At 48.4% G+C, this 67,642-nt stretch overlaps 6 protein-coding genes across 20 annotated transcripts in view; 3 read left to right on the top strand and 3 right to left on the bottom strand.

Annotated features, from left to right (window-relative positions):
• Bckdk (branched chain ketoacid dehydrogenase kinase) overlaps nucleotides 1–1,475 on the bottom strand; it is a 4,672-nt gene extending 3,197 nt beyond the window's left edge. The window contains exons 1-4 of one of the 2 annotated variants that reach the window (NM_019244.2): nucleotides 1,395–1,475; nucleotides 444–813; nucleotides 268–336; nucleotides 81–191 (exon numbers count right to left, since the gene is read on the bottom strand). In NM_019244.2, coding sequence (NP_062117.2) covers nucleotides 81–191; nucleotides 268–336; nucleotides 444–638 — 375 coding nt within the window. In that variant the 5' untranslated portion in view covers nucleotides 639–813; nucleotides 1,395–1,475. Of the gene's footprint in view, nucleotides 1–80; nucleotides 192–267; nucleotides 337–443; nucleotides 814–1,332 lie in introns of both variants that reach the window. The other variant, XM_063287660.1, reaches the window with a different exon arrangement.
• Nucleotides 1,476–11,793: 10,318 nt separating this feature from the next.
• On the top strand, nucleotides 11,794–14,315 carry Vkorc1 (vitamin K epoxide reductase complex, subunit 1). The gene is given in 3 exon segments (NM_203335.2): nucleotides 11,794–11,988; nucleotides 12,925–13,034; nucleotides 13,879–14,315. Coding segments are annotated over 3 exon segments (486 nt in total). The 5' UTR covers nucleotides 11,794–11,815; the 3' UTR covers nucleotides 14,082–14,315.
• Nucleotides 14,316–15,991: 1,676 nt separating this feature from the next.
• On the top strand, nucleotides 15,992–23,886 carry Prss53 (serine protease 53). 3 transcript variants are annotated; one of them, XM_063271402.1, is made up of 12 exons: nucleotides 15,992–16,548; nucleotides 16,697–16,866; nucleotides 17,961–17,981; nucleotides 18,078–18,240; nucleotides 18,552–18,817; nucleotides 18,935–19,089; nucleotides 19,237–19,456; nucleotides 20,205–20,355; nucleotides 20,437–20,678; nucleotides 20,764–20,909; nucleotides 21,097–21,313; nucleotides 21,561–23,886. In XM_063271402.1, exons 2-12 carry the CDS (start codon nucleotides 16,809–16,811, stop codon nucleotides 21,578–21,580), a joined length of 1,659 nt encoding a protein of 552 aa, XP_063127472.1. In that variant the 5' UTR covers nucleotides 15,992–16,548; nucleotides 16,697–16,808; the 3' UTR covers nucleotides 21,581–23,886. The 3 variants fall into 3 exon arrangements, with proteins under 3 accessions (XP_063127472.1, XP_006230384.1, NP_001102626.1); XM_006230322.5 differs by having other exon boundaries at nucleotides 18,552–19,089; NM_001109156.1 differs by lacking the exons at nucleotides 15,992–16,548; nucleotides 21,561–23,886 and having other exon boundaries at nucleotides 16,649–16,866; nucleotides 20,764–21,313.
• Nucleotides 21,844–31,798, bottom strand: Zfp646 (zinc finger protein 646). 2 transcript variants are annotated; one of them, XM_039101228.2, is made up of 3 exons: nucleotides 31,659–31,798; nucleotides 24,133–29,474; nucleotides 21,844–22,397 (listed from the first exon to the last, which is right to left on the bottom strand). In XM_039101228.2, exons 2-3 carry the CDS (start codon nucleotides 29,390–29,392, stop codon nucleotides 22,297–22,299), a joined length of 5,361 nt encoding a protein of 1,786 aa, XP_038957156.1. In that variant the 5' UTR covers nucleotides 29,393–29,474; nucleotides 31,659–31,798; the 3' UTR covers nucleotides 21,844–22,296. The 2 variants fall into 2 exon arrangements, with proteins under 2 accessions (XP_038957156.1, NP_001387702.1); NM_001400773.1 differs by lacking the exon at nucleotides 31,659–31,798 and adding an exon at nucleotides 30,814–31,183.
• Nucleotides 31,799–31,847: 49 nt separating this feature from the next.
• Nucleotides 31,848–42,172, top strand: Zfp668 (zinc finger protein 668). 6 transcript variants are annotated; one of them, XM_039078439.2, is made up of 4 exons: nucleotides 31,958–31,972; nucleotides 38,107–38,188; nucleotides 38,826–39,494; nucleotides 39,848–41,219. In XM_039078439.2, the coding sequence occupies exons 2-4, from the start codon at nucleotides 38,178–38,180 to the stop codon at nucleotides 41,058–41,060; spliced, it is 1,893 nt and encodes a 630-aa protein (XP_038934367.1). In that variant the 5' UTR covers nucleotides 31,958–31,972; nucleotides 38,107–38,177; the 3' UTR covers nucleotides 41,061–41,219.
• Nucleotides 42,173–56,950: 14,778 nt separating this feature from the next.
• On the bottom strand, nucleotides 56,951–66,735 carry Stx4 (syntaxin 4). Of its 6 annotated transcripts, NM_031125.2 has the most exons (11): nucleotides 65,156–65,217; nucleotides 64,861–64,962; nucleotides 64,682–64,781; nucleotides 64,469–64,543; nucleotides 63,376–63,446; nucleotides 60,231–60,339; nucleotides 60,084–60,160; nucleotides 59,742–59,879; nucleotides 58,414–58,524; nucleotides 58,245–58,343; nucleotides 58,132–58,161 (listed from the first exon to the last, which is right to left on the bottom strand). In NM_031125.2, exons 1-10 carry the CDS (start codon nucleotides 65,183–65,185, stop codon nucleotides 58,260–58,262), a joined length of 897 nt encoding a protein of 298 aa, NP_112387.2. In that variant the 5' UTR covers nucleotides 65,186–65,217; the 3' UTR covers nucleotides 58,132–58,161; nucleotides 58,245–58,259. The 6 variants fall into 6 exon arrangements, with proteins under 6 accessions (XP_038948240.1, XP_006230407.1, XP_006230408.1 ...); XM_039092312.2 differs by lacking the exon at nucleotides 58,245–58,343 and having other exon boundaries at nucleotides 56,951–58,161; nucleotides 65,156–66,735; XM_039092320.2 differs by having other exon boundaries at nucleotides 57,925–58,343; nucleotides 65,156–66,735.
• Nucleotides 66,736–67,642: the final 907 nt, after the last annotated feature.

Raw genomic sequence — 67,642 nt, 5'->3', positions numbered from 1 at the left:
GCAGACCTGGGCTCCCTCCCCCATTTGCCTCATGTACAGTGTACAGTGTACACACTGACTGAAGGTCCCCTCGGCCTTACCACATGCAGTATGGTAGGGTTGCAACCAATGATGAAAGGAAGACTACGGAAGCCCTTGATGCGGTGAGCGATCCTCACCGGTAACTCTTGCTGCAAGTAGCGACCACTTTTCTGTAAGAAAAAAGAGGGAAGGACCTAAGCAGCTGGCTAGAATCCATGGAGCAGAGAAGGAAAGAGAGAGCCTTACCAGAAGGTGGCTGCCATCCTGTGAGCGACCAGAATAGAGCATCATGGTGGGAGTGAGGCGGACTGAGGGCTAAAAGGGAAGATGCACTTTGTGGACCAGATATTCAAGACCCGGCCACACCACATTAGCTCAGCCCTTTCCCATAAGACTTCTTACAAGTCGCCCAAACAGCATACCTTCTCTGCTACCACGTCAATAGCTGACTGGTTGTAAAAGGAGGTAACAGTCTTGGAGCGTTCCCTGGCCAGCTCTACATGGTGTGTATCGGTGGCTGATGTTGAGCGAACCCGGAGTGACAGTGAGGACCCCAAGAGGGGCCAAAGTGAAGACCCGCTCCGAGGGCCGCTGCCCAGCACTGAAGTCAGTATCATTGTCCCGCTTCTTTGTTGAACTAGGGTGATACTATGGGACTAAGGGCTCGACAGGCAACGGTGACCCCAAAGCAGGAGTAGAGAGAGAGTGAGTGGACAGGGTTTTCTCCGGATTTCAGGGATGTGGCTCCCTCGAGGATGCTGACATGCTCGGCGCCGCCACAGCAGCTTCCATCTATTGGAGTAGTGGAAGGAGATTTTAAGGATCCAAATCCAAATGGCTTGCACTATTTCTCCAAGTGTACACCAATAGACCTTGTCCAGCCCTTACAAACACCATCTCCCGAGATACAATCAGGCCGAGGCTGGACAACACACTCCAGGTGTTCTACTCTTCTATGTAGAACAACCTAAAGGCTTGTGTGCACACTCGAGGAAACGGGTGGAGTAATCTCCAGTTCATTCTACCCATAAAACCTCTCCCCAGCCTCCTCAGGTTCTGAACACCCCTTTTCAGGGGCTGGATCTGACTCCTAATTGGCGTTAGGGGACCTGAGCCTTTGAAGACTGGCCTGCGTCCCCGCTACAAGAATAGCGAACGGGAGAACTGGGTTCGTGCAGCGAACTGCGGTCCCAGAGTTCCCCACCGGAGCTCCCCCTCTGCTGGGTCACTTAGTCTGGCCAGGGTCCCCCCCATATGGTAGGTGCCAGCCCCGGCCCATGCGCACTGCCATCAGAGGTGGAGGCTGAAGACCTGTGCTGTCGAGTGTCCACCGGAGGGGGTCTGTGTGAGTTACTACGAGTTAGTCCACTTACCGCGAGGCCAGACGCTGGGCCGGGGTCCGAGCGGAACCGCGGGAGCAGTCGACCCGCCCGGCTGGCCGAGCCCGCCTTCGCCCTCCCCCGCTGTAACATCGCGCGGGCTGTGTGTGCCCAGTGCCTCCTGGGAGTTGTAGTTTGACCACAACTCGAGTACGTTCCTGTCCTTTAGGGTATCCCCTACCCCTTCAGATGAGTAGTTTGACTCTGCCAGCACCCCTACCACCCCGCCCCGAAGTTATCAGTAGTCTATATCGACTCTGTCTTCCACTGTACAAAATAAGGTCCCTGTGAGAAAAATGCTAAAGTGCACCAAAAATCCTCAAATGTGTACAAAATAGACCCAGCCTTCTTCTTGCGCTTGCTAGGCCCCAGCCTTCTTCTTAAGGTCCAATCATTTCAAGCTTCTAGCCCATTCAAGGTCTGCCTGGTTTCAAACTCTAGCTCAGCTCCCTTAACACCCAAGGGAAGTCAGCCAATTTCTCAATGCTGTAATTAGCTATTGGCAAAATAAAAAAGTATTTATCTTCGAATTCTGTAGATTATGCAAATTTATCTATGTAAACTGTCTAGAACAGTGTTGCGTGTGGAATTGACAGGAGAGTTACTATTTCTACCTGCCTGCAACTTAATATGACTAGGTGACTTTCCTGTGCCCCGGGTGGAGGTGGGGAGTGTTTCAAATAAATCTGCATCTACTCTGAGGAAGAAGACGGTTTGGGTCTGCTTGCTGTGCTAGGGTCCTTACAGAAGGTTGTGGGAGATCCAGGGGCGGAGTGTGTACCGGTGCAGGAAGAGTGAATCGAGACCTGACAAGAATGCAGAACACCCCGGATGCTCTGCCAGCACGGCCAGAGCAGTATGGAATGCGGCAGGGAGGGCATTCAAGGAGTGGCCACCAGCTCCTGAATGTAGTCAGTTATTTGTGCTGCGGAGTTAGGAGCCACCATTTTGGTTTGGTTTGGTTTGGATTGGTGTTTTGAGACCAATTTCAAATAAAAGCGTTTCACTATTGTAAACAGACCAACCCTAGAACTCTCCTGCCTCATCCTAGCAATCTACTTCAGTCTCAGTTTATTGGCAAGTGCCACCACATGTGAGTTCACTATAGGTTTTTTTTGGTTTTTTTGTTTTTTTCTTTTCTTTTTTTCGGAGCCGGGGACCGAACCCAGGGCCTTGCACTTGCTAGGCAAGCGCTCTACCACTGAGCTAAATCCCCAACCCCTCACTATAGGTTTTAATTATCCTCTTCGCCTTAGACACCTCTGCTGTAGTGATTGGGAAGATAAACCAGATAGCAAAAAGAACGGAGAAGACGATTAAACAGAAAGATGATCGATCAGAGGAGATTTTTCAGTGTGTGTAGTGGTTTATTTTCTTTTTTTAATCTTTTTTTATTTTTTATTTTTTTATTTTTTTGGTTCTTTTTTTCGGAGCTGGGGACCGAACCCAGGGCCTTGCACTTCCTAGGTAAGCGCTCTACCACTGAGCTAAATCCCCAGCCCCTTAATCTTTTTTTAAAGATTTATTTATTTTATGTGAGTACACTGACACTCTCTTCAGACACACCAGGAGGGGGCATCAGATCCCATTACAGATGGTTGTGAACCACCAGGTGGTTGCTGGGAGTTGAACTCAGGACCTCTGGAGGAGCAGTCAGTGCTCTTAACCGCCGAATTATGTCTCCAACCCCCGCGTAGTGATTTCTTAATATTTAAAAATAAAGTGTTAAATATTTCCTTTGAAAATGTCCTGTCTTGGGGGTGGAATTCCTCACCTGGCTGAGGGAGTGGGGAAGACCTGCACAGACATCTTCCCAGACTTCCAGACTCTCCATCTCCTGCTTGATTCCTCCCCAACTCCAATCTTACTCCCTACCACACTCCCTCCCCTCCCTTTTTTTTTTTTTTTTAACAATTTCCTGGCCACAGCCTTGTGTAAAGCCAGGAGTCCTTTCAGGTTTGTCTAGCAGGCATAACTTTAGCACGTGGAAAATGGAACAGAGGAGGAGACAGCCTTCATTACTAGCAAAGGACTCCGAGTTCCTTCTGGGTTCCTGGACTTGCTGCTCACGTGGCTGCAGCATGGACAGGAGCCACCCCTGGCGGCGACTGCGGCAGCCAGTAGGCGGAGGTGTCTGGCAACCACTTCACCCCATTTAACCTGGCTCTGGACAAATGTCTAGTGTCTGAATTGGCTGCAGCTGCGGGTTACCTAGATTGGGCACACATGCGCACTTAGCTCCTGTGCGCAAAGCTGCTGGTGTGTAGGTAGCTTAGCAGTTGTTAGTCACTCTTCCAGGCGCTTTATATGTATTGTTTTTTTTTGGGGGGGTTGTTTTTTTTAAATCTCTGTAACTATTCTCTAAGGTGGGTATTGTTATCATCTTCCTATAGCAGATGTAAGAACTGGGACACACAAAGATTCAAGGATTTCTCTCTCTCCCTCTCTTTGTCCTCACATCTTTGCATTCGTTCTGTTCCACTCATTGGAAGCCTCTTGGTGGTTCACAGAAAACACAGGGCTCATTCCACCAAGGGCCTCTCACTGACTGTTCTCTCTTTTACCCTAGATAACCACATAATATTTTTCCTCAACTCCTGGATGAAGCCCACACTGTCCACCTAGTTAAAACTGCAGTCTCGGGGTTGGGGATTTAGCTCAGTGGTAGAGCGCTTGCCTAGCAAGCACAAGGCCCTGGGTTCGGTCCCCAGCTCCAGGGAAAAAAAAAAAAAACAAAAAACTGCAGTCTCGTCCACCCACCAAATTCTGCTTTTTTTCTTGCCTATACCATTATCATCCATTATTTGTCTGTACCGTTCTGTTCTACCAATAACATAAACTGTGGAGGGAGGTAGATAGATAGATAGGTAGGTAGATAAATAGGTAGGTAGGTAGATAGCACACGCGTGCACATCTGGGAAGTATAGGGAAGAAACCCAGGCCCTCATACTAGGCAAGAATTCTACCATTGATCTCCACCTCCAGCCCCTAACTTTATTATATTAATAGTCCATTCCCTACTTTCTTTTTTTAAAGATTTATTTATTTATTTATTTATTTATCACATGTAAGTACACTGTAGCTGTCTTCAGACACACCAGAAGAGGGCATCAGATCTCATTACAGATGGTTGTGAGCCACCATGTGGTTACTGGGATTTGAACTCAGGACCTCTGGAAGAGCAGTCAGTGCTCTTAACCGCTGAGCCATCTCTCCAGCCGCATTCCCTACTTTCAACAGTACAAGAATATAGCATTTGAATATTTGTTTGCTTGGTTGGAGAGATGGCTCTCTAGGATATATGACACCTGTTTTTGGCCTCTGAGGACATTGTATATATATGGTACACAGACGTGCATACAAACAAACACCCATGCACATAATGTAAGAGCAAAAGAACAAAAATATGTGTGTGCACCTTGTTTTATTGCATACCCCTAATCTAACAATCCAGTCCTTCTCTCTGGGTGTCTCTGTCTCTGTCTCTGTCCTTTTGTTTCTGCCTGTCTCTGTTTCTCTCTCTCTCTCAGCACACACACACACACACACACACACACACACACACACACACTTGAAATCTAGAGTTTTCTGCTTGCTATATAAGCACTCTAGAATAGCTATATCCCCCAAATCCTCCTTTTTAAAACAAGATTTACTTATTTAATATAAATGAGTAATGTGCTCTATCTATATGTATACCCAGGCCAGAAGAGGGCACCAGATCCCATTACACATAGTTGTGAGCTACCATGTGGTTGCTGGGATTTGAACTCAGGACCTCTGGAAGAGCAGCCAGTGCTCTTAACCGCTGAGCCATCTCTCCAGCCCTACCTCCCCCTTTTAAATGTTTTTATTGTCTTTGTTTCTTTGTGGTTCTCGGGATTGAACCCAGAGCCTTACCCTGACCTCTACCACTGAGATACACTCCCAGTCTTTTTCCAGTTTAACTGGAAGCAGAATCTTACTAAATCGCCCAGGCTGACTTCAAATTTGCTATGTAGCTGAGGCTGACCTTAAACTTCTTTTCTCACTTCTGCTTCCAGAGTAGCTGGCATTACAGCCCTGCACTGCTGCTCCTCCCCCTAACAGACATGTGTTAGGTAAAGGAGTGTTGATTTTTTTTCTAGGAGCCATTGAAACAGCATGCAATAGCAGAGAGGGACAAACCATGTTTGCTTTTACAGTCCTAGGGAGGAAGCGAGGGCATCTCGCATGCTGCCAAAGGGACTGCCAAAGCTCCAGTCTGCACACATTTCTTTTTTTTTTTTTTTTTTTTTTCTTTTTTTTTTTCCGGGACTGGGGACCGAACCCAGGACCTTGCACTTCCTAGGCAAGCGCTCTACCACTGAGCCAAATCCCCAACCCCTCTTTCTTTCTTTCTTTCTTTCTTTCTTTCTTTCTTTCTTTCTTTCTTTCTCCCCCCCGCCCCCAGCTGAGGACTGAACCCAGGGCCTTGAGCCTGCTAGGCAAGCACTCTACCACTGAGCTAAATCCCCAACCCCTTCACCTTTCTTTTTTAAATGATCACTCTCATTGCTGTGTGGAGTACAGATATTGAAGTGGGGACAACTATTTCTGAAGGACAAGTTAGAAAGCGACTGCTGTAATCTAGGTGGAAAATGATAACTTGGAACTGATTAAAAATGAAAATCAAGCCGGGCGGTAGTGCACCCCTTTTAATCCCAGTATGTGGGCGGCAGAGGTGGATTTCCAGGTTTGAGGCCAACCTCATCTGCAGAGAGTTCCAAAATGGCCAAGGCTATACAGAGAAACCCTGTCTCAAAAAACACAAAGCAGAGGAACAGAGAAGTGCTAACACCCAAACTATCTATATAGACAGAAGACATGGATAGATGAATACACACACACACACACACACACACACACACACACACACACACACAGAGAGAGAGAGAGAGAGAGAGAGAGAGAGAGAGAGAGAGAGAGAGATCAATCTTAGGCTCTCTCTGCTGCTTCAGCCTTCAAACCAGGTCATCTGTCGTCATTATCTGACTGTCACAGCCTGGGCCAGCACCAGTACAAATTCTCTTCCTAGATTCCTGACATAAAAACTTGAGAGGAGTCAGGCAGTAGTGGTGGCACACCTTTAATGCCCGCACTTAGCAAGCAGAGGCAGGCAGGTTTCTATGAGTTTAAGGCCAACCTGGTCTACAAAGCCAATTCCAGGACAGCCAGGACTATATAAAGAAAACCCTGTCTCCATAAACACACACACACACACACACACACACACACACACACACACACACCTGAGAGAGAGCAGAGAGGTGATTCAGTGGGGGCAAAGGTGTTTATCTGATCACCCAGAACCCACATGGCAGAGGGAAGGAACCGACTCCTGCAAATTGATCTGCAGCCTTCATGTGTGTCCAGATTAAAGGCTTATGCTACCACTGCCCTGACCAGTGTGACGTCTTAGTGTTTTAACTTACTATCGCTTAAATTGCCATTACCGTTTTGTGATGATTTGCTTGGTATCGGTAGGTCCTCAATCCTACCCACATTGAATAGGACAGGACTGACCCAATGGGATAAGACAGGAAAAGTGGTGTGACATATGAGGCTGAAGCATACAGAAGCTGGCCTCCATCTTTTTGTTGTTGTTGTTGTTCTGAGACAGGGTCTCAGTATACAGCTAGTCTGAAATGCCCTGGCCAAGGCTGGACTCAAGTTTTCAGGGATGGGTCTGCTGTGTTTCCCAGGTGCTGGAATTACAAGCACGCACCATCACGCCCACTCATGTCGCCCTTTTTAATCTAGGGGAGCCCGCCGTAGACAACCGGGGTTGAGCAACAGGCCTAAATCCTTTTTGTCTGCATCCATTCCCACTCGCTGGTGTACTAATCACCACAGGTTTGGCAGTTTACAACACACTTCACAAATTAATTTTCTTTTTCTTTTAAAAGGTGCGCATGTGCATACATGTGGAGAGGGTTCTTTTATTCCACCTGTTATATTTTGGGGTACAGAGTAAAGAGACAGAAGGTAGAAAAGGACCAGGGCTTGATCTTAACATGGGGAAGAAGGCCTGCAGAAGGAGAAGGCTAGCGGGGCCTCCTACGGAGGCAGGCAAGAAGCCTGAAAAGAGGAAGTTAATGCAGCTTGAGGGGGCATCCTGCAAAGTCAGAGTCTCCTTCCTGGAGTTGTTTGCCCACGCAAAGGCATTTTATCTTTAGAAACTTCCTTGCCCCAGCTATCAGGTAGCAGGTGACAATGGGGTGACTGAATTAGTCAATGGCAGTGAGGGGGAGGGGCTGGAGTTTCAACTCAAGGGGAGGGGAGTTCTTCAACAAGCCAGGGGAATGGACAGTTCATTGATCAGGGTCTGGCAGAGTTTGTTTAAGGTTTACTCTGGCCCCTCCTCCCTCCCCCCACACGGTTTCTGGGGATTAAACTCGGGCAGGGTTTGTGCAGCTGGTGCCTTTATCTGCTGAGTAGCCTCACCTGGCTAATTTTTTCTAATTGCTTTTTTTTTTTTTTTGATTAGTTCATAAGTCTGGTATAGGTGTCACTAGACTAAAATAAAACTATCAATACCTTGTTGACTATGGTGACTCAGGTCTTTGATCTCAGTACTCAGCGGTTAAGAGCACTGACTGTTCTTCCAAAGATCATGAGTTCAATTCCCAGCAACCACTTGGTGGCTCACAACCATCTGTAATGGGATCCAATACCTTCTTCTGGTGTGTCTGAAGACAGTGACTGCACTCATCCATAAAATAGATGAATAAGTCTTAAAAAAAAAGAAAAGAAAAGAAAGAAACTGGAGTCATGAAAACTGAGGGGTCAAAAGAACTGAGGCCAGTCTGCGCAATACCACATTACTGAATCCTGCATGCATTGGTCCCAGAAACCTGACTGAGGCAGTGAGGAAGGAAGAGAGAATAGACACACAGACACACCTACTGTGTTTGCTCTGATGGGGTGCACCTACTATGCAAATACACAGGAGAGCATTCATTATGTACTTCGAGGGGGAAGAGTTAGCTAGTGTCAGCAAGAGGTGTCTACAGGGGAGCAGCCTCAGGCTTTAAACATCTGGCAGGAGGAAGCTACAGTTGCTGGTTTTTACCACTTTGGTCAGTTGCTCCCAAACACTCATACTTGCACACACTGTCTACACTTCCACTTAGACCAGAGGAAGACTTTGCCATCCCTCAGAGCCTGAAGGAGCTTTGCCAAACTCCCTAACACATGTGCCAGATACAGAGAGAAGAGGGTGGAAACAAAACACCAATCCATGAGCAGGGAAACCCACCAATCCCTGAGTTTCCCACAAACAAAACAAAACAACCAAAAAAAAAAAAAAAAAAAAAAAAAAAAAAAAAAAAAACCAGTCCCTGAGTTTCCCAAGCTCAGGACTTGAAATCCCAACAATCCTTATTCTGGAAATCTCTGTTCTGAAAATCTCCACCTCCAAAGAACTCCTATATAAGCTCTGCCCTCTGTCCAATCCCCTGATGTCCTTTCCTGGGAGTAACCAACCCTGGGTTTGTCCCTCCACACCCTGGACCCTCCAATAAATCTCTTGTATAAGATTTACTGCCTGGTGTGACTCTGTAACTTTAATTTTTTTCAAAACCTACATTTAATGAAGGTTTTTAAAACACTTTAACCTTCCTTCTTGCCCACCTCTCACCAGAGGTAGTGGAAAAAAAAGAATATGGGGAAGTGGACCTGTCCTATCTGCATTGTTAGGAAATCAGCAGTTCAGCTCACAGGTCAGCAGGGCAGCTTGATCCACTTGCAAACGCTTCACAGATACACCAGCAGTGCAGTTTGATAGAGTCAGGATAGCAAACAGGAGTCAGCAGTGGTAGCATGACCTAGCAGAGACAGCCAGGCCTCAGCCTCTGCACCAGTCAGCAGGAAGGACCAGCAAGAATGCCAGGAGAAGGGCTGGAGAGATGGCTCAGCGGTTAAGAGCACTGACTGCTCTTCCAGAGGTCATGAGTTCAATTCCCAGCAACCACATGGTGGCTCACAACCATCTGTAATGAGATCTGCTGCCCTCTTCTGGTGTGTCTGAAGAAGACAGCTACAGTGCACTCAAATAAATAAATAAATCTTTAAAAAAAAAAAAAAAAAAAAAAAAGAATGCCAGGAGAAGGGGCTGGAGAGATGGCTCAGCGGTTAAGAGCACTGACTACTCTTCCAGAGGTCCTGAGTTCAAATCCCAGAAACAACATGGTGGCTCACAACCATCTGTAATGGGGATCCAATACCGCCTTCTGGTGTGTCTGAAGACAGTAACAGTGTACTCACATACATTAAATAAATAAATCTAAAAAAATAAATAAATAAAAGGATGCCAGGGGAAGTTCTCAGCTGTGCTTGTCTCAAAGAAATGAAGATTAGCAAAGACTTGAGGCCAGCAAGTGTTTAGCCATGCAAGCAAGCTAAGCTCCTGGCTCCCATCACTGTCGTCAAGTCCTTTTTATACTCCCTCCAAACATCACATGTCCTCCTCGGGGCATCCCTCAGCACGTGAATCTCCTCAGTTAACATCACTCTGCCAATCTGCCTGAGTCAGTGGAAGCGACAAGGAGTCACAGCACACCACCAGAGGTTTTTTGGTGCATTTCTCTCTATGGAGTCCCGACAAATAAAGCCCAACTAAGCAATGTAAGACAAACTAATACATGTGTGTCATTAGCAAAGAACCCTTCACCACCTGTCCTTTCACGTGCTTGCTTTAGCAGAACATCCTTTCTCCTTTGTCTTCTTCAGTGAAATGTTCCTTCACATGTCTGTGCCAGCGAAGCACCATCAAACACAACTGATTCTCCAAAGAAACCTTAAGTTTCCACTTCGTGATGCTCATCAAAAGAAGCAATAAAGGGAAGAAGGGAGGAAGCAAAGAGACAGTGGGGCTGAGGTTGCTCAGCTCAGCTGGGGATGTCCTCTCCTAGGAGCTGCAGTGCTGTGCTGAGGAGGATTCCTCTCAGAGCTGTGTGGTTCCTGGGCTTCTGAGTCTCATCTGAGCAGGAACACGGCATCCACCACACTCTCTGAAGTAGAAGTAGAAGACCTGAGAAAGAGCAGCCATGGAGGGAGGGCAGTCATCCATAAAGAAAGAGTTCCTTAAAGCAGCAACTGATATCACTTGGAGGTCAAACCACCGCATGACTCTAAAAATAAACATTGGACCTGATGTCCAGGTCACACTTGCAACTAGGTGTCAAGGAGATGTTCAAGGGCAGCTAGTTTATTATGTAAGTATCAAGACAGAAGTAAAGAAGACTGAAAAATGTAAAATCTTTCCAAAACTTGCCTGTGAAGGGTTAAGATTTAAGGTCAGTAGGGGAGGGGGTTGGTGAAGGAACTCCATGCAAATGGGAAGGATGGAGAGTCAGAGAACTCAGAACTGACAGGTCCTCAGTAGGTAGGATACTTGTAATGGGAGATAATATAAGAGGGATTGTTGGGTTGATCCAGGCTCAGGTTTTGCCAAGAGGGCACCACACGGTACCGAGGTCTGGGAAATCACAAAATGTGGCCTAGATAACAGAATTCATTCTGAGAGTGAGGGTGCCTCCGACCACAAGGGGCGCTAGTGAGACACAAGGGATAGCTGGCGGTGACCTGGAAACAGGTTATAGCCAAATAGCATCTGAAGTAATTTCAAGGGAAATGCTTCCTGAGTAGCATCCCAGCTTTCGCTGAATTCCACTAGTCCATTGGTCTGTAGATTCTAGACATGCCGAATGCATACAACAGGACTTGGCATAAAAAAATGTGCAAAGCTGGTCTGGGGAGGTAGTTTAGCAGCAAAGAGCACTGACTGCGCTTCCAGAAGGCCTGAGTTCAATTCCAGCAACTTCACACGATGGCTCAAAACCATTTGTAACGGGACCCAGTGCCCTCTTCTGGTATGTCTGAAGATAGCTACTGTTTGTATCTGTGTTTGTGTAGCGTGCGTGTGTGTGTGTGTGTGTAAAATAAAAAAATTTAATGCACTAAGCTGTGCACCGTCGTGTTAATACTATCTTTACAACACTACATACTCGGGGTTGGGGATTTAGCTCAGTGGTAGAGCGCTTGCCTAGGAAGCGCAAGGCCCTGGGTTCCGTCCCCAGCTCCGAAGGAAAAAAAAAAAAAAAAAAAAAAAGAACCAACAACACTACATACTCAAATTTCCCTTAATGTCTTGCAGCCTCTCCAACTACAATTCCCATCATGCCCGGCAGTTGTTGTATCAATGATTACCCCACATTCCTTAATCCTGTTTACCAGCCCAGCATTCCTAGCTGTCACGCCTAAGAATAACCAATTGAATTGGAGAATGCCAGCGGAGGCTTGTCAACCTTCCGGTCGGAGGGGCGTGGTCACATCAGACCACGCCCTGCCCCGTGGCGGGTTCTTCCCTCTTGTGTCTGCGCTGTACTGTCGACATGGGCACCACCTGGAGGAGCCCTGGACGTTTGCGGCTTGCACTATGCCTCGCTGGCCTAGCCCTCTCACTGTACGCACTGCACGTGAAGGCGGCGCGCGCCCGCAATGAGGATTACCGCGCGCTCTGCGACGTGGGCACGGCCATCAGCTGTTCCCGCGTCTTCTCCTCTCGGTGCGTGCAGAAATGAAAAGCATGGGTTTCTTGAAAACCAGTGTACCTGACGGCCAGGTTGCCAGATGATTTTGGAGTCTGGGGTCGCAGTGTCCGCAGAATAGACACTTTAAGAGCGGACTGCCCCCCACGAGTTTTTATGGGTAATCGGACGTGCACACGGGCTGGACCACTCAGAGATAATGGTATTTGAACGCTTTCTGAGGACGCCAGTGAATAACTGTGATTGGAAGATTGGCGGAGGCAGGGCAGTATAGCGAATAGAGACAGAGGGTGATTGGGATGGCACAAAGCGGGAGGAGGTGGTGGAGCTTTGACCGTGCTGAGAGACAAAGTGCTCACTCTGGGTTTTGTAGGAGGACCGAATGTCAGTGGGTGGCGAGAACTGTAGCTTTGTGGGCCCAAAGCAAATAGATTTCCCAGTTGTGGTCACCGTAAAGTGAAATCAAGCTGGAAAAAAATTTAACCTTATATTTATTTGTTTGTGAGGTGGCACATGCATGCCACTACATACATGTGGAAGTCAAAATAACTTTCGGGAGCTGATTCTCTTCTACTTTATGGGTCGCAGAGATTTAATCCAGTCGACAGGTTTGGCAGCAGGCACTTATTTGCTGAGCCCTCGCACCAACTCCTGAAAAGTTATTGATGGCCTGTGATGACAGGCCAGTAAGAGTAGGGGACAAGGGGGTTGGGGATTTAGCTCAGCGGTAGAGCACTTGCCTAGCAAGCGCAAGGCCCTGGGTGCAAGGCCCTGGGTTCGGTCCCCAGCTCCGAAAAAAAGAAAAGAAAAAAAAAAAAAAAGAGTAGGGGACAAGGTGGCCGACCTTTGGATTCTTGGTGGGTGGAGCTTCTTGCTAATCACTTTTTTTTAGAAAAAAAAGCTCCGGAGGCACCAGGCTGACTGCACTTACCTGGTTCTTTCACTTCCACCAGGTGGGGCCGGGGCTTTGGGCTGGTGGAGCACGTGTTAGGAGCTGACAGCATCCTCAACCAATCCAACAGCATATTTGGTTGCATGTTCTACACCATACAGCTGTTGTTAGGTGAGTGGCTTTGCCCCCTCATGACCTGTCCTCTGAAATCCAGACCAACCCCACCTCATGTCTTGGTGACCCAGACAGTTGACAGCCAGCTGCTAATTACTGAGCAATTTCCTCACAAGGAGAACACTTAGCAGGAGTATCCAAGTTGCTTTAGGTTTAGGTAGCCAGAGGCTTGAAGGGCCCTCAAAATTTCCCACAATCTCAGTTTTATGGCAAAGACTCAATTCTTTTTTCTTTTTGTTTAGTTTTTGGTTGTTATTGTTGTGTTTTGGTTTTTCTTCTCTCTCTTTCTCCTTTTTTTTTCTCCCCCAAGACAGGGTTTCTCTGTGTAACCGTGGCTGTCCTGGAAGTTACTGTGTAAGCCAGGCTGGCCTTGAACTCAGAAATTTGCCTGCCTCTGCCAACGAGTGCTAGAATTAAAGCTTTGGGCCACACCTAGTGAGTTTTGTTCTTTTTGAGACATGGTCTCTCTACATAACCCTGGTTGTCCTAGAACTCATTAAATAAAATCAGTCTGGCCTGGAACTTGCAGAGATCCTCCTGCCTTTGCTTCTTGAGTGCTGGGACTGTACACAACCGTACTCAGTTGGTGGGTTTTGTTTTGTTTTTGGAGACATTCCAGGTTGACCTTGAACTTCCTTTTGAGAGGACTCCAATAGGAACTCGTGTTTCATCTTACGTAGTTTAGCAAGAGAATTCACTCTGGGTCCCAAGAATTATTGAACAGATGAGGCCCATCAGATCCTGTGTTAGAGCACTTTCACCAGAAGCACCTGCTGCCTGTCATTGGGGAGGTGTTACAGAGTTCCAGGTATACCATTACTGACCCTCTCTTGTTTTACAGGTTGCTTGAGGGGACGTTGGGCCTCTATCCTACTGATCCTGAGTTCCCTGGTGTCTGTCGCTGGTTCTCTGTACCTGGCCTGGATCCTGTTCTTTGTCCTGTATGATTTCTGCATTGTTTGCATCACCACCTATGCCATCAATGCGGGCCTGATGTTGCTTAGCTTCCAGAAGGTGCCAGAACACAAGGTCAAAAAGCCCTGAGGTCCCACCTCATGCCAGGCTGACATGACTTGCTTTGCCTTAGCACATGAGCCTTGCCCAAGTGTATCGTGTGTGGGTCCCTAAAAGGCCCTATCACCCTCATTCAAACACCCCTCTATAACCACACACAGAAAAATGACCAAATGTGCCTCTAGGTTCTGTCCCCATTGGGCTGCTTTCTGCTATTGGTCAAAGAGAAGGATTTTGAACAATAAATTTTTCTATGTTGGTCAAGTCTGAAGCATATGTCTGCCAGGGACCCTTCGGGGTGTTGGTCTTTCCGTGTTACTGCCTTCTCTGGAACTGGGATGAGTCAGAATGGAGGGCCTGCCCGGAAGGGGAGCTGCATCATCTCTAGCATGTGTAGTCAGCAAAACCTGACACATCAGCCCCCACGTCCAGGAAACAAGCTTGCGCCTGCTGCCTACAGATCAGACCCTGTCGTAGGAGGGCCTGCTACACACCTGGAGGGCAAACTGGGTTGGAACTTCTTACTATGGTAGAGCTCAAACCCTTGCAACTGCCTCACCCACCATCCCAGCCAGTCTTAACCCTGTGCAGGGCCAGGATTCTGTTTCTTCCTTTCCTAATGTGTACTAAGGACTTGACATCCCAAGCACTAAGAACCTGTGTTCATTTATGAGGTAATTACTACCATTGTCCTATATTGGTGAGGGAGCTTAGGAACAGAGAAACTAACGTGTTCTGAGACTACCTTTAGTACTGGGAAACGGTTGCGGCAGGGAGATCTCAGATTAACACACATCCCATAATTCACATTGCAGGACTTTCCACAAGGTAGGAAAGTGTTCTACCATCGAAATATTACCCTAGCCCCTATGTCATAATCTGCGTCCATCTGGGCGATTGGATCATGTCTTCTCCAAACTCTGCTCACAGTTGCCTTTGTGTCAGGGTCAGGTAAAGGTGGAGCTAGCCTAAATTGGGAGTTAGGTGAAAAAGGATGTCCCCTTAGTGTTCTAACCTCCATCCACATGTTTTCTTTTCTTTTTTTGAATGTACTTTTTATTTCTTGATAATGGTAATTATTTTTTTCTTTTTTTTTTATTCATTTATTATATATAAGTACACTGTAGCTGTCTTCAGATACACCAGAAGAGGGCATCAGATCTCTTTACAGATGGTTGTGAGCCACCATGTGGTTGCTGGGAATTGAACTCATGACCTCTGGAAGAGCAGTCGGGTGCTCTTAACCGCTGAGCCATCTCTCCAGCCCCCCACATGTTTTCAAGAAAGGAGTGCAATGGCCTGCCGGAGAGATTTGGATGAGAGCCACCCCTTTAAGCAAACCGAGAGAAGTGTATGAAACCCTCTTGGCCTGTAGGAGGCAGGGAAGCTGAGAGAGTACAGGAGTCTGCCAATGCTTCACAGATGGTGTTTTCATGCAGGAGGTAGCTGACCTACAAGTCAGTTTGGTTGATTTGTTTTTTTGAGACAGGGTCTTGCTTTAGTCCAGGCTGGCCTAGAACTTGTTAGGTAACTCAATCTAAACTAAAAAGTCTGCTTCAGCCTCGAGGTGCTGGGATTACAGATGTATACCGCTGTATTTAGAAAATGATTTACAGTGTATATGCATTTGTCTGCATGTGTATCTGCACCACATATATGTCTAGTGCCTGCAGAGGATGGAAAAGTGTTGCATCCTCTGGAACTGGAGTTACTGATGTTTGTCAGCTTCTGTGTGGATTTGGAACTCGACCTGGGTCCTCTGGAAAGAACAGGTAGTAAAGAAACAGTAAGCAATCTCTCCAGGGCCCTAAGCATGTTTTTAAAAAGTTAGTGTCGGGGGTTGGGGATTTAGCTCAGTGGTAGAGTGCTTGCCTAGGAAGCGCAAGGCCCTGGGTTCGATCCCCAGCTCTGAAAAAAAGAACCAAAAAAAAAAAAAAAGTTAGTGTGGGTATGTGTGAGCATGTGCATGCGCATGTACTGGATATCATGGCGTGTGTAGAGTTCAGTTTGCAAGAATTCTTTCTCTACCATGTCAGTCTAAGGAATTAAATCCAGGTAGTTGGGCTTGGTGGCAAGTGTCTATGTATAGTCCTGGTGAGATGGCTCACTGTGTAAAGGCACCTGGCCCTGTGCTTCCTAACCCTGGAACCCACATAGCAGAGGGAGAAAATGCTCACAAATTGCCCTCTCTCTGGAATAAATAATTAGAAGAACAGTAATAAGAAACAGTATTCCTTCCAGTCCAGTTAAAGGGGCCAACTTCTATTTTTTGCTATTACTCCATGTGTATGAGTGTTTTGTCTATATGTGTGTCTATGTATTCTATGTGACTGGTGCTTTGGGAGGGCAGAAGACGGTGTCAGATCCTCTGGAACTGGAGTTACAGCCACGGTGTGAACTGCCCTATAGGTGTTGGGAATTAAACCAGGTCATGCAGTTAACTGTTGATCCATCTCTCCAGAACCTCCTGCTGCCCGTAAGAATTTAAGTTTTTCAGGTAAGGCACAAACAACTTCATGGTTCAAAGTCACTGGTACAGTGAATGGAGGAATTTAGGATTTGAACTGGCCGGTTACAGGAGCCAGAGAGGGGTAAGGGCCACACAACCACAGCCCCCAAGCTAAGAGATGTTGGCTCCCTTCCAGCCTAGGAAAAGTAACACCTGACTCTTAACCAACTGGGGGCGGAGCAGGGGTGGAGCCAGGGAGACCCAGGTGCCCTTCCTGAGAGCCTGAGCACTGAGTGGCCTGGAGCAGCATGAGGCAGAGCTGGGGACCAGAGCTGCTTATTGTGGGAGCTGTGATCGTGATAGAGGGTAAGTCACTCAAGTGTGAGGGAGGGGGAGTGGCACTGTGGGGGCTCCTAAGCCTTCATCTGCCCCAGTAGCCTGTATTTTGGTATGTAAGGGATCCTGAGGGGGCTACAGTCTCTCTGTGGATGCCCTTGGTGTGTGTCTTTTGGGGAGGAGGTTGTTCTTGGGGGTGAGGTGCTGAGGGGAGGTAACACAGCCTGTTGTCAAAATGGCTGTGATTTTCCTAGGCCAAATTACAGCATTTTGGAAGAACTTGTTAATACACTTAATTCTTTACGGTAGCTCTCTGAGTTTAAGTACTGCCGTTGTTCTATCTTGGTGAGGAAACTGAAGTACAGAAAAGCTAATGTTCTTGAGGCCACAGTCTAACGCCAAGGTTAGAAAGGGAAGGATCTGAGATCTCTGTCTGAACGTGTATGTTGCGTGTGCGTGCTCCCCCCCCCCCGTGTATGTGTGTGTGTGTGTGTGTGTGTGTTGCCCCCTCTCTTATCCTCTACTTCCAAAATGACCTTAGGCATGTTCTGGCCTCACTGCCTAGAGGCTGTCCACACCAACCCTGCCTCTGATGTACACAGTAGGCCTGTTTAAGTGAGGCTCTGATGGGCTGTAGGCATGACCAGGACCCATTGGAAAGGTAGACAGTTTGATTCATTAGGACGGGGTGGAGTGAGACTCACTTGGGGCCTCCCCCACTTAGGACATGACACAGACCTCTAATCTACCTTCTCAGGCTTCCACAGCTGAAGGGACAATTAAGCTAATGCTCTTCACATACACAGGCCACCTCTCTGACTCAGTGGAAAGGGCAGGAGTTAGGGGTTCAGAAGCCTGGAGGAGGGTTGGCCTACTCCCAAGGTAAACCTCAGGCCTTGCTCCTTGGGCCCAGGAGTGCTGAGCACAGCTGAGAGAATTAATGGCTGTGTACTCTGAATGAGCTCCAATAAAAGCTGCTTTTCCGCCTCATATAAATGTCTTCATTCTGGGAGGGGCTGGTGAGGTAGCCAGTCATAGATAAGGACCCAGGACCTGTCCTTCAGCTCATCCCCTCCACCCAATTTGGGCTAGGCACCCCTACATCTTGTGTTTTTTCTTCCTAGGTCTTCAAGCAGCTCAGCGTGGTAAGTGATGGGGACTTGGGACGGGTATGCGTGTGGGGAAAGGGTATTGTGTGGTCCTGAGGTCAGGACAGTGTCTGCAGTTGTGCTTCTCTACAGCATGTGGGCAGCGTGGCCCTGGCCCTCCAGAGCCTCAGGAAGGCAACACGTTACCTGGCGAATGGCCCTGGCAGGCCAGTGTGAGACGACAGGGTGTACACATCTGCAGTGGCTCCTTGGTGGCAGATACCTGGGTCCTTACAGCTGCTCACTGCTTTGAAAAGTGAGTCACACTTTGGTTCGGTCTCTCAATTTGAGGGTAGATTTGTCCCTGTACCTCACAAGACTTTTTTGCCTCTAAGATAATAAGTATCATTTATGGAAAACGTGCCCTGTAGCAGACACATTACCAGCTTAACCTTAAACCTTAACCTTAGCATGGTAGATGCTTTACAGAGGAGTAAGTAGAGACTGAGGGGAGGGAACTGTGCGGAAAGCCATGTGCTCTGTCTGCTCATCTTCCCCAGCCTGTGCTCTTCTCCAGGTTGTCTCCCTTGGCACTCAGCTATTTGGGCCTTGCCCTTCTCCTTTCAGGATGGCCACAGCAGAACTGAGCTCCTGGTCCGTGGTCCTGGGTTCTCTCAAGCAGGAGGGGCTGAGCCCGGGGGCTGAGGAGGTGGGAGTTGCTGCCCTACAGCTGCCCAAGGCCTATAACCACTATAGCCAGGGATCAGACCTGGCTCTGCTCCAGCTTACCCACCCCATAGTTCACACAACCCTCTGCTTGCCCCAACCCACCCACCACTTCCCCTTTGGAGCTTCTTGCTGGGCCACTGGCTGGGACCAGAACACCAGTGATGGTAAGTACTGTCCTAGACATAAGTCTAGAGAGTCACAAACAGGATCAGTTCTAACTGTGCTAGCCCTCTGCTCCCACTGTGTGTCAGAGCTAGACTCAACATTATCTCCTTTGCCAGTTTCCAGGACCCTACGGAATCTGCGCCTTCGCCTCATCAGCCGCCCCACCTGTAACTGTCTCTACAATCGGTTGCACCAGAGGCTGCTGGCCAATCCAGCAAGATCTGGGATGTTGTGTGGGGGTGCACAGCCTGGGGTACAGGGACCCTGCCAGGTTTGATAAGGAATACAGGGGAAGGGAGGGTCTGGTCTAGGGCTGAGGGCCCAATCCTCAGAGAAGTTTAATAGAGGTACAGCCAGCGGGCATCTGGCCAGTATTGGGCTCAGGTGTCTCTACTTTTGGCTCTTTTCCTGGCTCCAGGGAGATTCTGGGGGACCTGTGATGTGCCGTGAACCTGATGGACACTGGGTCCAAGTTGGGATCATTAGTTTCACATCAAATTGTGCCCAAGAGGACACCCCTGTGCTGCTGACTGACATGGCGGCACACAGTTCGTGGCTGCAGGCCCATGTTGACAGAGCAGCTTTCTTGGTGCAGGACCCAGGAGTCGTGAAGATGAGTGACGAGAACAGCTGTGTAGGTAGGTATGAGCATGGGTATCAGGACTGGGATGTGTGGGGATACCCAAGTCCAGGAAGACTTCCTGGGCAGTAGGTGGAAGCAACAAGGAAACAAACTTCAGCTCAGACTTGGAGCCTAGATGTGGCCAACAGACAACTCTTTTAGCTCCTGGGAAAGAAACAGCCCCATTGGGGCCAGGGAGTTTAACAGGTTTGGGTATACAGATGTTCCTGAAATCTGGCTGGTTTCAGGGGGGAAACTCCAAGTTTCCAGGGCAGAGATCCAGGGAGGTGAGACAGGGCAATGACTGCAATGCAAATTGGATGCAAAGTCATTCCTGGGAAGGAAGCCGGATTCTGATATTCAGAACAGCATTACTAAGCTAGGGTTTTAGGGCTGGTACAGGCTTGAAAAAGTGCAGGTGAGGGGTGTGTGTGGACGGGGGGTGGGGGTGGGCAGAGCCCTTCAGGTAAGACTAGCATGGATACTGTCAGACATCAGGATTAAAAGCATGTACATTGGCTTTGAATTCCAAGTGGCCTACCTGATCTGGGTTACAGAGCTCTATGCTAAACTACGTTAGTTTGGTTACCTTTGGTAATGAGGCTGAAAGTCAACTTAGAAAGGATATAGGGGTCCCCAGCTCCAAAAAAAAGAAAAAGAAAAAAAAAAAAAGGATATAGGAAGATTTGCTAACTTACAGAAGCACTCAGCACAGCAATAAGTGACCACTGAGTAAACTGGAGGATGTAATTCACCTGTTTCAGCATGTGGCTCCTTGAGTAGTGGAGGACCCCAGGCAGGAGCCCTCTCCCAGTGGCCCTGGGATGCCAGACTGAAGCACCATGGGAAGCTGGCTTGTGGTGGAGCCCTGGTATCGGAGGTGGTGGTGCTGACTGCTGCTCACTGCTTTATCGGGTAAGCCTTAGGTCTCTTTTCCTTTGTGCCCTTTGTCTTAGCTCTGTCACTCAGTGCTGTCAACCCTGCCTCTCAACACAGGCGACAAACCCTAGAGGAATGGAGTGTAGGACTGGGGGCTGGACCAGAGGAATGGGGCCTGAAGCAACTCATTCTGCATGGGGCTTACACCCACCCAGAAGGCGGCCATGATGTGGCTTTCCTGCTGCTGGCTCAGCCTGTGACGTTGGGCCCTGGCCTCAGGCCCCTCTGCTTGCCCTATGCTGACCACCGCCTGCCTGACGGGGAACATGGCTGGGTTCTTGGGCTGACCCGAGAAGCAGGTACATAGGGACGGGGATCCTGGCAGCTGTCCATTGAACGTGGAGGCCACGGAGGAGGCATCCAGGCTCCTCTTTTTCTCTACAGGCATCAACCACCCCCATACAGTGCCTGTGACAGTCCTGGGGCCAATGGCCTGTAGCAGACAACATGCAGCTTCTGGTAGCACGGGTGTTCCCATTCTGCCAGGGATGATATGCACCACTGTTGTGGGTGAGCCACCTCACTGTGAGGTGAGTTCCAGTTCCCAATCTTTACTCAGCAGACCCCTGGCATCCTCCCACCCTGAACAGACTCTACCAGGCTTAGCTGCTAGCCCTGCTTCTCACCTGAAACTAAACCCTTCTGTGTCAGCTGGCCCCCAAACCCCTTCTATCTGTGGCAGGAAGTTACCAAGTATAACCTGCTCCTCTCTAACAGGGACTCTCTGGGGCACCACTTGTACATGAGATCAGAGGGACATGGTTCCTGGCTGGACTGCACAGCTTTGGAGACACCTGCCAAGGCTCTGCAAAGCCTGCAGTTTTTGCAGCACTTTCTGCCTATGAGGATTGGGTCAGCAATCTAGACTGGCAGGTCTACTTCGCTGAGGAGCCTGAGCCTGAGCCTGAGACCGGAAGCTGTCTGGTCAACTCAAGTACGTTCCCTCTTCTTTAGCCTTGGTTCCCATCTAGGGGAGACCCTATGCACCCATCTAGGCTGCCTGGGTAGAGGACAGCAACAGTCAGACCCACATGGACTTATGAAGCAGGAGTCTCAGCTTCTTGGTTTTTAGGTCTCCCTTGCACAATAGGGGCCAAGATGGTTCCTGCTTCTTCAAAGGAAGTAATAAAGGTATAGGGACGGGGCCAAACTAATTTTCTTCCTCTCCTTCACATTCACAGGCCAACCAGCCAGTTGTTGACTGGTGACTCTAGTTTACTCACAGGACGCCAGAAAAGCCAGGCAACTCCCACGTCAACACCCAATTCTACACTCCTGCCCTTCCCCTCCCTGTCTTATGGTTCCCAGCCCTGAGGCAGGTCCAACAGCTGGCTGGCTGGGAATGAGCCTGCCCAGAGATGCTGTCCACGTGTGACACGACGACCCCGCCCCCAAGCTCTGCTTTCCAACAGAGATGTCTCCAGTATTCCCCATACAATCCTCAGATACAATCACACCAGTAGCTCTTGTGAAAAAAAAAAAGTTGTTTTTTTTTTCCTTTGGGGGGGGGGTGTTGGAGAGCAATTTTCCTTTTTTAAAACTTAAATTGTTACAAAATAGATTTTAGAAAATAAGTTACAAACTATAGTAAAAGGCTCCCCTTCCACAGGCAACTTTCCCACCTGTGGTACTCTGAATCCACCTCCCTGGGTGAGAATCTGGCTATCCTAGCATTTCGGCAGAGCCTGGCCCCGGAAGAACATGGTGACAAAGGGTTGGGAAGGAGATCCTTCATCTTTCATGGGCACAGACATGAAGACTACCTCATGCCCTTCTCAAGATAAAAACCAGATCAGGGTCCTCTTCGTGGGAAAAGGAGATGGGGATGCCCAAGCAACTCCTGAGCAAATGAGGAGAGCAAGCCTCTCCCTGCCTGCACCCCTAACTTCAGTGAGCTCTCCTCTGGAGACCTGAAGTTCAGAGGGACAGATTGAGGTCTGCAGGCCACTGGGGTGAGGGGTCCTGAAGTGAGGCTGTAGAGCAGTCCCCTCTGCTTGCTGCTGGTGCCACTGAAGCTCCTACAGAGAGAAGGAGAGGACACTGAGGGAGGCCTTACACCACCTCTCCAGCCCTGCAGGTTATTTCACGACATAACACAAGCACAAAGACACTCAAGAGACGGGAATAAATAGCTAGGTAGTCAAGTGTTTGCCTACTGTTTGTGAGGCCCCAGGTACCATGCCCAGCAATCCCCAGTCCCCCTCACAAAACAAACCAAGCCCACAAATCCTACAACTCCCAATTTCCCAATTAGTATGTGCTTTGGCTAACAGGCCCCTTGCTCATTGTACTTGAAGTTACAAGAAAGCTATTTCTTCAGTTCTCGGGACCCATCACCACTATTCTATCCTCCCAGTCAAGCTCTGGGCGAGGGCATACCACTTCAGGGACACCACCCTTGGTGGCTGTAGACGGAATGGATTTTCTTCTCTAGATGTGGAATATGAGCTAATAGCTTGCTGAATACATAGACTGCCCCTTCCTCCACAGCCATACCCTTTAGTGGGCTGGGTGGAGACAATTTACACCAGAGATTCACTGTGATAGAGGATGAGAGATAGGGACTAATGACTGCTGCCGCTCAACTGGGCCTGACTTCAAAGAAACAATTATCTATGAGTCAGTTCTTCAGTTAAAGGGGCGTGTTGGGGGAAGGTGCTGCAGAAAGGGTAGTCTGGTTGGCTTCTTGTAAGATCTACAGCAGAAGAAGGTTAAGATTAAAAGAACAGGGCTGGAGATGATGGCTCAGTGGTTAAGAGGACTGACTGTTCTTATAGAGGTCCTGAGTTCAATTCCCAGCAACCACATGGTGGCTAGCAACCATCTGTAATGGGATCTGATGCCCTCTTCCTGTGTGCATGCATGAAGACAGCTACAGTGTACTCACATACAATAAATAAATAAGGCTTAAAAAAAAAAAAGATTAAAAGAACAAACACAAAGATGTAGTGCAACACTCACAGGAAGGACCAGAAGCCTCACTTTCAGCAGTAAAGCCATAAAGTAGCAAGTTAGAAGTCACCAACTGAGCAGGAAAGCCCACCTCACCTTAGACCTGCAGACCATGAACTATCTGCATGGCAACCCAGGAGTCTGTAATCTTCCACCCTTCTCTTTCTTATCCCCTGGCTTCTTGCCAAGAACTCTAGGAAAGACCAGAGCCTAAACAAAGCCCATGGTTTCATCCTTTTGCCTGGGACATCATTACTGACTAAATCAGGATTCTCAGAAGCAGTAGGACCCAGATAACTCTGCTTACTGAAAGAAAAAAGTCATTCCTCTTTGGCTATATAAGAGTCCACACGGGGCTGGAGAGATGGCTCAGTGGTTAAGAGCACTGACTGCTCTTCCAGAGGTCCTGAGTTCAAATCCCAGCAACCACATGGTGGCTCACAACCATCTGTAATGAGATCTGATGCCCTCTTCTGGTGTGTCTGAAGACAGCTACAGTGTACTCATATACATAAAATAAATAAATCTTTAAAAAAAAAAAAAAAAAAAAAAAAAGAGTCCACACCACTCCCCAACCAACCACAGCGTCCATCTTCCTGACTCAGGCAGGATTCATAACTCAGTGGCTCAAGGGCAGCCAGCCTTTTCAAATTAGATTAGTCCCTGTCCATGCCTCCTACCACTTAGACTCCACTTGATCCTCTTCTCTGCTTGCTCCCCTCACCTCTGGGTCATGCTTTCTCTCCTCTGTGCCCACCTCTTTCTGGATCCTTAATCTTTTGCCCAGCTCACCCCACATACCTGAGCTAGACACTGTCCACTCTTCCTGGTGCTGCTGCTGGTGTCGCAGGAAGCTGATTCGGTGGCGGAAGTGGCGAGGACAATGAGAACAAGTGAATGGTCCCTCCTGGGGTGCGTGGACCCGTCCATGGCCCTGAAGCCGGGCAGCGGTTCGGAAAGCCTTCCCACAGATGTTACAGCTGTAGCGCTTGGGGTCCGTGTGGGTCCTGCTGTGGTTCTTCAGAGACAGCAAGTTGGGCAGAAGTTTGGGACACAGGGAACAGGGGTAGAGTCCAATGGTATGGGCCTTCTGGTGATTCAGGAGGCTACCAGCATGGCGGTAAGAACGCCCACACTGAGCACAGCAAAAGGGACGTTCCTTGTCTTCAGCTGCTGTGAAATTTATTCCTTGTCCTCTATTAGCTGGCTCCCCATTCTCCCCTGGGTCTCTAGGAAGTCCTGATGGGGCCTCCTGAGTTTTCCCTGGACCAGGAAGATCCACCTCTAGCATCCCCGCTTGTGGGTCTCTGGTTTCCTCCATCTGACATGCCCCCTGACTGTGCTCAACAGCATGAGTCTTCATGTGTGTGGCTAGTTCACTGTGGGCCTCAAACACTCTGCTACAGGTACTACAGGCAAAGCTTTGGGCAGCAACGTGGTTGTGGTTCTTAGTGGTCACAGGATTTAAGAACTCTTTGGAACAGAGTAAACAACTGTGACAGTCTTTTCTGTTAATGCTGGGGTTCAAGAGGCCATCAGGTTGGCAGTAGGTCTTGCCACACTGGCTGCAGCAGTGGCTCTCTGGCTGGAGTTGTGAGCTGCTGTCTGCACCATTCCAGCTATCTGTATCTCTTAGAGTAGGACCATTGGACTGGCTCTCAGACAGGTGACAAGGATTCCTGGAAACAGTGTCTTCCAACTTGCCTTCTGGCTTGGTTAACTGATCCTGAAGAACCCAGGCACCATTGTGATTCATTTGTCCCCTGTCTCCTTGACAGCCATCTACCTTTCCTATTTCCTGTGTAGATTCTGTGACTTCTGAACATTCTGGTCTACCGGGACTGTGCTCCCCAGGCCTCTTGACTTCATGCTCTAGTACTGACTCAATATCATCTGACCTGCCCTCCAGCCCCCAGTCATCAAGGTCCTCCTTACTGTCTTCTGTACCATGTTGGCCTCCCTGGCCACTGGCCAGCTCTAGTTTGCTCTCCTCATGTTCCCGTAGATGTTGCTCTAGAGATCCCTGGCCAGAAAAGCCACAGCCACAAAGGGCACAATGTATAGCTGCTGTCTTCTGGGGCCATCCTGACTGTCGCCGCCGTTGACTATCAGAATGCAGCCTCTGATGGTCTTTCAGGGCTTTGCGGTTGGAATAGGTCTTAAAACAGAAAGGGCAGCTGTAACGGCCTGTCTCATGGTTGCATTGGTGGTTCAGGAGGCTGCCAGCATGGCGGTAAGTCCGGCCACACTCCCCACACCTGAAAGGCCGATCCTCACGAATCAGTTTCTGGGTGCCCCTACTTTTACGTCGCTCAGCATGGACCCGCTGGTGGTTGGCCAGCTGCTTCCGCAGGCGAAAGGCTTTCCCACATTCGCTGCAGCAGAAATGTCGAGGGTCTGCATGGATGCGCCGGTGGTTCTTGAGTGACATGAGGTTTGAGAAGCCCTTGGAGCAGGCCTGGCAGCCAAAGTGGCCAGTCTGGTGGCTCTGCCGGTGATTGATAAGGCTGCCAGCATGCTTGTAGGTGCGGCCACATACTTCACAGCTAAAGGGCCGCTCAGAGGTAACCTCAGTCTGACAGCCTGTCTCTAACCCCTGCTCCAGTTCCTCCTCCTTTACAGTGGTCTCCTCCCACACTTCTTCTTTGACACCTGCCAACTCCTCCAAGGGCTCCACTTTAAGTTCTTCCTGGAGCTGCCCTACGACAGCCTGCTCCTGCCCTGCCTCTGCAGCATTCTGGGGTTCACTGCGGCCTCCTGCCTCTGAGATGGGCCCCATTTGGGGCTCTGAGCCTTTGCAGCGAGGGTGGTTCCGCAGATGATTCCGGTAGGCAGCCAGGTTGGGGTAGCAGCGGGAACAGACAGGACAGATGAAATCACCTGTCTGGTGGATTTTTCGGTGGTTCACCAGGCTGCCTCCATGGCGATAGGTCTTGCCACACTGGTTACATTGGAAAGGGCGGGGGTGGGACTCTAGAAAGCTTTCACCGGCCTTCATGCAAAGGCTGTCTGCAACTGTGCCACCCACTCCCTCTTCGGACTTTATGTCCCCACCTTCTTCCAAGACAGAGGTCACTGTGCCCTCAAAGCCATGATCTGCAACCATTTCTGTTGCATCACCTGATCCTTCCAAATGGCTAGGCACAGTCTCTGCCCTATTGCTGGAACTTTGACTTCGGTGGTGACGTTCCAGGCTCCCCAGGTCATCATAGGTCTGACCACAGCAGCCACAAATATGTCCATAACCTGCTCCATCTAGAGCTTCCACCTCACGCTGCAGCTGATTCAGCAGCTCTGCTTCTGAGAGTTGTAGGGGAGGACTGTGGGTAGAGGCTGTTTCTGCTGTGCCTTCCTCCTCTTCTTCCGAACCCTCACTTACACCAGAGGTGCCATGAGCCTGGTGCAGGTGACGCCTGTAGCCAGTCCTCCCAGGAAAGATCATACCGCACAGGCAGCAGAGGAAGGGCTGTGCTGAGGCTACCTCCCCTGGCCTATGGTTCTGGAAGTGACTGCGAAGGGCAGGCAGAGAATCAAATTCCTTTGGACAGAGAGAGCACTGATAGATGCCTGGAGGGTGGCAGGACCTATGGCTCGACAGGTCAGTAGCATGGGGGAAAGAATCCCCACAGTCAGAACATGTGTGAGTGGCTTCGGACTTCCAGACAGTGTCAGTGTCAGCAGAGTAGGAGTCAGACTGGCAAATGCTCTTCTTTTGGTCACTTTCAACCCCAGAAAGGCTACCACAGAAGCCAGTTTCACTGCTCTCATCACCTGGGATGTCTAAGTCGTCAAGGAAACAGGCCTCTTTCTTTTCTAGTCCTTCCTCGGTGCCTATGCCCTCTTTATCACCCAGAAAATGGGCTTCCTCCTTTTTAAGCACACATTCATTGCCTTTAGATCCAACCTGCAAACAGTCCCCATCCCCTTCCAGGTTGTCTTCAGTCTTACAAGGACTTTCTCCCAAAGGATCTTGGGAAGAATCTGGGTCCTCATCCTTTTCCACCTTCAGGGTCCAAGTACCCACAGGTGGGAGTTTGGCTTCTTCTTCACCTGTACTATTATCTTGTTTCTGATGCCTTCTATTCCACTGTCGATTATGACGTCGTAAATGGCTTTTCATAGCAGCCATGGTATGGAAATGCTTGGTACAGGTCCCACAACTGAAGTCTCCTGTCTGGTGGGTCTGCCTGTGGTTGATAAGGCTGCCTGAGTGGCGATAGCTCTTGCCACAATCTTGGCAAGCAAATGTTCTAGTTGGTGACAATGTGCTGTCTGTCCTGCTTTTTTCTCCTTCCCTGTGGGTCATGCCATGATGTTCAAGACTCTTGAGATCTTCAAACAACATCCCACAAATACTACACACCAGGGGCACTGTCCTATCTGCTGTTGGGAGGTTACTGACAGGCTCTTCTTCACGTTTGCATACATGTTCCTCATCTGTGTGGAATGCTGCTTCTATTCCCACTGGATCAGGTTGTTCTTTCTTGACAGGGCTGGGTGAACCATCAGTCCCTGGATCTGTACTTCGGCGTGTTGCCTTGCAATGAACCCGCACATGGTTACGCAGAGCCATAAGGTTGGGGTATTTTCGAGGACAGAGTGAGCACTGGTACTCCCCTGTCCGGTGACTGTGGCGGTGGTTCACCAGGCTCCCCCTGTGGCGGTAAGCCCGACCACACTCGTCACACTTATAGGGACGATGGTCCAGGCTGACAGAGGGGACCTCTTCCGCTTTTGGAGCATTCTCACCTGATACAAGAGCAGTTGAGGACACTGATGACTGACCATCTTCCCCAGCTCCTTGCCGGGGTCTATGATGAGCACGAATATGGTTTTTCAGAGCAGCTGCATTGAATAGCTGCTTGGAACAAATGGAACAGGGGTAGATACCTGTTTGGTGGCTCTTTCGATGGTTGATGAGACTACCTGCATGACGGTAGGTACGGCCACAGTCCCCACAACAGAAAGGTCGATACTCCTCTGAGCTACCATCTTCTAGCTGTCCAGAAGAGCTGAGCTCCCCAGAACCATTCATCATCTCTGTTTTAGATGGCTGACCCCAGTTCCTCTCATCTGCATGTCCATTTGTGGTAGGCATCTCTTTGTCTTCCCATGGTTGTTCCTCCTTTACCCCCTCATGGGACTGTTGATGTTCCAGCAGATCCCGAGGGAGCCGAAAGGCACGCGGGCAGTGAGGACAGTGGTAAGGCCGGTACTGGGCATGCAGTCTCGAGTGATTCTTCAGGGCCATGAGGTTAGAGAACTCCTTGAAACAGATGGCACAAGGGTAGATACCCAAAGTGTGGCTCTGGCGGTGGTTGGTGAGGCTCCCAGCATGTTTATAGGTCTTTCCACACTGGTCACATTTGTACCTTCGCTCCCCCTCAGCAGGCAGAGGCTCACTGGACTCCTGGGCCTCTGTGAAGTCCACTACTGATTCAGCCAGATACTGTTCCAAATTGCTAAGGAGGCTGCTCGCTGCGGTGGGGAGCGGTGGTGCTCCATCAGAAGTGGCGGTGGCTACCCAGTGCCCTGTACTTCCTTTACAATCTGGCTGAATTTCTAAGCCTTCTCTTTGTTTGGTAGGTGGATCTTCCCAAGTCCCTGACGCTGCCCTGGGATCAGCTCCAGATTCCCACTCACATGTCTCTTGTGCGTGCTTTGTCTGATTTTCCCAGCCTTCCCCAGAACCAAGCCTTTGACCCCAGGAGTCAGTAGACATGGTCTCACTCTGAAGGCGTGCAGTGGTTTTCTTGGCATGTGGGGGCCCATGCCTTTGGTGGCTCTCAGGAGCATGTGTCCTCATATGGCTCTGGAGGGCCAAGGGATTAGAAAAATCCTTGCCACAGGTGGTACAGGGGAAAAGACCAGTCTCATGGTTCCGCTGGTGGTTGGCCAAGCTCCTTGAGTGACTACGATAGGGGTGAGGAATGCCATCAGTTTCCTCCCTGTCCTGGTTAGCAGATGAATGGAGCAGTTCCCGATGCCGTGACAGTTCTGGGAGGTTAGGAAAATGGCGCTGACAGTCAGAGCAACTGAATGAGAGAGGCATGTCTTCCATGGGGCAAAGTGGTAGAAAACCCTGGAGGTTCAGGAGGGACAGACAGGTGGCAGCAGCATTCTCTCTGCAGAAGGGCCAAGGCCTAGAAAGAGGGGCAGTGGTCAAAAGGAAGGACTGAGTCAGTTTTGTTTCTTGGCTATATGAGCATGTCACAAAGAGGGTCCCCAACCATCCACGCCAAGGAACCTGCTCTCTATTACGCTTGGAGGTACATTCAGAAAGCTTCACTATGCACAAACTTCTAGAAACATTCCCCTAGGCTTCAGTCATCTCTTGAGCCAGAGAGAAATAAGAAAACTAAAATCTAGAGTCTAGATTCTAGACAGACCTGATTTTGCCTTTTATATGATACACAGTTGATCTTACTGTTCTTCAACTTCTGCACTCTATCATTCTGGAACAACCTAACAAAAATCTGTGAGGGTTTTTCTTTTCTTTTCTTTCTTTCTTTCTTTTTTTTAAACAATGAACTATTTCTGGTTTTGTTGTTTTGTTTTTTAGATACAGCCTGAGCTCACTGTGAAGCTCAAGCTGCTCTGAAATTCCCTGAGTAGCCCGAGTTGGCTTCAAACTCATGGATTTTCCTACCTCAGACTCTTGAGAGTTGAGACTGAAGGCAGAGCCACAGTTGGCCAGGCCTTACAATAACAGAAGTGCAACCCTTCTTTCCTCAGTCTTCACTCTGAAAACACTGGCAGACCTGCTGCTTTCTTCAGTGGTCACCTACCCTTTTAGGGACGGACCTTGCTTCACTCTTTTCAGCATTGCACTGTTTTCCTAATCGTTAGGCGTTTGGTTTACTTCCTTTAAATAAATTTAATCCCATCCCATTTCAGGTTGAAATTTCATTCTATCCTCTGCCTTTTCTATCCCCTGCCTACCATAATTTGCTATCTCCAACACTTTCCATTTTCTCCTCTACTTCCTCTCTAAACTATGATAACGACTCATGCTGAACAGTAATACCATGTGCCAAGCACTGCTGCTACACAAGTGTATTTGGGGGTGCAGGGGGTGGCATTTGAGACAGGGTCTCACTATGTAGCCCTAGCTTCCCCGGTGCTGGGATTAGTCATGCGACACCACGGATAAATTTGTTAGTATATTTATGCCACTAAATTCAAGGCCGTGTTACCTCGCGTTTTACATAAACTCACTTCAACAGGCAACTTTCATTCCAAAACCCTTGCTTCCCCAGTAGCAGCTACTCATTTCTGCCACATCATCTTGCCTTTCTCCGAGGCTGACTACAGTCTCCTGGGACCCTAACACAACTATTTCTAATCTCACCAGCTGAGCCTATTTCCGAAATTCTCACTTCTCAAAACTTCTTCACTCGAGTCCCCTTTTGTTACTCAACCACCATCATATTTCTCTGGAGTCATTAGTCTTTTCTGCCAATTTCTTCTCTAGATCCCTACCTCGCACCAGGAGTGCCTTCTGGTTCCCGCCGCCGGCGCGTCCGTTGGAGGTCGTGAACGGGAGCGCGCCTGCGCACTGGGACCCTTACCCTAACTGCAGCCGCGAGCCCTAAGTGGAGCTGGTGCGAGGGTTCTCGAGCTCATACACACGCACACTCAGCCAGGGTTCCCGGGAGTGGTAGATGAGGGAAAGAGCGGGAGAAAGGAGGAGGTAGGGGGAATAGGGCACAGCTGGTATGAACCAAGAGTCTAGCCCAGTTCCGCGGACACTTCCTATTGTTACCAGGAACCAGGAAGTGTCCTAGATGCTAATGCTTCCCCCGAAACTTCCGCCTAGGAACACTTCCTGTCCCTCCTCCGAGCCGTATTTCCACACGGACACGCTTCCGGCGCTAGGTTCCGGGTGGGCCCAATTCTGCTTGTTTTTTGTTTTGAGATTGGGTCTAACTATGCAGCCCAGGCTAGCCTCGAGCTCGGAGCAATCGTCCTGCCTCAACCTCCAGAATGTTGGAGCTCACAGGCGGCGTGAGCTAGCACGCTCGGCTGTGGGAGCAACTCTGGCTCCGCCCACGCAGGTCAGAGCGGCGTTCGGATGAATTTAAGCCACACTTCCGTCCAAAGCTGCTAAAACCATTCAAGTGCTTATTCAGTCAACACAGTAATAATAAATATTCTGCAGCCCTGGCTACAGTACTTTGGTGACCGTTTTCACGAGGTTCCATAAAAGACTCTTCCCAAGACAGGCATGGAGGGATCCTAAGTTCACTGTTCGCTGTTAGAGGAAATGTAAAATATAAACGGATTCAGGGACTACAAAGCCTGAGTGCCCTCTCGTATCTTCCCACCTCCTAGCTCTTGGAGACACTTCCGGCGACTTGGCGGGTGTACACCGTCAATCGGCCTGGCGTCCCATCCCCTTAGCACCCAGAAACCCTTCGCAAGATACTTCTCTGCTTCTGTAGATTCGGGGCTGCTTCCGTAAGTTTTTCCTTCCTCCTGAGCAAGGAAAGCGGCCTTCCACTTCCGCTGTCTGGCCGCCGGCCCCGCCTCTACCCTCCCCCCTGCTGGGTCCTAGCGCCTGCCTCTCTCCGAGTGTCCAGAGCTCTGTCAGCGCTAGGCACCACCGCCGAAGCTGCGGAGCCTGCGAAAATCGAACCAGGTAGGACACGTCTGCGGGAGGTCGCAAGGGGCTCAGGCAGCGGGCACCGATGAGGTTTGAGGTGCCCTCAGTTTCCCGTCTGCTGCCGAGCGGACGGAGTTGACCAGCCACGAGCATCACGGGCGGGGCGAGCCGTGAGCGGCCTCGGGTAGGCTTCGAGCCCAGCAGGTCCTAGAACCCGCCCGGTGCCCGCTGGTCAGCGCTGTGGATGCCTAGGCTCAGCGGACGCGACTGCCGGTCTTGCTCCGCGCCGACCCGGGGATCCTAGAGTCCGCCATGTTACGTGCTTTTGTCTGTGTGGCGAGGGCCTCCCAGCCAAGTCCTTCGCGGCTGCGCGCCCCCCTCCCAGTCCGAGGTTCTGTCCGCCCCTCCCGCGGTCCTAAAGAACGCCATTTTGCAGGCCTTTGTCCTGTTCTGGATCCTCTGTCCATTCATTTCTTCAGTCCTTCCTTCTTCATTCATTCTGTCCTGTTCCGCTCGCCGAAGCCACGTTATCCTAGGGTTTAGTCCCAAATGAGTCAGCATACAGCCCCGCTCTGCGGGAGCTGCCTGTCTGGCGAGGACACCCGCACAAACACGGTTGCAGAGAGCGAGGAACGCTGGGTTTCTGCAGGTCTTGTCCCTCCTCAGAGAGTCTGGTAGGCCCTACACCCTGCAAAATCCCATATGCTTCAGGGACTCCATTCCACTGAAGAAATTGAGGCCCCTAGCTCTACGCATCCCTCATTTTTACTGCTCGTTAAATATTCTTGTGGGGAATGGAGTATTGGAAGCATGCAAGTATCCTCCCGTGGGAGAAGGAAAACGAGGGCTGGCTCCTGGGCAAAGGAAATTGCATATGGAGGTGGCAAAGTTTGTGAATTGTTGATGGAGCTTAGACTCCTGACCAGAGAGGACACTGCTGTAGAAACTGAGGGTGGAAAAATGGGATCATGTTGTGAGCTGACTGGTTGTTAGGCCTAGGACATCATTAAACGTTCACCACAACACAATTTCATCAATTCACCGAAAGGCTCAAGGTTTGTGGGGCTTGTATGTTGGCTTATTTGAAGCTTGTATGTAGGTGCCTTTCTTATTGTTTCAACCACACCTGTGCTGCTCCCCAAACCACCCCGATTTAGGGGGCACCGAGTCTCATTAACTTAAAGTAAGATATCATTCTCCTCATTGGGTTTTATCACACAGTAAACAAATTGGAGTACTAGTGTGATACTTGAACCCTGTGACCGTGTAAGAACGGGGCATTTCAGTTAAATAGTTGGTGACTGACTCTCACAGACTCCTATGGTGGAAGAGGCAGAGGCTATAGACCTCGGCGTGAATTCCACCAGTTTGCTTTTGGTCACCAGTTTTGGAATAACAAGGGTATAGAACAAAGTTCTCAGGACCCTAGTGCTGGAGGTGAAAAATTAAGGCCCAAATATTAAAATGTGCTAGTGCTAATAAAGCAGTCGTCAAGGGGACAGATGGCAGAAACTTTGGTATCTGACTACTTGGCTTCAAATACCAGCTGAGGTAATTGCCTGACTTGTGTTATCTCTTATTTTAAGACCATGTTTAGTATTTTATCTTGTGTGTACTTGTAGCACATGTGTGGAGATGAGAGAACAACTTATTGGGATTGGTTCTGTCTTTCCACCATGTGGTTCCTGAGGATCCAGTTCAGGTTGTCAGGCTTGACAGAAAACACCTTTACCCACTGGGGTATCATGCTAGCTCAAGAACACTAATCTAACCTTACAGCCCAAAGCTCTACTCTTATGGCTTTATTTAACCTTAATTACTTCTGAAAAGACCTGGTTTCCAAACATAGTCACAGGGGAGGTTAGAGCTTCAACATAAGAATTTTAGAAGAAGACAAATATTCAGACTTTTAAGCATCCGGAGATGAACTTGAAAAGTCAGATCAGTGTGCATAAACTACAAATGTTATCTGTTCCCAGCAGTCCACAGCAGTAAGCCTGCATGTAGGATTTGCTCCAGATGGCACCGTAAAAAAAAGTTCTCTGAAGTTAAAGGTAGTTAGGATAAACATATCATTATCTAAAAGGAGTCTATGAGGTGTGGTGGTGCACAGGTAAAATCCTAGCACTCAGGAGACAGGCAGACTTCTGCAGTTCCAGGCCAGCTAAGGTTATAGTGAAACTTTCTCTCAAAGCTAGAAATTCTAAGCAGGGCCACAAAGGAAGGAATGTAGATCAGAGCCAAAGTACAGGATTCACACCTGTAAGCCCAACACTGAGGAGGCTAAGGCAGGAAGAATCAGGGCCAGCCTGAGCTGCATAGTCAGATCCCGCACACCCCACTCCCCAAAAAGGTAAACAAGAAAACTATTATTTTTTGTGTATGAGTGTTATGCTTACATATATGTGTGTGCACCAAGTGTATGCCTGATGTCTGTAACTGGAGTTGTAGGTGTCTGTGAGCCACCATGTGGGTAATAGGAACCAAATCTGTGTCCTCTGGAACAAGAGCAATTGCTCTCAACTGCTGTGCCATCTCTCCAGTACCCAGAAAGGCCTTAAGAGAGAGGGAGAGGGCCAAGCTCAATGATCTGAGTTTAGCCTTCTAGAGCCATATAGTAATAAGAGAATTGACTCCTGCATGCTATCCTCAGCCCTCCACACAACCCCTAGTGAGTATTATACACAAACACAAAGAGAGGAAATAAAATTTTTAAAGAAAAAAAGAAAGACAGCTCTAATAGAGGAGTGTGTGGGAGCAAGACCCAAAGTAACCAAGGAATCAATACAGACAGACAAAGATCCTCAGGAGACTGAAGGTAGCAGTTCTGAGGCTAGAAATGCTAGTGTAAGTGACCTGAAGTTGGAAAGAACGGAGGTCTAGAATGAAGACAGGAGGCCTGGGCAGGCGGAGCCTAGAGATGGAAGTGAGGAATTAGACAGAGCGGCAGGAGTGATATGGGTTAGAGGTTTGTCATTCATAGAAAAGCACTAGTGTTTGTCCTGGGAAGTGTCCTGATTTTGCTGAAGAATTTTAAGTGAACAAAGAGTGAACTTAAGAGTCCAGCTCCAGGGTTTAAGATTTGAGTTTGACTCTGGGCATCTTAATTAGCTGTGTACGCGTTTGTGAGGATTTTTAACTAGAGTTGTAGTAAAAACATATTTTAAAATAGAGTTGTAGTAAAAATGTTTCCCTCCTAGAAGCACTTGAAGACCAAGGAGAGAGAGAGAGGGTGTGTGTGTGTGTGTGTGTGTGTGTGTGTGTGTGTGTGTGTGTGTGTCTTCCTGCCCTCCTCTTTGTTTGTTTCTTTGTTTCTTTTGTTTGTGGTACTGAGAGTAGAACAGTGTATCACTCTTGTCAGGCAGGTGCTTTCTCTCTATCCTGGCTCACATAGCTGGTTCTGGTATTGGTTAGAATGGTCAGAGTTTGTTTAAAGTACAGATTTCAGGGTTGCAGAGATGGTTTGTGGAGTTAAAACACTCGCCATGTAAACCTGACAAGCTGAGTTTAAGCCCCAGAACCCAGGAAAAAGCTAGATTTGGTGGCCCAGGTCTGTAATCCAGCACTGCTATAGGGAGATGGAGTGCAGAGACAGGAGAATGACCTGGGAGCTTGTCAACAGGCTAGGCTGGGGTACATAGTGTAGCAACAGGAAAAAGTGAGAGAGACCTTACCTCAAGTTGAAAAACAAGAACTGACTCCTAGTTGTCCCCTGCATACCTACACACACACAAATATGCTTGGTGCTACACACCTAAGTCCTAGCACTGGGGAGGCTAAGGCAGGTGGACCTCTGAGTTCAAGGACAGCCAGGGCTACAGAAAAACCCAGTCTTAGAAAACCAAAAAAAAAGGGGGGGGGAGGAAGGAATGGGGTTGGGGACTGACTGATCCACTGGAGCGTGGCCATTGTGAGCTGTCTAACATGGGTGGGAGGAACTGAATTCATAGCCTCTACACCAGTGGTTCCCAGCTTCCTAATGTTGCGGTCACTTAATACAGCTCTTCATGTTGTGGTGACCCCCAACCATAAGATTATGTTTGTGGCTATGTCATAACAGTAGTTTGCTACTTGTTGTGAATTATGATGTCAATATCTATGTCTTAGAGGGCCTTAGGTAACTCTTGAGAAAGAGCTGTTGGAGACCCACTGGTTGAGAACCATTGTTCCAGACCAGTGAGTGCGATGCCTGGCAATCTCTCTGGCCTATGACTTTTTTTTTTTAAGAATAAAAATACAAAAAAAAAAAAAAAAAAAAGTAAGAATACAGCAGTGTCCTACATCGACTCCATTAGATGATGGTTCTTTTTGTTTACTTTTTTAAAAAGGATTTTTTTTCTTTTAATTTTTCGTTTGTGTTTGGACTCCATAGATGCCCAAGGAGCCAGAAGAGGGTATCAGATCCCTATGAGCTGAAGTTACAAGTGGTTGTGAGCCACACAGTGTGGTTGCTGGGAACTGGACTCGGGTCCTCTGGAAGAGCAGCAAGGCTCTTAACTACAGAGCCATCTCTCCAGCCATTCGTTTTTGTTATTTATGTTAGGACCTTGCTGTATAGTCCGGGCTGGCTTTGAACTAATGATCATCCTTCCTGAGACTCCACCAGTATTAGGGTTATAGGTGTGCTTCCTAGGAGCACACTGTAGCTCTCTTCAGACACTCTAGAGTCATCTCTCCAGTCTGGTCCCAGACTTCTGAGCAAAGACTCAAAAACACCAGCATCTCAGCCATGTTAAGTTTCTAGCTGTGTGACCTGACAAGTCTCTTTACTCTCGGAGTCCGACTCATTCTTATCTATAAAGCGGAGTCAGTCTCCCCGTTTCAGGCTGTATGAGAATTATGCAAGATGGTGCCACACCCAGCTGGTCAGCTCTGACAAGACTCCATAGTTGAGAGAAGCAGTCTGATCCCTTCCGTCCTCACGCAGTCCCATGTGCTAGCACTGTTGTTACCTCAACTCTGTAGGCAAGAAAACTGAGGCTCTAAGATACACAATAAATTGAGCAAAAAGTTACATCAGCAGGAAGGCGTGGCGGGAAGGGGTGGCAGCTAGATTTGAAGCGGGATGGTTTGCCTTCAGAATATACTTGGTTGCACACAACTCTGCTTCTCGGAACCTTGCTTTCTTGTGGTGTTGATGTAAGGATGTGTTGATATATGTAAAAAGGGTAGGGTACTGTGGGATTTGGCAAGTACTTAGCAGCTGTGAGCTAGGGATGCATGCCCGTCAAGAACTTCGTTGCTGGGCTACATTCCCCAGCATAGCTTTTGTTTTTGTTTTTTTTTCCTTTGGGGGAAATTTAGGAGGTTAGAGATGTGACTCAGTGGTAAAACACTTATCTGGCCTGTACCAGGCCCTGGGTTCAAATCTCACTCTTCCACCCCGTCCCCCAAATGGTTCCTGGTGTGGTGCGGACTCTACAGAACCTTTCAGGGGCTCCACTGACCAGGTAAACTGCTCTGTGTTACCTTTTCGGGAAGGCCCCAGCACCCCACCCCCATCCTCTTGGATAGGCTGGCTCCATCCCCCTCCACCCCAGCTCCTGTGATGTACGGATGAGGACACAGTTCTGTAAACAGATCTAGTAAGTGATGTACAAGTCTGAACTCAGAACCTTGGCCTGACACCATCTGGGCACACCTGCCTCTCCTCACCCACTCTCCCCTGCCCTAGCACCATATCTAAGCTTCTCTTAAGAGGATCTACCCTAATCCTCTTCCCTTCATCCCTCTGGGAGGATGAGCGGGTGTTAAGACTGATGCAGCTGTTAATCCTATTTTTTCCCAACTATGATCCTAGGAGCAGCTGTGTGGATGTTGTCTGGGCTCTTGGCCAGAAAGTAGAGCCTCTGCAAGAGCCAGTACCCCAGGAGGCCTCCCTAGCTCAGACACATCAGTTGTGACTGACTGAAGAGGCTCGACTGTCAGCAGTAGGTCAGGCTGCTTTGAGAGTGAGTGAGCTACTTTAGAGCTGGGACCAAAAGGGATTCCAGTGCAGAGGACGGACCAGAATTCCTCTCTGGGGTGGTGTGCCTTATAGCTATGCATGGTCAGAATTCTCTGAGCAAGTTGCTCTTCCAAGAACTGACCAACATACACTGAAGACCCATTACCTGCAAACACACCCAACCACCCCGTCCAACATTGACTCCTCCTTTCTTTGGACCTAGGTCTGCCTTTCCTGAGCATTTGGAGATCTTAAGGCCGCGGGTGGACCTGAGAAAGGAATATTGTGAGAGTAATGGAACCTAGGTATTGTAGGAATGCCAAGGGTTTAGAAAACAGGCTAAGGAGTGGATATAGCCAGTCTTTTTGTGATGCTGGCCCCTCACTGATTCCTACCCCCAATGAGCAAATCACAGGGAAGACTTGAATGCAGTATTAAAGCTGGGGACTGGGGTTGGGGATTTAGCTCAGTGGTAGAGCGCTTGCCTAGCAACTGCAAGGCCCTGGGTTCGTTCCCCAGCTCCGAAAAAAAGAAAAAGAAAAAAAAAAAAAAAAAAAAGCTGGGGACCTTTAGCAGGGAAGAGGTCGGTCCTGTGGTTTGGGCTGAGGAGCCTCAGGTGGGAAGTATGGGTGTAACCAGTTACCTTTGGGACTGGAGAGATGGCTCCGTGGTTAAGAGCACTTGCTGTTCTTGCAGAGCATTCAGATTTGATTCCCACATGGAAGCTCACAGCCATCTTAACTCCAGTTCCAGGGGATTGAACAGCCTTCTCGGGCGCCAGGCATGGATGGGCATGAGCCAGTAAACACTCACATGTAAAGTGACAGTAATAGTTTTCTTAAAGATAGGGTCACCTCTGAGATCTTGAGAGGGCTTTGGTGAAGAAGGGGCCCTTGAAGAATGTAGAGGGATGGTTTTGGCCTAATTTTGCTTCTTTTACAGAGAAGGTCTACTCACCGAGGCCATGGAAGTGGAGGCTGCAGAGGCCAAGTCCCCAGGCCCCTGCTACAAGCGCTCTGGCCGCCGTTATAAGTGCCTGTTTTGTACAAAGACATTTCCAAATGCTCCCAGGGCAGCCCGCCATGCTGCTACACATACAACTACAGACTGCACAGAGGAGGTGAATGAGGTCCAGCCGAAGGTGGATGCAGAGCCCAAGGCTGAGGAAGCCAGTGGAGACAAGGTATCTGGGTCAGTAGCCAAGCCCCGGCCCTATGCTTGCCCTCTGTGCCCCAAGGCCTACAAGACAGCTCCTGAGCTACGCAGCCATGGACGCAGCCACACTGGTGAGAAGCCCTTCCCGTGCCCAGAGTGCGGCCGCCGTTTCATGCAGCCAGTGTGCCTGCGTGTGCACCTGGCCTCACACGCTGGTGAGCTGCCTTTCCGATGCACACACTGCCCCAAGGCTTATGGTACACTCTCTAAACTAAAGATCCACCAGCGTGGGCACACAGGCGAGCGGCCCTATGCCTGTACTGACTGCGGCAAGAGCTTTGCTGATCCTTCAGTGTTCCGCAAGCATCGGCGCACGCATGCAGGCCTGCGCCCCTACAGCTGCGAGCGCTGCGGCAAGGCCTATGCTGAGCTGAAGGACTTACGCAACCACGAAAGGTACGATCCTTAGATGCAAAAGTGGGAATTAGCGGCCAGACACTAGGGGTGCCTGGTTGAACAGGGGTCAGGCCGGGTGGCGCGGTGAAGTGACTAGAGATGGAACCCTGAGAGCGGGCAAGGCTTTATTGGTCTGTGTTCCAATACAGCTGGAAAGTAGGCAGAATTTGCGGTCAGTCATGCACAGGGTCTTAGGGGAGGGGCGCATGTGTGTCGGTCATAGGAAAGAAGATCTATGAATTTCTTACACTAGGGTACAGCTCTGCAGCTCTTCGGGAATTAGCGCCTAGACAGGCTATAGGGCTGAACAGTGAGTCTGTTGCCATCTAACCAGGTCCTCCGTTGCTCCACAGGTCCCACACGGGTGAGCGCCCCTTCCTCTGCTCAGAGTGTGGTAAAAGCTTCTCTCGATCCTCTTCCCTCACATGCCATCAGCGTATCCATGCAGCCCAGAAACCCTATCGCTGCCCGGCTTGTGGTAAGGGCTTCACACAGCTCAGCTCTTACCAAAGCCATGAGCGCACACATTCAGGCGAAAAGCCCTTCCTGTGCCCTCGGTGTGGCCGCATGTTCTCTGATCCCTCGAGCTTCCGCCGCCACCAGCGGGCACATGAGGGTGTAAAGCCTTACCGCTGTGAGAAATGTGGCAAGGACTTCCGGCAGCCAGCTGACCTGGCCATGCACCGTCGAGTACACACCGGCGACCGACCCTTCAAGTGCCTGCAGTGTGACAAGACTTTTGTGGCTTCCTGGGACCTCAAGCGGCATGCATTGGTACACTCAGGACAGCGGCCGTTCCGCTGTGAGGAGTGTGGGCGAGCATTTGCTGAGCGAGCTAGCCTTACAAAGCACAGCCGCATGCACTCTGGCGAGCGTCCTTTCCACTGTAATGCCTGCGGGAAATCCTTTGTGGTGTTATCCAGCCTCAGGAAGCATGAGCGCACCCATAGAAGCAACGAGACTACGGGAGCTGCCCCCCAGCAGGAGTTGGTACTGGGACTAGCACTGCCTGTAGGTGTCGTAGGTGAGGGCTCAGCTGCCCCTGTGGCAGGTGCAGGGATAGGGGATGCTCCAGCAGGGCTGCTAGGGTTACCGCCTGAGTCTGGTAGTGTAGTGGCCACACAGTGGCAAGTGGTGGGCATGACTGTAGAGCATGTGGAGTGCCAGGATGCTGGCGTTGGCGAAGCTCCTAGTACCCTGGGAGATGCAGGAGAGGTGGGTGGGGAGGAGACTGATGAGAAGCCCCCACAGTTTGTGTGTCGAGAGTGCAAAGAAACTTTCTCCACACTGACATTGCTACGCAGGCATGAACGCTCACACCCAGAGCTCCGGCCCTTTCCCTGCACCCAGTGTGGTAAGAGCTTCTCAGACAGGGCTGGGCTTCGTAAGCATAGCCGCACCCACAGCTCTGTACGCCCCTACTCCTGTTCCCAATGTCCTAAAGCTTTCCTGAGTGCCAGTGATCTGCGCAAACATGAACGCACCCACCCTGTGCCCATCGGGACCCCCATACCCCTGGAACCCCTTGTGGCTCTGCTAGGAATGCCAGAAGAAGGGTCAGCCTGAAGTTTATAGATCTCCACTACACTCCCAGAAGGCCATCCCTAGTCTCCAAACCCCTGCCTCTGGGCAGCTAGCTCAGTTCTCGTCCACTAAGAGCTGTGGACAGTGGAAGCTGGTAGCATTTGTGAGAGGTACTCATTAAAGCATTGGCTTTGATACCAAGCTGTCTTCTGTATCTTGGTTCAGTTTAACTGGAGTGGAAATCTGGGATTAACATACATTAGAAGGGTCTTGGTGACAGCCTCTCACAACTTAGCCTGATCCAGAACTTGCTATGTATCCCCGGCTCACCGTGAACTCAACCATGTTCCTATCTCAGCCCTCCAAGTGCTAGGATTACAAGGATTTACCACCACACCTGGCCCCTCAGAGGGTCTTGAAATGCACTGATTGCCAAAGTGTGTTTTGGGTTGTCCTGTGAAAGAGATTTCATGGCCATGGATGCGTCTGTACCTCTGAGGAAAATTGGTGACTGAAAGGTGTATTCCAAGTATTAGTCCTGCAGTAAACAGACCCATGTGCCTTTGTCTGGCCTATATTCAGGATCGTGAAACCTTTACTGATTAAGTCCTCTCACAGGGAGTAAGCTGGGGCTAAACAATTCCTTTTTCTTGGGGCTGGAAAGATGGCTTCACTATTTAAGACTAAGGCTCACAATAAAAAAGGTTTGGGGGTTGGGAATTTAGCTCAGTGATAGAGCGCTTGCCTAGCAAGCGCAAGGCCCTGGGTTCGGTCCCCAGCTCTGAAAAAAAGAGAAAAAAAAAAGGTTTGGTTCCTAGCACCCATACTTGTCTCTCTAATTACTTAAAAAAAAAAAAAAAAGCTCCCCCCCCATATGAGGCAGCTAAAAAAAATAAAATCAAACCTGTCTTTAATGTTTATCATAGTAACAAATTAGGAAGCATATTTAGAGGAAACCAGATTTCTCTTCGCATTAAAACCCATGAACTATAAAGAATTAACCTTACTAGAAAACTCCTTACTGGGTTTGATGGTTCATGCCTTTAATCCCAGTACTCAGGAGGCAAAGGCAGTTGGATCTCAGAGTTTGAGGCCATCCTAATCTACAGAATGAGTTCCAGATAGCCAGGGATACACATAGAAACCTTGACTCAAAAAAAAAAAAGAAGAAGAAGAAAAGAAAAAGCTAAAACTACATGAAATCACATATATGGCCTAAGCAGAGGGCATATACTATGTGCCTCAACAGACAGAGTTGTTCCTAAAGATGTTGATAGGCTGCACCACTCAAGAGGCAGAGGGTCTGAGTTCGAGGCCAGCTGGGTCAACAACAGGAGTCCCAGGTAGCCAGGGCCACACGGTGAGACGCAAGAGTTAACAACTGGGATTTATATAGGTGGAGGGCACTTAACTACTTCTGTGAGATACAGAATCAGGAGGGAAAAGTTGACTTTCTGCGTTTGATCCTCAGATTCACTGCTTTTGCATTAAGTCGCAGTGTTGCCCAGGCTGACCTCAGGTTGGTACTTCTGCTGTAGTTTCCCAAGCATAGGCAGCGCACCTGACTATCTGTTTCTACATTTGTTGGGAAAACTACCAGGGTTTTCCTGTCCTGTGTGTTTGCCACCATTTCTTTGTCTTTCATGTAAGTAGTTGTCAGTGCAGTGAAACCAGACTTGGGGTGGGAGTAGATTATTTTGCCATTTCCCCAGATTTCTGAGGCTTGTGTCAGCTCCCGGGGCAGGTCACTGCACGCACTTTGTAACTGGCCTGTGAGGTTCACATGGACCTCCCAATGTTCTCAAGTTTATTATTATGGCTGAAAGTCACCGTCTCAGCTAGAAAACAGAAGGTGACTTTGGCACGTGGCTTGTCCCTGGCCTGATGTCTGCATGTGTATTGGCATTATGAATGCGTTTGAAAACATCCACAAGAACTTTACTGTGCACCATTTTGGTATATAGAAAGAGCCCAATTTTTTAACTCAGTCTGAAAATCTGAAGCTAATTTGGAATAGCCATCTTTCTCTTTTAACTTGGTTTGGTTTTTGGTGTTAGAGTTGAAGCTAGGGTCTCACATGTATTAAATATGTTGTACCACTGAGCTACACCTCCAGATACATTTTTTATAAAGCAGGTGATGTGTTTGACATGCTAAAAACCAAAGCACTAGAATAAAACATACATGATTGGCATAAAAATTAAAGTCAACCAGTAGCGTGAGAGAGGGGATCCAGAAACATCCGTGCCTAGATCTGTGAACTCACGGCTATTTCAAGGTTTGTAGTGGTGAGGATTGAGCCAGGAGCCACAGGCACAGTGGGCACACACTTTAGCATGAACTATATCCTCAGCCTTTTATTTTATTTTGAAACAGCAACTCATAAAAGTGACTGGACTGACCTCAAACTCCCTCTCTAAGCCAGATAGACTTGGAACATTTTTCTTCCTCCCTTCCCTTCCCTTTCCCCTCCTTCCTTCTCTCCCTCCCTCCCTCCCTCCCTCCCTCCCTTCCTTCCTTCCTTTTAGTTTTTCAAGACAGGGTATCTCTAGCTCTGGCTGTCCTGGAACTCAAATCTGTAGAGCTGGCTGGCCTCAGACTCAGAGGTCTGCCTGCCTGGATCTAAGGTGTGAGCCATCACCTGGAGACTTGGAAATTTTGGTCCTCGGGTGTCAGCCTTCTGAGATGTGTATACCACCAGGCCCAACACATTTTATTATTTCCTTACTAAGTTTTTGTGAGGTGGTTTTTCTTTTTTCTTTTCTTCTTCTTCTTCTTCTTTTTTTTTTTTTTTTTTTTTGGAGACAGTTTTGCTTTGTAGCCCAGGGTGGCCTTTGAAATCTTACAGTGTTATCATTCAGCATCTGAAGTGCTAGGATCGCTATCAATTTTTGTGAACATTTTTAGTGACAGCTGTGATTGTTTACCTCACTGGAAAAAGCTAGACTGATACATAGTTTTCCTTGAAAAATGTCTAGATGAAGCTATGACATCTTCATCGGCCAGAAAGTGTGTTAGCCAGATGCGGCACACATGCCCATAACCCAAAAACTTGGGAGGTAGAAGAAGAGACGGAGAGTTAGGGGCTAGCCTTGGCTACATGGCAGACTTGAAGGAGTCTATAGTGAAATGAGAGGCTGTCTCAGTAAACAGAACAGTAAATAAAAGGGGTGAGGTGGGGATACCTGTTACACAGAGAAACCCTGTCTTAGAAAACAAAAAAGAAAAAAAAAACCTACAGGGTGAGGATAAGATTTACAAACATGGAATTGGGTATGGTGGGGCAGCAGTCACCAGTGTGTCCTTTAGGGCCCAGTTATGTAGCCTCAAATTTTCATGGAATACGTATTTCTAGAAAATTATGTTTATACTTACTTTGTGGGCACTTGTGTGCCATGGTACATGTATGGAGGTCAAAGAACAAGTTGGGAGAGTCAGTTTATGCTGCCATTTGGGACCAAGGGGAACCCAGGCTGTCAGCAAGCACCTGTTCCTGCTGAACTACCTTGCCTGCCTGACAGGCTGCTGGAGTTTTAGGTCTTACAGTGAGGCCATTAAGGCCTCCCTTTCCATTCATAGCTAAAGCAAAGCTAAGAGCCAAAGCAAGCCAAAAGGCCCGCCCTACACTGGCCTTGAACTTGTGATCCCCCTTGAGTGCTGAGATTACAATCATGCACCTCTGCACTGGGATTCTGAGTTCTTGTTGAAAGACTCGAGGACCACCACCTTGGCAGTGTCGGGAAGTTACCAGGGTGTTCGTCTCCAGGCCTGTGTGCTAGTCATGGGGACATTGTTGCAAGCAGCCATGGTTCAGGAATGGCAAACCAGGTACTCAGCACCAGGAAAAATAGCAGATATCTCAGTGGCAGAGATAGCAGTCGTGTCCAGGTTCTCACAGAACAGTAGAGGAAGTCTTTTGGGTTGGTGAGATGGCTCATCTGGTAAAGTGTATTTGCCACCAAGCTCAGCAACCCAAGTTTGATGGCCAAGACCTGCGTGATAGGAGGGAGAACTGATTCCTAAAGTTGTTCTCTGACTGCCAACAAGTGATGTCACACACACACACACACACACACACACACACACACACACACACACACAATCCTAAGTGTCTAAAATGGGTCTTTAGAGGTGGCAGTGTAAAGTTTGGTGCTAGACCATTTGCCTAGCTCTTTGGGTTCTTTTTTTTTTTTTTTTTTTTTTTTTTTGGAGCTGGGGACCGAACCCAGGGCCTTGCGCTTCATTTGCCTAGCTCTTAATGAGGACTTTGGTATAAAAAAAAGAGTAGGGCTGGAGAGATGGCTCAGCGGTTAAGAGCACCCGACTGCTCTTCCAGAGGTCATGAGTTCAATTCCCAGCAACCACATGGTGGCTCACAACCATCTGTAAAGAGATCTGATGCCCTCTTCTGGTGTATCTGAAGACAGCTACAGTGTACTTATATATAATAAATAAAAAAAATAAATAAAAAAAAAAAGAGTAAAAGCTACATGGGGTGGGGTTGGGGAGCATGGGTCTTTAATACCAGCACTTGGGAGGCAGAAGCAGGTTGGACAATGAGGTGACTCTTGCCACAGAGGCTGAGGACCTGAGTTTGATCACTGGAACCTACATAGTGGAAGGGGACGACTGACTACAGAAAGTCATCCTCTTGGCCTTTCATGCACTCTGGCCCAGATGCACACATGCATATGAATATACACAATTAAAAGTCATCAAGCTTATAATTATATATTTACATGTGGGTTATGTGCGTGTCAGTGCAGTGTTCACAGAGGGAGTCAGATCCCCTGGAACAGGAATTACAAGCGACTGTGGGCCACCTGACGTGGCACCAAGTGATCTTAAGAGCTGAACCGCTTCCCGCTGTCGTCGATGTGTGTTTTGAGCTCTGTATGCTTTTATAGCTAGAACCCCCAGACAGAAGACATTTGGCCCAGGCCGAGTTGATTTCTGTGTATGGTTTGAGGCAGGAGGCTCAGCTTCGTGTCTTCATATATGGATTTTCTACTCCTGATGCATCTGTTGAAAGGACCATTCTCTGTCCATTTCATTGTCTTGACCTTCTTAAGAAAAATAAACTAACTGTAACTGAGAGGTTCTGTTTGGTTTCTAGCTGGGGACCAACCCAAGACCTAATGTGCTAGGCAGTGCTCTACGTGTAACCCACACTTTCAGCTTCTTGTCTGTCGTCATGCCAATACCACGTTATTGTGATTAGTGTAGGATTAAATTTTTTTATTTATTTCTACCTATTTTGACTGCATATATGTCTGTGTACTCAGAAAAGGGTGTTGGAACCCCTAGAACTGGAGCTGTGGTTGGTTGGTTATGAATAACTGTGGGGGCTGGGAACTGAACCCTGAACCTCTGCAGGAGCAACAAGTGCTCTTAGCCACCGAGCCATTCTCCGGTCCCCCGTTAGTATGGTTTTGTATGAACTTCAAATCATGGCCTATGAGGCTCCCAGCTTGGTTTTTGTTTTTGTTTTTCTTCCAACTTGTTTTATTTCAAAAAATTTTCTCCCTGGTCTTAATAATTCTATTTTAGTTTAGTTTTAGTTTTTGAGACTGGATTTGAGAGCTGCATGTTGGCCCTGAATTGAGTATATAGTCCTTGCTGTCCTCGAACCCTCCATCCTCCTGCCTCAGGCTTCTGAGTACTGGAATTACAGATATAGGGCATCACACCTTAACCCCCATTTGAATTTTTGCATCAGGTTGCCAGATTTTGCTCCCAAGAAATGTAAAAAGCTAGTTTAGGTTTTGGTAATTGTACTGTATCAGTGTGTGGGAAATTGCCAACTTAACAGTATTACACTGTTTGATTCGTGAACATGGGATGCTTTAATTTGCTATTTAATTTCAAACATTTATTTTTAAGCCAGGCAGTGCTGACACACCTTTAGTGCCAGCACTTGGGAGACAGAGACAGGAAGATCTGTTCAAGGCCTCACTCTGGTCTACAGAGTGAGTTTCAGGACAGCCAGGGCTACATGGAGAGACCCTGTCTGTAAAAAAAATTATTGAATGTCAATGGGTCTATTACTGGGATGTATGTCTGTGCATCATGTGCATGCAATGCCGGAAGGAGGATGCTGGAGGAGTTAATAGACAGGCATGAGCTGCCATGTGGATGCTGGGAGTCAAGCCCAGTCCTCAGGAAGAGCAGCCAGCTCTTAACCTCTGAGCCATCTCTCCAGCCCCACCTAGATCTTTAATTCCTTTCAACAGTATTTTTTTCATCTTACTATCAATCTGTTTGTTTGTTTGTTTGTTTGTTTGTTTGTTTCAAGAAAGGGTTTCTCTGTGTAGCCCTGGCTGTCCTGGAACTCTTTTCTGTAGACCAGGCTAGCCTCAAACTCACAGAGCCTCCTGCCTCTGCCTCCCAGTGCTGAGATCAAAGGCGTGCACCACCACACCAGGCTTATTACTACAAATAAATTGTTCTCTTTTTTGCTTCATTAGATTTAGTTTGTTTTGAGACAGGTCTCTAGTGTATTGTTGGCTGGCCTCAAACTCACTCTGTAGCCATAGCTAGCCTTGGACCTTCTTATCCTGCTTCTCAAGTGCCAGAATTACAGCCAAGCCACTGTGTCTGGCTTTGATTGTTCCTTGTTAATGATAAGAAATATGGTCTTCTGATACAATGGGAAGTTCCCTTTCATTCCCACTGTGCTAAGCTCTTTTAGAAAAAGAGGTTTCTTGGGGTCAAGTTGGCTTGGAATTTAGTACACAGCCAAGCATGACCTTGAACTTCTAACCCTCATGCCTCCACCCCCCACCCTTCCACCCCCCCACCCCCTACTGGAATTACTGGCCTGTGTGCTTGCTATTAAAGCACTGTACCAACTAAGCCACATCTCAAGTTTCTAATATGTTAAGGGTTTTTTTTTTTTTCCGGAGCTGGGTATGTTAAGGTTTTTAATATGAAAGCAAATTTTCTTTTGTCAAACACACATTCTGTGTCTATTGTGATTATTCTATGGCTTTTGTTTTTTTATTTTACCAATAATCTGCATTATTTGGCCTCTGATAGTAAACCAACTTTGTACTCCTGGGATGAACCCACTTGGTGGTGTCATAGAATCCTTTTTAACCTGGTATTGGATTGGATTTGCTTTGTTAATATTCTTTTTTTAAAGCATTTTTTTAAAAGATTTATTCATTTATTATATATAATTACACTGTAGCTGTCTTCAGACACACCAGAAGAGGGCATCGGATCTCTTTACAGATGGTTGTGAGCCACCATGTGGTTGCTGGGAATTGAATTCATAACCTCTGGAAGAGTAGTCAGTGCTCTTAACCACTGAGCCATCTCTCCAGCCCCCTGCTTTGTTAATATTCTATTGGATTTCTGTGTCTGTATTCCTTAAGGTTTTTTTTTTTTAAATATTTATTCATTTTTGTCCAAAGCCAGCCTGGTCTACAGAGAGAGTTCCAGGATTGCCAGGACCACAGAGAGAAACCCCGTCTGAAAACAACAACCAAACCAGATTTATTCATTTTATGTGCAAGTGTTTTGCCTGCGTGTGTTGTGTACTACATGTGAACTTGGTGCCTGCAGGGGTCAGAAGAGGGCACTGGATACCCAGGAACTGGAGTTACAGGTGTTTGTGAGCCACCATGTGGGTGTTTAGTCCAAGTCCTCTGTAAGAGCAGCAAAGTGTTATTAACTTCTGAGCCATATTTCTAGCCTAAGATTTTTGTTTTCTTGAGGCAGCATCTTGTGTGTCCTAGGCAGGCCTCAAACTAGCTATGTAGCCAAGGGCGACTTTCAACTTCCCATCCCCCTGTTTGCACTTTCTGAATGCTGTGATTACAAGTGCGCCTTACTATGTCCACTGGACCCAGCCCAGGGGTGGGCATGCTCCACAGCACTCCACAGCTCAGCTATCTTCCCAGCCCCTTCATAGGAACATTGGGCTATCACTTCTCTGGGATGTCTTTGTCCAGGCTTATTTTCAGAGTAGTGTCTATAAATTTTTGTAGTATTGTTTTAATTTTTGAAATAGTGTCTCTCTATGTAGCACTAGTTGTCCTGGAACCCACTATGTAGACCAGGCTGATCTCAAATGCCTCTGCCTCCTCAGTGCTGGGATTGAAGGCATGGGCCTGCATGTAACATGGGTCTGTCCTCACTAGTAGTCTCTAATTTTCCTTAACTCCTAGTTTCCTGCCATGCCTCCTCTAGCTGGTGAATGCAGGTTTGCAGGCGTTGGTGCTAGGACAATAGCGGGTGTCATCTTTCCATTGGTGGGACATGGTCCTCAACTCCCCACCCCATAACATGGTCCTCAACTCCCCACCCCATAACATGGTCCTCAACTCCCCACCCCATAACATGGTCCTCAACTCCCCACCCCATAAACTGGCTCATCCTGGGCTCAGCTGCCAGGAAACAAAGGGGAGAAAAGGAAAGAGGTGGGAGAGGGAAGGAGGAAGAAAGGGAAGAAGGGAGGAAAGGAAAGGGAAGGAGGGAGAAAGGAAGGAGGGGAAAGGGAAAGGGGGAAAGGGGGGAGAGGAGGGAAAAAGAGGGGAGAAGGGAAGAAACAAGAAGGATGGGGTGTGTGCACACCCCTGGCTTCAGTATTTAGAAGACTGAGGCAGGAGTTTCAGGGCCAACCCAGTCAGTCTGGACTGCCAACAGAGCCCATTGGTACCAGAAGCCTCTCTGCCCTGGAGTCAGCCTTCTTTTTTACCTACTCCCACCAAGCCAACTCCAGCCACAACAGCCTGATCAGGTGCATGTGCACATGTGTACACGTGTGTGCAAGCCAGAAGGCAGTATCAGGTGTTTTCCTCAGTTGAGTCTCTTTCTTATTGCTTTTTGGACTTTGTTTTGTTTTGTTATTGTTTCTGGGTGGATTTTTTCCATTAATTTATTTATTCACTTTGCATCCTGATCACAGCCCCCTTGATGATCTCCAACACACACAGTCCCTCCCCCAACCCCTTCTCAGGGAGTGTGCGCCCGACCTTGGCACATCGGGGCTCTGCAGCTCTAGGAGCATCCTCTCCCACTAAGGCCAGACTAGATGGCTCAGTTAGGGGGATGGGATCTACAGGTAGGCAAAAGAGTCAGGAACAGAGTCTCACTATACAGCCCCGGCTGGAAAGGAGTTCACTAGGTAGACCAGGATAGCCTCAAACTTAGAGATCTGCCTGTGTCCCAAGTACTGGGATTAAAGGTGTCCACTACCACCATGCTCAGAACTACCACCCTGTTTTTAAAGACAGACTCTCACTAATCCTGGAGCTCATAAAATTGGTCAGACTGGGGCTAGAGAGATGGCTCAGCAGTTAAGAGCACTGACTGCTCTTCCAGAGGTCCTGAGTTCAAGTCCCAGCAACCACATGGTGGCTCACAACCATCTGCAATGGGATCTGATGCCCTCTTCTGTTGTGTCTGAAGACAGCTACAGTGTACTCATATATATATATATATATAATAAATAAATAAATCTTTAAAAATAATTGGTCATACTGGTTGGCCAGCTAGCCACAGAGGTACTCCTTTACCCTCACAGGCTGCTGTGCCCACCTTTGAAATACATGCCAAGACTAAACCAGGTCCTCCTGCTTCTGCAGCAAACATTACCACTGACCCATCTTCCTAGGCCCTCTTTGGGTTTGTTTGTTTGGTTGGTATTTTTGTTTTTGTCTTTGAGCCAGGGTCTTGATACATAGCCAGGTTGATTTAAAACTTGAAATTCTTCTGCCCCAGCCTGCTGAGTGCTAGGATTACAACCATGAGTGACCATCCCAGCCTGAGTCTTCGTCCTGCCCCAGTCTTCTGCTGCTTGTGTGATTCACGGTGTTCATCTGCGTAATCCGATTTAACCCTTACTCTTCATTGACAGTCCTAGTGATACCTGCACAGTTCCTTTTGCCAGCTACATGTGACGATAGACACCTGCAGTAATCATGTCACCTAAGGATGTGGAGGAAGGAAGCCCACACGCCGAGCACCAGCGTGGGGCACACAGTGAGACCAGTCAGTCAGTCTCTGGTGATGCAGTGGTGACACAGTCCCCTCAGTGACACAGTGTTTGCCTGGCATTTACAAGCCCCTGAGTTCAATCCCCACTACTGAAACAAACAAAAGAAAACAAACCCAGCCAGCACCTTTCACCATGTAAAGGAATGTATTCATAGATATTAGGGCATGGAATATTCAGGGAACAGTTATTTTGCTTAACTATCTCTCCTTCTGGCCCTCAAAGATTCATGTCTGTCCCACATGCATAAGGACATTTCCCAAGATTCTAACCATGTCAGAGTCCAAAAAGGCCCATATCCTAAAGTCCCAAATCTTACCAGTCATCAAAACTAAAGGGCTGAGGTGTACTCAGCAGAGGCATGCTTATCACAGGCTTGAGGACCTGGGGTCATTTCCAACACTGTGTCCCACCTACGCTGGGCTGGGCCAAGCACAGCCTAACAACTACAGGCTCCTGACAGGAAGGACCCTCAAAGCAGTGTGCACATCAGTGTGGAGGGCTGGACAGATGACTCACTATTGAAGAGGGATCGCTGTTCTTGCAGAGGATCTGGTTTTGGGTCCCAGCACCCACATCAGGTGGTTTGCAACTGCCTGCAACTCCAGGTCCAGGGGATCCAATGTCTCTGGCCTTCTTGGTTTCAACGTACATACATATACATTAAACAAACATTTAAAATAGTTTAAAAGTCATCCACGTAGTAGCTAGGCATGGTGGCACTTAACTAATTCCAGCACTGGGGAGGCAGAGGTGAGCATGAATCCCTGAGTTCCAGGCCAGCCTGGTCTACACAGTGAGTTCTAGGTCAGCTGGAGCTACTAAGTGAGACACTATTTTAAAACACAAATTAACAAACAAATAAACAAAAACCTCGGGGTTGTGGAGATGGCTCAGCGGTTAAGAGCACTGACTGCTCTTCCAAAGGTCCTGAGTTCAATTCCCAGCAACCATATGGTGGCTCACAACATCTGTAATGGGATCTGATGCCCTCTTCTGGTGACTCTGAAGACAGAGACAGTGTACTCATATACATAAAATAAATAAATCTAAACAAAACAAAACCAAAACAATCCACCTTGAGAAATTTCCTTCCTGGAAATACCCTTCACAGCTTTGGTTGCCTTCCAGGTCTCAGTTCCCAGAAATGGTGTTAGTTGTTGTTTCTAAAATGGTTCCTGTGATACTCCACTTGGACAGCCGTCTCCAGTATTCTGCCAGTTTTATTGTATTACTTTTTTTGTTTTGGCTTTGGTTTTGGACAGGGTTTCTCTATGCAGCCCTGGCTGTCCCAGAACTCACTCTCTAGACCTCAAACTCCAAGATCGGCGGCCCGCCTCTGCCGCCTGAGACTGGCCTGAAAGGAGGGCACCGCCGCCATTCTGCTTATTTGCCTTTTTTAAATAGCTGAAAAAGGGTATCGCTATGTAATCCAGGCTAGCCTGGAACCTATGTAGATCAGGCTAGCCTCAGACTCAGAGAGATCTGCCTGCCTCTGCCTCCCATAAGCTGGGACTTGTGCATCATAGCTCAGACCTTTTTCTTCTTGAGGCAGTCTTGATATGTAGCCCAGGCTGAAACAGAACTGTCAATCTTTCTGACTTAGCCTCCCTCACCTCCGAAAAGCAAGCACTTTCTGCCATCCTCTTTTTCCTAATAATGCTTATTGCCTTTTAGACTATCTTCACAATGTATTCACTTGGCTTCCCCACTAACAGATACTGTGTATAAAAGCAGAGTCCTCACCTTTATTTCTATCTCTCCTCCCCAGACACCTACAGTGATGTCTGGAACATGAATCTTGCTCAATAAACATTCTGTGAATAAATTACTAAGTTGAGTTAACCGTGGAATAAGAAGTATGGCAGAGGGGTTGGGGATTTAGCTCAGTGGTAGAGCGCTTGCCTAGAAAGTGCAAGGCCCTGGGTTCGGTCCTCAGCTCCGGAAAAAAAGAAAGGAGGAAAAAAAAGAAGTATGGCAGACCCGGCCAGGCTCATACCTTAATCACTAACATTAATTGATATGGCAAAAGCCTTGGAAGACATGACAATTTAGACTCGGCAGAGGAGAGTCTGCCCTACAGCACAACTGTCATCTGTGGAGCTGTGCAACTAAAGACAGGCTGCAGATGTAGCTTGATGTCTGGGTGGGTCCTGGGCAATCACAAAGGAATTTAGTTTTGTTTGTTTGTTTGCTTGAGACAGGGTTTCCTTGTGTAGACCTGGCTGTTCTGGAACTCACTCTGTAGACCAGGCTGGCCTTGAATTCAGAGATCTGCCTGCCTCTGCCTCCGAGTGCTGGGACTAAAGGTGTGCACCACCTGGTCCTGCAAAGGTGGTTACTGGAGGGACACAGAAGTAACTGCTAGAAAGCAGTGCAGACTGCTGTGCGCTTGGGTAGAGCGTGGGCCACCAGCCAAGGAACACAGCAGCTATTAGACCTAGAAGAGAACAGTTTCTGTATCTGGGCCACCAGTGGGAAGCAGGTTTGCACACCTTGGCCTTGCTGAGGGACAGTGGCTTTGGTCTTGTCACCTCCAGAATTGTGAGAGGATAACTGTGGGCTGTAAGCCTCTTAGTATGAGAATCTACCTTATCAGTAACAGAAGACCAGGTGGGCATGAAATACATGCTTGCAATTCCAGCACCAAGGAGGCCACACCAAGAGAACTAGCATAAGTTTTAGGTCAACCTGGGCTAGTGCTAGAGAGAAGGCTTGGCAGTTAAGAGCACTTGCAGAAGACCTAGGTTTGGTTCCTAGCACCCACATGGTGACTCACAGTAACTCATTTCAGGGATCCACAACTTCTGATCTCCCATCAACATGGTCTACATCCATTCGTGCAGGTAAAGCACTCATGCACATAAAATAAAATTTAAAATCTAAAACTAAACTAGCCTGAGCTTTATACATAGTGAGACCCAGTCTGTTTCTCTCTCTCTCTCTCTCTCTCTCTCTCTCTCTCTCTCTCTCTCTCTCTCACACACACACACACACACACACACACACACATACACACACATACAACTTAGAGGGGGGAGGGGAGTGAGGGGGAGTATCTGTATTGGCTGCAACCACAATTGCCACTGGTTCGCCAATATTAATTCTCCCCTGAGTTTACACCACAGGCCAAAAAACATCATCAGCCCAAGCTGGCCATGGTAGTACCTTTGGGTAATCCGTGAACTCAAGAGGCTGACTCAGAAGCACTGGGAATTCAAGGCCAGTCTGGTATTCAGCCAGTCTCAAGCCAAGAAGCAGTTACAACTGTAATCCCAGCTCCCATGGGAGGCTAAGGGATAAGGGATGCCAAGAGTTCAAAGTATCCCTGGGTTACGGAGTGAGACCTGCCTCAAAAAGCCAAAACAACAAAACCAGGAAACTCTTACCTGAGCAATAAAGATGTTCTTTCTCAGAAACATTTGTAGCTATTTCTGGTGATGTGACTTATATTCTAAGAAGATTAGAACAAAAATCATCTCTATGACTTGGGCTACCATTTCGAGGAAGGACAAACTGTTCCCTTACAAGGGTGGGGATGTATGTGGCAGAGGGCCACCTTGAGGGTAGTTTTCTAGATAAGGGTGGTGTCCTAGGGAAGGAACAATATAAAAAACAAAAACAGCAACAAAACCTATCCTTGGATCTCTTGATTTCATTGGACAACTTTATACTAACTTGGACTTTTAGGGTTTACTCTGAAAGTCACTGTGAACTCATGGTAATCCTCTGCCTCAGTTTCCTGAGTGCTAAGATTTCAAGCATGGCACCATACCCAGAAAATGTTAGCTATTTACCTATTCGGTTCTGTTAGGTTCGTGGGACAACTGTGACATTCATAACTCATTACAGAAATGCTTCCTCTCTAGCTGTGATTTCAGGCAGCCTGTCTACTGATGTCTTGGGAGTACAGACTGTTAATCCTTTTTTCCACATCCCCTCAACTGAACAGCTTTGTTAGGAGATACTATGAAGGTTTTTTACAAAAGGCAGGAATTGTACACTTGATATGGCTTTATCACTGTTCATAGTTTAAATGTTACGATGTGTGTATATGTGCACGTGTGCATGTTCATATATGTGCGAGTGAACACAGGTCAGAGGATAGTTTTCTACCTTCTTTGAGAGGTCTCGTTTACCAGGCTAGCTGGCCCTTAGGCTCTTGGGGACTTTACTGTCTCTACCAGAAGCCTCCAGGGATGACACGAGTTATCTACCATATTTGCCTCATGTGACTTTTTTTCTTAAGATTTATTTATTTATTACATGAGTACACTGTAGCTGTCTTCAGACACACCAGAAGAGGGCATCAGATCCCATTACAGATGGTTGTGAGCCACCATGTGGGTGCTGGCATTTGAACTCAGGACCTCTGGAAGAGCAATCAGTGCTCTTGACCACTGAGCCATCTCTCCAGCCCTCATGTGACTTCTAAGGCACTGATCTTCCCTTCAGGTTAGTAGAAAGTTATCTGCCCATTCACTGAAGTTTTTGCTTAAAGCTCTTCTCAGCTGTATCTCCCTACACACCCACTGAGGTCATGTTTCATGTTTCTCAGGCTAGCCTCAAGCCAAGGATGACCTTAAACTAATCCTCCAGCCTCTAGGTCTGCTTTGCCACACGTCACCTCCCTCCCACCCCCATTCTTGTTAATTGACATAGCCTTGAAGGAGAGCCCTGGCTTGCCCTCCAGTTTTGTTATGTAACTCACACTGGCCTAAAAGTCATAGTGATCCTTCTGATTTAGCCTCCTGAGTTTTGCGATGACAGGTGTATGCCATCATATGTGACTATAAATAATGGCTCAGTGGACAACAATGCTTGTCTCCAAGCCTGGTGACTTGAGCTTAATGGGGTCCCATCCCATGGAAGGAGAGAACTATGGTCTTTTGAGTCATTCTCTGACCCCCACACGTGTATACAAATAAATAAAATTATTAATAAACTTTAAAGACAGACATCAGCTGTACAGATGTCAATGTCCAACATCTGTATCAGGTCAGTTGGTGCCTTGGTTGTGTTTTACCTTGAGGGCAGTGTAAGAATATGGACAATGGTGGCCGACAGGCCAGGGGTCTGCTGGAAATGGAGGTCTTGGAGAGAAAAAAGATGGAAAAAAGGGAATCCCAAAGTCCCCAGAGCCAAAACTACATTTAGTGTTCAGCCAAGACGCCCCTGGTTCTCAGCTGCCCATCCAGCTCGGTCATTAGTCAGCATCTGCCCACTTCAGGGGATGAAGCCTCTTCTGACTCACTTCCACTGCCATTCCCCAGAAGCCCAAAGCCATTCACCTCTGTGGAAGTTTTACCTTGTCTGTCTGTCTGTCTGTCTGTCTGTCTGTCTGTCTGTCTCCAGGGTTTTTCTGTGAATCACACGGTGATTCTACTACTTTTGGGTGTCAGGGGACTGCATGTGGTGCCCAGCACATACTACTTCCTAAAATGAGCCACTTTATGCTGAAGGAGGGAAAAGTCCTAGGCTGTCAGACCAGTTGTTTCCCAGTTGAGATCAACATATATCCGGCACATAGACAGCAAGAGGCATGCAATCTCCCCAGGCCAGATGAAGGCAGGCAGGAGTCCCTCCTAAAATAGTCTGGAAGTGCACACATCTAGCCCTTTCAGGACCGTGGAGTCTCATGGGACTGAAAGCAGGATAGAGAGCCTTGGAAATTGAAGCCAAAGACCACTGACTAACAAAGACTGGGCCAGGGGCAGCTTACTTCTGAACCATGTGGCTTCAGGAAAAAGCTATATCCTTTCCCAGTAACTAGGTACCTGGACTAGAAGCCCTTCAAAATTCAGAATCAAGGGAGAGCAAGATGGTTCAGCAGGTATAAGCATTTGCCACACAAACCTCTCAGCCTGAGCTTGACTCTGGAACCCACAGTAGAAGAGAACCTATGCCCCAAAGTTGACCTCTGCATGCATGTATGCTGCTATGTACACACACACACACACACACACACACACACACACACACACACACACACACAGAGTTTCTCAATGTAGTCCTGTTGTCCTGGAACTCACTATATACAACAGGCTGGCCTTGAACTCACAAAGATCCACCCACTGCCTCCCGAGTGCTAGTATTAAAGGTGTGCCACCATGCCAGGCTACACAATTATTTCTCCCTCCCTCACCCTCAAGACAGTCTTTCTATGTAGCCCTGAATGGCCTGGAATATGCTATGTAGACCGGGCTGGTCTTGAAACAGAATCAGGGCCTATATCTCATGTGCCTTGTAAAAAACCAGGTTCTGGACTCCTCTGCCTGCTTCCACTGGCTAATCCCCATAAACCAGATAGCTACTGTGAGGTGATGAGTCTCTTAAGGACTCCTCTTACAAATGGCTATGCCCATCTCTGCTCATGGGACCTGGCCGGCTGGTTCCTCTGCTAGGCAATTTCTTTCTTTTTCTTTTTTTTTTTTTTTCGGAGTTGGGGACCGAATCCAGGGCCTTGCGCTTGCTAGGCAAGCGCTCTACCACTGAGCTAAATCCCCAACCCCATGCTAGGCAATTTCTTATGCTGCCTGTTTCCATTACATTTTGACATTCCACACAAACATTGTCCCCACTAGGAACTTCTCTTCCTGTCTGTGTAAGTGTTTCTCAAGATGTCTCTTCCTCTCAGAAATGCCCCAGTATCTCTCACGTATATACCTTACCCATGTCCCAGCATTGAGCTAGGTAGCCTCTCACTTTAGAGATATGTAGTCCCAGCTGTGAGTGCTGCCTCTTCCTGCCTACCTCACCCACCCTTGGATGCTCTTCTAGAGAAGTCTGGTCTGAGCTTGCTAGCCTGGGCCAGTGTCAGCAATGGCCACGGGAAAGGAGAATGCATACTTGGAGGCCTAGGCCAGTCTTTCCTGGAACACACAAGCACAGCTGGCTCCAAGCTTCTGGTCTTTTGTTTTTTTGTTTTTTTAATTTTTTATAAAACCATATGTCCCAGACAAACAGGACATTGGAAACTTTCTCCCAGGCATTGTGGCCTGAAGGGAAGGACTCCATGAACGAGCAGCTGCCAACCCAGAAGAGCCATATGCCCTTCTGCACAAGGGCCAGTGTGAGGGTGGGTCCAGCTGGAGGCCTGCCCTGCCTCCACAAATGCTGGGTCTCTGTTTCTCCCAGTGCCTGCAAGGGAAGGAGAAAGAAATGGGTCTGACAGGAGGTGGGAAGGCTGTTGCCAGGGATGGGGCAGGCCCGCCATATCTCACCAAGAACATGTGACATTATCCAACGGTTATGGTGATGCCAATGATGACAGCCAAGATGAGAACAGTGACAGAAACACAGATGGCAATCATGACCTTTTTCTGTGGGAGAGGTAGGGTCATGGAAAGTCACCCTGGCGTGCCCAAGGCTGGGGTCAGAGGCCAGGCTTACCTTCCTCGCCTTCTTCTGATTCTCTAGCGCTATCTTGACATGTTCTTGCCCACGTTCCACATAGTCTGCTGAGCTCAGAATGTTCTTTTCGATACGATTGATCATCTCTCCCTGCTCAGAGAATGACATAGTTCAGGGGGGTTGGGTAACCAGCCACGGAGGTGAGAACAGTTACTTGTCCATTCTCGCCCATAATAACCAAGACACTTTTTTTTTTTTTTTTAAAGAAAGAGCATTTTATTTGGAATGAAAATATAGAACCCATCTCTGCTGCTTTTTCTGGTGAGGGGGGCAGTGGGTTGGGCAAGTCGAGGAGATGGTCCCTTAGAGTACTTGGGAATTTGCCTTGGTACAAAAATCTTCCAAAAGCCAGGTGGTGCTTCCAACCTGGGCCCAGGCTGTGGAGAGGTGCAAACTGGCCATGACCTGCCACAGAGGCACTGAGCAGCAAACTGCTTGGTGTGACCTGGCCACAGAAGCTGACACTCTTTTTTTTTAGGGGAGGGGAGGCTTAAAGACAGGGTTTCTCTTTGTAGCTCTGGCCATCCTGGAACTAGTAGACCAGGTTAGCCTAGAACTCAAGAGATTCACCTGCCTCTGCATCGTGTGCTGGGATCAAAGGCATGCACCACTACTGCCTGGCTAATCAAGACATTATCGGCAGATAAAAAGCTACACTGACAAAGCTAAGGCAGACCAGAGCTGTTGAGAGTAAGGCTTCTGGCCCCCACCCCGTCAGGCTGTCCATTCTCTGTTCCATTGTCCTACATAACCTCCATTTGCAGCAGAGGCCTGCAGCCATGGGCTCATAGGACTAGTGCCTTTCCCATAGCTAGTAAACTTTTGTCTGAATTCATCTATTTTTCTAGGCCAGTCTCCATCCCTGTCCCTGCCTGCTTCTGGTACTACCAGCTTAGGTCCTGGTGCTGCCACTGGATGACAGTGATATCCCATGACTGCCAGCTGAGAATGCAGAGGAGAATGGTCAACAACTGTGCAGCTCACCGCAGAAGGTCAGGACAGGGCCGTTCTAACCTAGGAGATCAAGGGGTTGGCCCTTTAGGGGCAGCTTCCACAAGAGCTCTAACAGCATTAGGGGGGCTTCCGTCATAGAAAGAGAAGCCATGATTAAGGCATGCCTAGGTGAGGTACACACTGGTAGCTCAGTGGGATGCCATCAGGGTAGCTGTGAGTAGAACTTGGCTAAGGATGGAAGTGGAGGTCACCGAGAAGCATGCCCAAGCTTGGAAGAGCATAAAAGCCCAGGAGAACGTCAGCTCCAGGCCAAGGCTAGGACTAAAGGTCGCAGAGGGCTTCTAGGCACGCACCTGCATCTCCACCTCGGTAGCTAGAAAAGTGAAGATCTCATGGAGTTCACGGATGCTGCGCTCCAACTGCTGGATCTCACTGTGTCGCGCAGAGATCTCATTCAGGGCCTGCCGGGTCACCTGTGTGTCCTTCAGTATCTGTGGGGACAGCCAGGAACTGGAGATGTCAGAGGGAAACAAGCATCTGGTTCAAAAGTTTAACTGAGCTTCTCAAACAGCCCTCTAACCTATGAAGCCAGCATTCTAACTCATTCCCGACTGGGCCCTGGCCTGCCTTGCATACAAAGAAACCAGGACTCAAAGATGGAAACCCACAGAGGAAGGATGGCTGTGGCCACTCACATTAGACACAAACACCTCACTCTGCCCACTGTCCAGCATCTGCTCCAGTTCCTCGTCAGACACCATTCCAGCATTGGCTGTAACAGAAAGGCCAGTTCAGAACCGATCGGGGCCCCCAAACCCCAAGGACAAGGTACCCGAACTCACTGATCTTCAGCTGCCGCCGAATGCGCTCCACGTTCTTCTCTCGGTACTCGGACTGCATTGAGTTACACTTGTTGATGAGCTCCACAAACTGCTGGGACAGGACCCCATGCTAAGAACAGAAAGTCTAGCTGGCATCAGCAGGAACTGCCACGAGGTGGTGGGGCCATAACCACCTTTTGATCTCAGCAGACTCCCTCACAACTCAGAAAGAAAGCCAAAGGTCTTATCAGGGCGCCCATGACACCCATAACTGCTTCTTCCTACCCACACCTCACCACCTCCTTCCTTCTCCTTCCTCCAGTGGTTTCTCCCTCAACAAAACATGCTCGCATCTGCCTTGGCACAGTGCTCCTCCTGCCTGGAACGCTCATTCTCAAGCACCCTTAAGTCGTCAACCATTTATTGTTTTCAAATTTGTATTGCTTTGTGTGTGGATGCTTTGTGTGTGGGTGCTTTGTGTGTGGGTGCTTTGTGTCTGTGGGTTTTGCCTATTTGTTCATCAGTGCATCACATGTGCTGCTGACGGTAGAAGCCAGAAGGTGTCAGACTCCCAAAACTGGAGTTATAGAAGGCTGTGAGCCACCACGTGGGGGCTGAGAATCAATCCCGGGTCCTCTGAAGAGTAGCCAGTGCTCTTAACTGCTGAGCCATGTTTCTAACACCACCTTACTTATTTTTTGTTTGTTTGTTGGTTTTGAGACATGGCTTCATCTAGCTCACACTCAGCTTGAACCCCTGATTGTCTTTCTCTACTTTCCAAGCACTGGGTTACAGGTCATGTCTGGCTTCAACTATTTCTGAGTTTTTGATTTTGATCTTATTTATTAATTATTATTACTATTATTTGGTTTGTGACTGGGTTCCATATAGCCCAGGCTGGCCTGCTAGCATCACTGATGTATACCAACAGAGAGCTGTCTCATGTGGTGGTGGAAATCTAACCAGAGGCCTGGGTATGCTAGACAAGCACTCCAACTGTTTAACACTCCCAGGTGGAGCGGGACTGTGCAGATGGCTGAGCTATAAAAACACCGCTGTGCAAGCCTGGAAACTCACATCCAGTGAGCCTAGAACCCATCACAAGCCTGATGTGTGTTGTGCCTCTGTGATCCCAGCATGCCTAAGGTGAGCTGGGAGGCAGAGGCCAGAGGGTCACAGTGCAGCAGCAGTCACACACAGACCCCACCTTGGCAAGAGGAAAAGAGGAAAACTCATTCCTCTGACCTCAACATGAGCACTGTGGTGTGTGTGTGCATTCATTCACACACATTCACAGAAGGAAAAGTAGAGGAGCTCTTTGTATCACTGCTGATTAAAAACAGGGCCTCGGGGGTTGGGGATCAGTAGAGTGCTTGCCTATCGAGCGCAAGGCCCTGGCTCCGAAAAGAAAAAAAACAAAAAAACAAAAAAAAAAACAGGGCCTCGGGGGCTGGAGAGATGGCTCAGTGGTTAAGAACACTGACTGCTCTTCCAGAGGACCTGAGCTCAATCCCCAGCAACCACATGGTGGCTCACAACCATCTGTAATGGGATCTGATGCCCTCTTCTGGTGTATCTGAATTTACAGTGTACTCATATATATAAAAACAGGGCCTCAAGCATGCTAAGCACATAGTTCACCTCCTCCCCTCAGTTAAATTACATTCCTTCCCTCTGTCACCATAGTCCCTCGGTTTATGCTGTTTTGTCTCTTAATACTCATTAGATTATAAAATGAGTTAAGGCCAGTGTGGTGGCCTACGCGTTTAATCCTAGCCCTGGGGAGAGAGACACAAGTTGATCTGAGTTTGAGAGCAGCCTTAGCTATACAGTGAGCTCCAGGCCAGTGAGAGCTAGTTAGTGAGACCCTGCCTCAGTAAGTAAAAATGAAAATAATTTACTTATCTGTTGAGCAGATGTTTAGTTCAGGGAGTGCGCAGGCACTCGGTGTGCATGTGTTGAAGGCTGAATGTCAGTGTTGCTGTGTGGACTGCAGGTTCACGCATGTACCAGTGTCACTGAGCCACTACCATAGTACAACAGGGTCCTCTCACATCAATGACCTCCTCGTGCTCTCCTGAGTTCCCACTCCTGCGTGCTTTCGAGATGCCCAAACCTCCCTACCTATTCCAACCCTGGCCTCCAGAAATCCCACTCCCCACTCACTCTGCACCAAGCAACCGGAGGGACCCATCAAATCACAGCAAGGCTCTTCCCTAAGACACTACCTGACCTGGCTTCCTTTTCACTGCTGCCCCAGAAGAATTCACTTCTTTTTAAATTTTTTTCTCTAAAATATATAAAGACTTTAAATATTGTTATGATTATTTACTTTTTGATTTTGAATATTTTTATGTGATTTTTATGATTTATGAATATTTTTGTGCGTGTTCATATGTAAGTAGTGCTGGTGTCTGAGGTCAGAGGCCTCCCCCTAGGAGCTGGAGTTACAGAGGGTTGTGAGCCACCTAACATGGGTGCTGGGAACAGCTGAATTCGTTCCTCTGAGAAAAGGGCTCCATCTCTCTAGCCCCTAAATTCTACTTTATTATCTAGTGTGTGCTGGGGCAGGTATGTGTGCCAGGGCACACATGTACCAGTCAGAAGACCCTGCAGGAATCAGCTCACCTCCTCGGGGGACTGAATCAGGTTACCCTTACCCACTGATGTATTCTGTCACCCTTTCATCTCTTGAATTCTAACTATGGGGCCAAGGATGTCCTCTGGAAGGAAAGTAGCCGGTGCCCTTAACCTCTGAGCCATCTTTCCAGCACCACTTGTCACTTTTGTTTGATTCTTCTTCCCTTGGGCAGAAAGATAAGGCACTAAGTGCTACATGAGAAATATCTTTGATCCTTAGTCAGAATGGTCCAAATTCCCTGTCTCAGTTTTGGGAAAGTATGTGTCTCACACCAGACCTGTCATGTCTGACACAGCAGATTATCTTTGAATGGAGGAAACAGGAGGTTATAATGGATTGAGCATCTTGAAATTTGGATTCTCTACCTACACCCAGTTCTTTCTCTCTTGAACTTAAGCTTCTTCATATGGAAAAGCATCAGGACAGAGATCCCAGAATCAAGGCTCTCTACAGGCTCCACAGCCAACAGTCAGTAACCTAAGAAACACTTTCCAAATTCCTTAGTCCTAGGAAAATGAAAGTCACCTGGGTTTTCTTCATTCTTGTGTTGACTGAATTATAATTCTCATCAGCTTCTTCCTTCTGGGGCTCTATGGCTGTGGGAGAGATATAAGGATGGATAGAAAGAGACAAAAATTGTTGGGGAGGCCAGCCGAACTCTGTTTGAGGTTAGCCTGATCTACATATTGAGCATATACAACCCCATTAATAAAACTGTAAGACACGGGGTTGGGGATTTAGCTCAGTGGTAGAGCGCTTGCCTAGCAAGCGCAAGGCCCTGGGTTCGGTCCCCAGCTCCGAAAAAAAGGAAAAAAAAGTAAGACATATAATAATAAAACACTCTAAGCGAATTTTTAAAAACTGAAAAGGGGGGGTTGGGGATTTGGCTCAGTGGTAGAGCGCTTGCCTAGGAAGCGCAAGGCCCTGGGTTCGGTCCCCAGCTCTGGAAAAAAAGAACCAAAAAAAAAAAAAAAAAAAAAAAAAAAACTGAAAAGGGATCAGAACACAGGGCCACATCTCCATTCCAGCTACACAGCAAGGAGGTTCTTGTCTTCCTAAAATTTTTATTACAAAGTGACTATGAACAGGAATGTATTTTGGTATAATACATAATGTTGGAGGAGGAAGAAGAGAAAGAGGAGAAAAAGAATGAAGGAGCAGGCCTTTCATTTAATCTCAGCGATCAAGAGGCAGAGAAAGATGGATCTCTATGAATTTGAGGCCAGCCTGGTCTACATAGGAAGAAGAGGTGGGGGAGGAGGTGGAGAGAGAGAAAGGAGGAGAAGGGGGTTAATTCTGAACTTCTGAAAGAAGTTTTTCTTTGAATTACGTCAGAGGGTTCCCACAAGAAACCTCCTAAGAAACTCATCTGCCTGTAGAAAAAATTCACACTGGGCTGAAAGAACGAAAGCAGTAAGTAGTTTTGAATTCAAACTTAAAATAACAAAGGAATCTGAGAGGCCATAATGTGCTCTGAAAAGTATCATAGCTTTGATCCTAGACCCAGGTCTGCTGTGTGACCTGGATATCACTTGACTGTGTATGCAACAACCAGATACACCAGCAACAGGACTGATCAAAGGGAAAGATATGGCTGAGTCCCTTGAAGTTCATTCACCTTTTAGCTGTGCCCGGACTTCTCTCCCCAGCTGTTTGATCTCCTCTCGCAGGTTCTGCAGGCCCTGCTTCATGCCTAAATGAGAAAGTCAACACTTCCAAACCACAGCTTCTACCACAAACCAAAACCAAACCCACCCTGGTCATCACCTGAATAAAACTACAACTCCCATAATTCACCGGGCTGCCTGCGTGAGCCCGAGGTTTCGCTTACTCTCCTCGGGAAGAGGCGTGGCCAGAATGGTGACCTGCTGTTTCTCCAACTCCCGGACTTTACTCTCCAGTTTGGCCATAGTCTGCCGAATTGTCTGCACCTAGGAAGGATCACCGAGAGGGCTGAAGACTTAAGTGTCACTCTAGTGCGCCCTACTCCTCGGTCCTCCTAACCCTTACCTTCTGGAAGAACTCGTCGTCCGGGCTGCTCAGCCGGGCGGCACCTGAGTGCACCACCAACGCGACTCGAACCTCATCTTCATCGTCTGAGATGTTATCCCCCTGCCAGGATCGGAGTCATTGGCACCACTTGCTCTCTGCGGTTCTCGTCCCGCAGGAACCATGGGCTTCCGGGATTTTCCTTCCTGGCCCTCAGCCACCCGTCCCGGACCCAAAACCAGGAGTCCTCACTCCAGCGCTCCCGCCCGGCCCCACTTCTCCATTCCAGAGTGTCTTCACGATCCTATTTTCTCACCTGCCTCAACTCATGGGTCCTGTCGCGCATGGTGGCCGGAGTGCCCTGGACCTGAGCCCAAAGGGCCTCAAGGTTCTAAATTTGGAAGTCCTGCACCTCTCTCACACTTGACACCCCCTCCCTCACCTTGCGAACTCCAATACCCCCAGGAGCCGCCAAAGGCCACACCCCTTTCACCATCCACAGTGGTGGGGAAGAACCCGACCATAGGACCCCCAAAGTTCTACAGGTTGGAATTCCCTTCTCTTCCCCCCATCCTGCTCCCGCGACTGCAACCCCGCCCCTCGGAGGATGATTCGGAGCATGCGCGCGAGGCCTTGTCTCGTCCTCGCTAGAGGGAAAGGCGGAGGTCGGAAGCAGCAGTTGCAGCGGAACGGAAGCGAGGCTGCCAGGCTCCAGAGCCCGCCCTCCCCCCTCCTTTACCGGAACATCTCATATTGGAACTGAAATCTAGTTGCCCAAAGGGTTGGGAATGCGTCATCTGCACGCAGTCTGAGAGCCTCGTATCTCACATCACCCCATGGCGCCCCCTCATCACGTGACAGGCCGGGCCCAGCTCCGCGGGCTGCTCGCCCGACAGCCAGTCACGTGTTCCGGCGCTGTCAGCGACGTCTCGGACCTCAGTCTCGCGACGTCCCTGACACCCCAGCGTCTGAGCTGTGCCCCGATAGCTTCTTCGAGGTGGGGAAGGGTACACTGCCTACTCTCAGCCACCTACTGACGATACTCTGTAGAATTCACTTTTTTTTTTGCTTTGTTTTAATTTTGGGTCCTAGGGCGTGGGCAAAGTGAAGACTTGCATTTGGGGCTGTCAGGATCATGAGACCTTGAAAGTCAGAAAATAATAAGACCCGAGTCTACAGCGTCAGAGAATTGCAGGGTTTTGTAGGCAGAGAATCTGGGGGTGGGAAGTGACCTCAGCCAAGGTGGAGCTCCCCCCGCTGCTCCCTCGCGTCCTTCTGGCACAGCCTCTGACAGGTGGGCGGCCTATGCCCTGCATGAGCATTGCAGTCCCGCTGAGCTCGCTACCTTCTGAGCAGCAAGATGATTTCAAAGCAGCTCAGACTGAAAAAATGTACTCGTTACCTCCGCAGCCCTGCCTTACAACTGACGTCTGAGCATGACTTGCTTTTCTTTAACGGAATCCCAGCACCAAATTCAGTAGCTTGCACATACTAGGCCCCCACAGAAGATTTGATCCGAATATTAGCCTTTCCTGTACCTGCAACTAAAGCCCGTGGCTTTCCGATCTTCAGGCTTCTCTCACTGTGCCATTTCCCCAGCTTTGGAAATATGTTCACTTGATACATTTATTGGACACATACTATGGAATAGATACTGTTTCAGGGGCTGCAACATCTCAAGGACCAACAGACCAAAGTCCCATGCACTTGTAGAGCTTCCATTGTATAGAAGCCCCCAAAGCCCCTCAGCAGGTGTCAGAACAGCTAAAAATGGATATTCAAATATCTGAGAAAAAGTTCAAGGGTTGGGGATTTAGCTCAGCGGTAGAGCGCTTGCCTAGCGAGCTCAAGGCCCTGGGTTCGGTCCCCAGCTCCGAAAAAAAGAAAAAAAAAAAAAAAAGTTCAACAAAGGAAACGACAGTCAGTCCCTCCCTGGTTCTGATCGAGAAACCTAGATTTCTGAGTCTGAGTTGCTATGGAGTTTTGTCTTTGGACCTTGGTCTCCCACCTCTGAACTAGGTGTGAATGCAAAGGATTGGGAAGATTATCAAGACTGGAAACTGTCACGTGCTGCCTGATCCCATGTGTGGGGCTTTGGTCCTTTCCCCTTTAGAATGTAGCTTGCTTGGGATCGGGAATGAGGGAGCAAAGATAATCCAACCCTGACCACCCCACACAGGGGATGTAGTGTTTGTTGGTGGGTTTCTCCAGAAGCCCAGTCTGCCTACTTTGGTCCCCTGAAGATAATGTGGAGAAAACTGCCTGCTGTGGGCTCTGGCTTTTCTTTCTTTTCTTTTCTTTTCTTTTTTTTTTTTTTTTTTTTTTTTTTTTTCCGGAGCTGGGGACCGAACCCAGGGCCTTGTGCTTGCTAGGCAAGCGCTCTACCACTGAGCTAAATCCCCAACCCCAGGGCTCTGGCTTTTCAAGGTCTCATGATTCTGATAGCCTCCAAATGCAAGTCTTAAGTTTTCCCATGCCCCAGGAATCCAAAAGAAAAACAAAAAAAATGAATTTTGCAAGGGTATGCTTGCATATTAGCTGCTGCCTCTCTGGTTAACTGCTGCTAGCCTCCCACTAGTCTCCTCTGCCTCATTCTCCAGTTAGTATTACAAGGGGGTGGGGGGACTCTTGGATAGCTGTTACCTAGCCCTGCCATGAATGTTTCATTGTTTCCCTCCGAAATTCAATTTCTCCCTTTGATAGTTTGGTCTGACAATTTCTTCCTTGCCAAAGGTAAGAATTGGATGGTATCAAGGAAAGTTAAGGTGATGGGCCGTGGTGACGGCCTTTAATCCCAGCACTC

The sequence above is a fragment of the Rattus norvegicus genome, chromosome 1 (assembly GCF_036323735.1).
Source record: "Rattus norvegicus strain BN/NHsdMcwi chromosome 1, GRCr8, whole genome shotgun sequence".
In the NCBI taxonomy this organism is placed as follows: Eukaryota; Metazoa; Chordata; class Mammalia; order Rodentia; family Muridae; genus Rattus; species Rattus norvegicus.
The sequence above is the reverse complement of the archived record's forward strand: the minus strand, read 5'-3'. Positions and strand labels throughout refer to the sequence as shown.

Excerpts from the sequence above, each read along its gene's own strand:
- Zfp668 (XM_017589214.3), top strand. The coding sequence starts at position 37,331 with ATGGTTCCTGGTGTGGTGCGGACTCTACAGAACCTTTCAGGGGCTCCA. Across the intron at positions 37,387-38,825 it reads TCAGGGGCTCCACTGACCAG|AGAAGGTCTACTCACCGAGG; the intron begins GTAAACTGCTCT and ends CTTCTTTTACAG. Across the intron at positions 39,495-39,847 it reads GACTTACGCAACCACGAAAG|GTCCCACACGGGTGAGCGCC; the intron begins GTACGATCCTTA and ends GTTGCTCCACAG.
- Stx4 (XM_006230345.5), bottom strand. The coding sequence starts at position 65,185 with ATGCGCGACAGGACCCATGAGTTGAGGCAG. Across the intron at positions 64,782-64,860 it reads ACGACGAGTTCTTCCAGAAG|GTGCAGACAATTCGGCAGAC; the intron begins GTAAGGGTTAGG and ends GATCCTTCCTAG. Across the intron at positions 59,880-60,083 it reads GTGAGGTGTTTGTGTCTAAT|ATACTGAAGGACACACAGGT; the intron begins GTGAGTGGCCAC and ends CTGTCCCCACAG.
- Zfp646 (XM_039101228.2), bottom strand. The coding sequence starts at position 29,392 with ATGGAAGACATGCCTCTCTCATTCAGTTGCTCTGACTGTCAGCGCCAT. Across the intron at positions 22,398-24,132 it reads GTGGACAGTGTCTAGCTCAG|GAGCTTCAGTGGCACCAGCA; the intron begins GTATGTGGGGTG and ends TTCTCTCTGTAG.
- Prss53 (XM_006230322.5), top strand. The coding sequence starts at position 16,809 with ATGAGGCAGAGCTGGGGACCAGAGCTGCTTATTGTGGGAGCTGTGATC. Across the intron at positions 18,241-18,551 it reads GCTGCTCACTGCTTTGAAAA|GATGGCCACAGCAGAACTGA; the intron begins GTGAGTCACACT and ends TTCTCCTTTCAG. Across the intron at positions 20,356-20,436 it reads GCTGCTCACTGCTTTATCGG|GCGACAAACCCTAGAGGAAT; the intron begins GTAAGCCTTAGG and ends CTCTCAACACAG.